The sequence below is a fragment of the Gobio gobio genome (assembly GCF_949357685.1).
Source record: "Gobio gobio genome assembly, chromosome: 20".
In the NCBI taxonomy this organism is placed as follows: Eukaryota; Metazoa; Chordata; class Actinopteri; order Cypriniformes; family Gobionidae; genus Gobio; species Gobio gobio.
The window spans coordinates 11,419,135-11,491,223 of NC_137113.1; positions in this window are offsets into that span (position 1 = coordinate 11,419,135).

Sequence of the window (72,089 nt, forward strand, 5' to 3'; positions counted from 1 at the left end):
TCTTGCAATATTGCTATGCTGAATCTTTATGCAACACTTTTCCCATAGATCTCCAATTATAGTAACACATATACAGTGTTTGTTTTAAATAAAGCCAGTACAATCTCCAACATTGTGTATGCGCAGATGTGTCCTAATTGCGAGTCTGAATCCCAATCACAAAGATTAATTTCACTCTGACTGTTTTATTGCTGTTTGTGCCACAAATTAACCTGCTTAAGGAGGTAGTTTTGCTAAATGCAGCTCGATATTTCCAATTTTGCCACTGAAAGCGGTTTTCAAACACAGTCCATTGATTTCAGTGAAGATCAATTCAAATGTTTCCCGAAATTGACTGTGTTGTACATATATCTGTTATCGTTTAATTGCTTTACAAAGGAGAAAGATGTACAGTGTACAGCCAGTCATAATTATCACCAGACATACACTCACCAAAAGGAGGGGAATACTATTATGTGAATTTGGGAACATCAACATCAAACTTTTGTTTCAGCTGCTTAACATGTTAGAAACATGCCAGCAACACATTGCTTGCCACATCCTTAAATAATTTACTTTTGTCCATCCCCTGTAGCTGAATGCGCGAATAGACTGTAGAATTAATGATTACAAATGTTGTGGTAAAAATCCAAATCAAGCAAGCTGAAGGAACATGGCATGTTTTGATCCTGTTTGGACCATGGGTGCCAAAACAGATTCAGATCAGCTACTGTAATCTGGAACTAACTGTACACTGAGTATGCAGCAGACAGCTCACTGCTAAGCATATATGTACAATTACAGTTTTTCTCAATCGCTATGGATCAATTGTCAAATGAGACGAAAACCACATGTTCCTGTATCTGAACAATTAGTTGTACTCATCAGATTAGAATGTATTATTGATTTACGCAAATTGCACATGTGTGCAGTTGTCTACAATTTGCACAATGACTAAATGCACATGGCTTGTTGATCAAAACCGATGAGTTGATCCATTCAGTGATCAAACCCTGTTAGACATGTTATATTCTATAAATATTTATGATTAGTATCTATAAAAAGTGGTCCAAGGAAGGAACAGTGGTGAACCAGTGACAGGGTAATGGGCGGCCAAGGCTCATTGATGCACGTGGGGAGCTAAGGCTGCCCCGTGTGGTCCAAACAAACAGACGAGCTACTGTAGCTCAAATTGCTCAAATTGCTCAAGTTAATGCTGGGAGCATCGGTGGGATGTGCTGAACAAACAAGTCCGATCCATGGAGGCCCCACCTCACAACTTACAGGACTTAAAGGATCTGCTGCTAACATCTTGGTGCCATATACCACAGCACACCTTCAGGGGTCTAGTGGAGTCCATGCCTCGACAGGTCAGGGCTATTTTGGCAACAAAAGGGGGACCAACACAAGCATAATGTTATGCCTGATCATATATATATACTGTCTTTTTTTTTTTACCTACTGTCTGAATCTGTATTTACAGTAAAAAAGCTCAGAGTGTCCTTAAGAGCATTCAGCTAGACAAAACTGACATGTTGTATAGAATAGAAAGCAGTGTCAAAAAAGAAAAAAAATGAAATTTGTTTATTACAAATATTTCCATGGTTAAAAAACCTCTAAAGATTTTGACCTGTGTGGCTCACACGATGACAAAAACACTTTTTATTTGTGTGGCATTGGCCAATTTTCTGACACAATAACTAGGTTTTGAAGCATGAATTAAATGTTTTGGGTGACTAGATTTTGCAGACATGCTATAGAGTTCTGATGTTGCAGCAAACATGTTACAATTGAACTTACAGTTTAGAGAATGTTTAAAATGTACCAAAGCGATTGAGAAAAACTGTAAAAGAGGCCATGTTCTATGTTTTTTTTTTGTATGTTATTTGTGTTGCATGCATAATACATACTGTTGTTCATTAGGGCATGTTAAGTTGCTGAATACTAAATAAGTATGATCGTGGGCGGCCATATGTTAATGATTCCTTAAGGGTTTCTGAATGACCCGTATTTGAAGCATACGTTCCGAATATGGTTTGAGGGCACTGAAGAGGAAGCTTTGCATTGCTTGTGATGTTGAAATAATGCCTGTTGGTAGAATTGATACAAGAATGGGAATGCATTGTTATGGCCTAAATTAATACATGATTGATTAACTTTTTCTAACATTTATCTTTAACATTCTCTTTCTAACATTTTTCAATGTACATTTATGAAATGCACTTTCTGTAAAGCTGCTTTGAAACAATGTGTATTGTGAAAAGTGCTATACAAATACATTTGAATTAAATTGAATTGTAGTTTCTTCTTCACTCTTTTATTTTAAAAGTACAAGGAAAACCCTGTTGTCCATGATATGCTCTTCATGGTGTCCAGAAAATATTTAGGGAAATGTATAACTTCGGGCACTATTTTAACAATCTGGGCACATGGTCTGAAGCGCATGGCGCAGGTGCACTTAAGGCGTGTACGAATCATAGACTGTAAAAAAATATGGAGTAGTGTCCATGACATCACCCATAGGATTCTGATGAGCAGTTTTGAAGCGTAAAGTAGGGCTTTGCTGGCTGTTGCCATCTTGGCAGCGCGTCATCGCACGTCACTCCCGGATAACAGAAAATTAGCAAAAAGGCAGACGTGGACAGAGCTGAAGTGACGCGATGACTAACAGACAGCAGATAAATGGCTATCCACCTGTCACTCAAAGTGGCCACGCCCTTAATTAAGCAGAACTTTAAGGCTTTATATAATGTAAACGAATGAGTTATAAAAAAAAATCACCCCCCTCACAGTTGTCATGAAGGGCAAAATTAGCTATAAAGCCCAAAACCACAATTTGTACCAGGCTGTAAACATGTTTTATTCTGCTGTAAAGTTGGGCATTTTAACATGGGGCTCAATGAGATTCTGCTCCCTTCTGGAGCCTGTCTAGTGGCCAGTCGATGAATTGCAGTATATGTCACTTCCGTATTGGCTTCAAGAGAAACTGCGGGAGGTTGGTCCGAATACACTTTTGCTAGTTTAACAACGGATAAAATGGTCGACGGTCCAAATGGTCCAAAAGGGTTGTACCTAAACACGGGTGTGTTTTGAGCGTAACATACAATAAACCAATCAGAGTCTCATCTCCCATTCCCTTTAAAAGCCAGTTGCGCTTGTACCATGACAGATTCGCTATTTACATGGCGGAATTTGCAAGTGGAGAGACTGAATGCTTCTCCAGAGAGGAATACTTTCATTTTTATATTTAGAAATGTTTGTGTGCTGCTGCGTGTCCCTGTGTGTGTGTGTGTGTGTGTGTGTGTGTGTGTGTGTGTGTGTGTGTGTGTGTGTGTGTGTGTGTGTGTGTGTGTGTGTGTGTGTGTGTGTGTGTGTGTGTGTGTGTGTGTGTGTGTGTGTGTGTGTGTGTGTGTGTGTGTGTGTGTGTGTGTGTGTGTGTGTGTGTGTGTGTGTGTGTGTGTGTGTGTGTAAGTAAGTAAGTAAGTAAGTAAGTAAGTAAGTAATAAGCAGAGTGTACGCGCGATGTGCAAACTCCTATAGGCGCATATTACTAACGCGTCCTTTAAATAACACAAAAAAATACTGCGCTATTGACTTAAGACCAGGTTTTTGTTGGTCAATGGCGCAGTCGTTTTTCAATTGCCTCAAAATAACGTGCCAACAATGCGTCTGAACACACCTCGTTTTCAGACCAGCACGCCCATAGGCGAACAGATGGGCGAGTGAATTTGCTTTTTAAACAACCTGGCTCTGGACGTGAAAATGATAACTGCATCAGGCTGAAACTAGCAAAAAAACACTTGTGTCACACCTTGCGTTGCATTGCACCGGGTGTATGATAGGGCTCTTTATGTTAATGGGGAACGCAGTGGAGAGAAAAAGTTTGGGAGGACCAAAATTAGCAAACCGTCTTTAAAGTGCACTCCTTTATTCTGTTATTTCCTTTGATATATACTTTCTCAATGAGCATGTTTGTCTTGTTTTCCATTAAAAATATCTAAACATCCCTACAAGTTCTTCTTACTTAGACCATTGGCATTTTTTAAGCATTAATCCAACAAAACAAGACAACAAGAAAAAGAAAGAAACTTTCTTTAGGATTCATTCCCCTTTAATGCCATTTTGTGGCTCAAGCTTATTTTCAAAACAAGATAAATGTATTAAATAAAAATATATAATTATTCTGCAGTTTGTTAACTGATATTTATGCTTATTTATGCTGTAAAAACTTGTATTTGTTATTTTTAAAAATGTCAAACTGGAATTATAACAATCCATCATGACTCAATCAATAACTCAATTTATATCCGCTCTCTCCTTGTGCACTTTTATTGAGATATTATGATATTGTGCTATATTCAATATCAGGCTCTTCAGCTTCTTTTTGATTCTTTTTTCTCTTTGGTCTGCCTTTGAGTCTTTGAGGTGAGTCTCTCTTTGTGTTTGGCCTTTGTGGAGCATTTTCCTCCTGACTTTGAAGCTTGGTTGAACATCCCACAGCCTTAGTGTTTGTTCCTTTGCAAAAAAAATTACCACCTGTCCTACTTGGTTTCTCACCCCTGACTATATGCTTCTTCCTACTGAATATCCTCCCCGACTGGAGTGGATATGGAAGTCTGCGCTCATTTTTTTGGGGTCAGTAAAGGATAGACGTTCTACAGGACGATCGGATCATATAACTGGAGCGGATTCTAGACCCAGCTGATCTCTTGGGAAGTCATTATTCCTTCTAGGGGACCAATGGGTGGTACGGTTCTTACAAGTGCATACATTTCACAGACAAGAAGACCAATGTCTGATAAAAAAGAAAATTGAATTTTTACATCAGTTACATAACATTTTCAGTAACTTTCACAGTTACTGATGTTCACATTTATATATCCATGTATATTTTTAATCAGTTTGGTGGGTTTTGTAATCTCGCTGTCAGCTTACATATTCCCTTTCTCTTTGTAGTTTCTTTCGAGTAGCGTCTCTGTATATGCGCTATGTCAGATTTAAACGAGCCACCCTTAAGGCTGAGGGCAAATGTAATATCTTTGAATATCCTCTAAAAGTTTCTCTTTATTTTGAAAATGCACAGAGAGAGACAGAGAACAAAGGCAGAACTTATCAACATTCACACAGCTATATTTAGAGCTTTCCTCATGGCCTTACTTTTATAGGTAATATTGTGCTGCAAAAACAATGTCCCTGGGTGAAGAACTGTCATACATCAAGTCCAACAGAGATCTGACGGTGTTAAAGGTACAGGAAAACATATGTTGGATATCATTTCGCCTCTAAAAATAGATCAAAACAGCAATCCAGCTGCAGAAATCAACTTGGTCTTTCCTATGTATTACATTTTCATGTCTTCATTATACATTCAATTAATATTAAATATATGTCTTGATATATTGGATAAAATATTTAAAGATGTTTTAAAGTTGTTTTGTTTATCATCATTAATGCATATATTTTAAATAATTCCATGCTTTTGATTGGATTGTTTTATTTTTTCCTTTCACTAATTGAAATGTTTCAAAACTACGGAGCCAAAAAATGGGGACAAAAAATAAATATAAATCGTGGTCACAAATTAAGAATTCGGTAACACTTACCTAGTCGATAAGACTAGGTACAACCCTTTTGGAACATTTGGACCGCAGACCGTTTTTTTCCCTTGTTAAACTAGCAAAAGTGGAACATGCGCTTCAGACCATGTGCCCAAACCGTTAAAATAGGGCCCGAAGTTATGCATTTCCTAAAGATTTTCTGGACACCATGAAGAACATATCATGGACAACAGGGTTTTCCTTGTACTTTTAAAATAAATGAGATTTAGGCATTATTTTAACATGGGAAACAAATATTCACTATTAACTACGACTTTTGCATCAATAAACTCCTAAGCAATAGTTAGTAAGGTAGGTTTTGTATCGTTTAAGTTTAGGTAGATTAAGGGATGTAGAATATGGTCATGCAGAATAAGGCATTAATATGTGCTTTATAAGTATTAATAAACATCCAATATCCTAGTAATATGCATGCTAATGAGCAACTAGTTAATAGCGAGAATTGAACCCTAAAATAAAGTGTTACCAAGAATTATTTCCCCCATTTTACTAAATTATGTGCACAATATAATATGATTCCTCGTTTTAAGTAAATCATGTGTGTTACCCCCCCTGTTCGAACCACCCGCTCCAAGTTGGATTCGAACCCAGGTCCGCCAGCATGAGAGTCGGACGCTCTAACAAGGAGGCTAAGGCCTGCAACCTCATTAACTAGAGGAGCAACCTCAGTGATCAGAGGAGTGAGGTTTACTTGCGCAGCAACTATTAGCTGGCCTCCATTACACTCACCCCCTAAACCTCACTCCCACCCGGGTCACGGCACCATTTTAACCCCCCCTGTTCGAACCACCCGCTCCAAGTGGGACTCAAACTACTAGCTGGCCTCCGTTACATGTGCACGAAATAACAATGTCCAATTTTAACAAGTTTTTAATAGCCACGTTGCACTAATTTGTTTTCCAAATTGTTCATGATTTTATGATGCATATGATTCATAGATCATTTTGTATAAATGACCCTGTTTTCATCTGGTATTAAGATGCATTATTGGATCACAAGTAGATGAGCTGTGTTTGAAAATTTTTTATTTTGTCCACTTTCAACCACTTTCTTTGAGGGGAGGGTCAATGGGCGTGTAAATATGGGATTTTTTTTTTTCAGATCTTTCGATCAAATGGACAAAATGGGCTAACGCAATTTACATATGAATGAGACCAGAGAGACGTAAAACAAACGGAGAGCATCAGCTTTTGTTTCTGCTCTGACAGCCGCAAGACTACGCCAAGCGCTGTGAGTGTTACAAATCAGGAATGGTGAGAGAACGTTGTACATTTTCAAACCAAACTTGAATCTTCAGCAGACAAAGTTTAAATCTCATCTGGCGCTTTTCACAATGTTTATGCGTTACTTCAGTATGGCGGTCTTTTGTGGCTGTTCGAACACATTTGATTGTGTTTACACCACGAAAGCAATCTGGTCTAATGTGTTTTTGACAACCTCTGGAAGTGGTCAAAAGTGGACAAGCTCCAAATGTTTTAGACACAGTTTACATCTGTTTTTAGGGTCGTCCACTAGTGATCCGATTGACCAAATCGGGCAAGCTCCAATAGCTAAATTACAACATATACAAGATTGACTGACTGACTGACAGTTCAAGAGGTTCTGTACTTTACAAAAACCAAATTCATAAAACCAGTGGAATTGTGTTATCATTTCAAAAACACTTCAAGCTGTGCTTGAATGTACGGGATATGATAATAATTTTCATACATTTCATGTAAGATGCGTTAGCTTACATGTGCATTCTGAAGTCTGTCAGACTCCACACTGCCACGAGCAAAAGATTTACAACAAATCTCATTTGACTGTCACAGTTGATGCGTCGTGAAAAATAAGAGCAGATTCAGGCACTCTTCTGTCTGGGGGAAACTTCTCACAACGATTCATTAATGAAGCTATCACACACATGAATGGTTTTATATTACTACTATTTCACTGTCCTCTCCTGTGGATATTGCTATTTCAGAGTGAATTGCCCTGATGTAAAGGATCTCAGGATGAAGTGAAGACTCTGTTTCTGATCATTCAAAATAGGTCTCGGCTCTTAAGCATAATATCTGAAAGAACCACAAAATCCATGCCAGCACACTGGTGGCGAATTGTGCTTTTCAAGAGTGGAGCGCAGATGTCGGATATCAATAGAAACGTTTATACAGATCGATTTTGGTCTCTACAATGTTGCTCCTAAAATATCTCAAAATACTACTAAACAGTCAAATGTCTTAATATTATTCTTATATAATTGATATGTGCAAAGGAAAAGTGAAGTGCTCATAGTGCTTTAACGGAGTCCCAATGAAGCATAAGTTTTTCAATAACTTTTTATACGTGTAGAAAGTATTCACAGCGCTTCACTTTTTCTACATTTTGTTATGTTACAGCCTTATTCCAAAATGGATTAAATGTATTTTATTAATTTTTTTATTAATTTGTTTAAAATATTTGCAAATGTATTAAAAATAAAAAAACAACATAACTCTTCCTAGAGCTGGCCGCCCGGCCAAACTAAGCGATCGGGGGAGAAGGGCCTTAGTCAGGGAGGTGACAAGAACCAGATGGTCACTCTGACAGAGCTCCAGCGTTTCTGTGTGTAGAGAGGAGAACCTTCCAGGTGAACTACACTCTAAAAAAAAAAGTTTTATATGGCACCAAAAATGGTTCTTGGCTCGTAATCATAGGGGAACCTTTTTTTAGTGCTATATTGCACCAATTTTGGTGCTTCAGTGGGTCTTCAGTGGTTCTTCATAGGTGCTATATAGCACCTTAGTCAAAGAACCGGTGAAGAACCTCTGAAGAACAGCTGAAGAACCACTGAAGCACCAAAATTGGTGCTATATAGCACTAAAAAAGGTTCCCCTATGATTACAAGCAAAGAACCATTTGCCATATGGTGCCATATAGAACCTTTTTTTTTTTAGAGTGAACCATTTCTGCAGTACTCCACCAATCAGACCTGTACGGTAGAGTGGCCAGATGGAAGCCACTCCTCAATAAAAAACTGCATGGAGTTTGCCAGAAGGCACCTGAAGGACTCTCAGACCACGAGAAACAAAATGCTTTGGTCTGATGAAACAAAGATTGAACTCTTTGGTCTGAATGACAAGCGTCATGTCAGGAGTAAACCAGGCACCACTCATCACCTGGCCAATACCATCCCTACAGTGAAGCATGGTGGTGGCAGCATCATGCTGTGGGGATGTTTTTCAGCGGCAGGAAACGGGAGACTAGTCAGGACCGAGGGAAAGATGAATGAAGCAATGTACAGAGACATCCTTGATGAAAACCTGTTCCAGAGCGCTCTGGACCTCAGAATGGGGTGAAGGTTCATCTTCCAACAGGACAACGACCCTAAGCACACAGCCAAGATAACAAAGGAGTGGCTACGGGACAACTCTGTGAATGTCCTTGAGTGGCCCAACCTTGAACCCGATTGAACATCTCTGGAGAGATCTGAAAATGCACTATAGGATTCTATAGGTTGTTTTTCAAGCACCTTAGCACCAAGCACCTTCCTTTTAGCAAATAAAAGGAAACTCGAGGAAAGACTTGAGGCTATAATTGGTGCCAAAGGTGTTTCAACAAAGTGTCAAGCAAAGGCTGTGAATTAATATGTATGTACATGTGTACATTTTGCATCTCTGCTAAGATTTCAAACAAACTTATTTTACGTTGTAATTATTGGCTTTGTTTTTAGAATTGAGGAAAAAATTATGAATTGAATCCATAACAAAATGTGGAAAAGGTGAAGCGCTGGGAATACTTTTCGGATGCACTGTACCTTTTGCTATCTAAATGCTGCTGTTCACCATGGTTTAAAAATTGGAGTGTTTCTCTAGTTCTATTTACTGCCTAATTGAGTTGTCGATATTCATTGTTTTATAGACTGATAAATAGCTTCTCTCAATGTTAACGTCAATAATTGTAATTGACTTCAAGATATATCTCCCTTAAATAGTGTCAATGTGGTTGGCTGCTTTTAGCTTGTAGTTTTTATTTAAATAATATTGAATTGAGCTCAACGAGCTATAGTTTTAAAATAACTCCCTCAACACTGATAAGGCCATCATGTTTGAGAACGTTCTCAGCATTGTTGTTATAATCTTTATTTAATGGCGTGCGAGCTGAACTTTGAGGGGTTTTTTTTACTATTCCTCGGTTTTGTTTCTTTTCTCATTTGAGAAGAATGAAACAGCCTTGAAAAGAGTAGAGCTTCTGTGATACCGGCTTTCACTGTTGATTAATAGTCAAGTGCATCTGGCACATAGAGGGAGAAAAAAATTTACTTCAGATGAAGTTCATCATGGCTGCCAAGGATGGAGGAACAGTGTGCTTCCTTCCAACTTCTATTTTGTTTGAAATATCCTCCCAAGACATGCAGGGCTATTCAGGGGGGGTTGAGATTCAATTTCTTGAATGGGAAGCAACATCCATTTCATCATACAAAATACTTGACCTATCTCACTGTCTGCATCTATGACAGGAATATAAAAAAATGAAAATCTGCTAGGCCAAAAAAACCCTTTGCAGTTGATTATCCAGTATTATGAATCTGCCAGCCTTGCCTTCAAGGCCTAATCAGTACCGTAACCCACAGCTTATGAGGTCAAACAGAATTTGAAGTAAGTTTTTCTTTTTTGTAATAGCTTATTTTCAAGGTACGCGTGGATACATATTCATGCGCTGAGTTTTCATAGCTTTGCAAAAAATCTGCTCTGTCAATAACTTCGCAAGGGAAGGTCGAAACTCACAAAACGATTATATATTTAAAAGAAAAAAATGTCTGAGCTTGGCAATCTTCTCCGCCCGCCGTATCTCTCTGACTCTGGAAAGAGCCGAAGTATCAAAAGCATCGAAATCCAGCAGACCACACACTCTTCGGGATACCCCCCCCCTTTTTTTTCTGAATCCTACATTTGTGAATGGTTCTGAATGGGAAACGCTAGTCACATAAATTAAATACCGCGTTTTTGAAAAATCATTCTGCAAAGGTGCAAAGCACCTCTTACCTTTCACCATTCGAATGAAGTAGGCAGCCAGGCACACAGATGATGGAAGCTGGAGAACAACTTAAAAAAGATGGATGATAAAGCCGGGACTGGATATAATGTACTTGTGAAGAGGTCCCCGTAGGTCTGCACTAGAAAAACATCTTAGAAAACAAGGCTTTTGATAGCAGTGCCAATTCACAGTGGCTTCACCTTTCTGTGTAGGAACAGCCTGTAACAAATTAGTCAGGTCCTCTTTGCTGCGGACACAAACACCTGTGCACCGGCAGCACCAGAGATCAGATGGCACACTACAATTCACTCTCTCTTCAACAAAGACGTACTGTATATTTTTTAGTTTATTTAGTTTTAGTTATTTTAGTTCTTCAAACTAAACTAAATGAAGTTACCATCCCTCTTAAAAATAAAGGTCTTTATTGGCATTGATGGTTCCATGAACCTTTGACATCCATTGAACCTTTTCTTTGCACAAAAGTGGAAAATAGTGGAAAAAATGTTCTTTGTAGTACATTCTTAAAAATAAAGGGTTTTTATTGGCATCAATGGTCAGTTTTGGGGGTAATTTAACACGTAATATGACGTCACGTTTTACACAAATTCACGCTTTTGTTGTTTACATTTGGGGACAATAATGGTATCATTTTCAAAAACTTGTACTTTGACAAAAGCATTTTCAAAAGCTTGCGTTTTCAGGCCCCTAAAATGCTAATGTTGTGTAAATTACTATGGCCAAAACTTTATTAGTTATCAATAATAACCCTGTTGCTTTTTCCTGCATTTAACCATGGATATAAGTGAAAGTTCGTGGATTTAAGAAAATAGTTATTTTATGCAATATTTGAAGTTTATTAATCAAATAAGTGAATGAGAGACATCTGACCATGATGTTCTTCTTGCTTCTTAGCTCTTTAAATATTCTCAAATTTTAATTTGGGTTTTCATGCACCTCGAGTGCAGCTGTCATTTGTCAATCATTTTTTTTCTTACGAAGTCTTGTCATAGATGCATATCAGAGGAAAAAATGAAAGAAAGTTATCTGAGACTTAGCTTTCATCTTCCGTTTCCCAAATGACAAACCCGAAAGAAAATGAATGTTTGAGTTCAGGGAGATCAACATTTTCAATAGCAAAGAAAATAGCTTTCAAGCCAAAACAGATCCTCTTTCTTTGAACCTAACTTTACAGTATTTTATGAACAATATCAGAAGTTCATATACAATGCCACAGAAGCTCCTGACCTTTCTCAACATCTGAATTCAATAACTTTCTCTTCCTTTTTTTTTGTTTTCACTGTCTCCCCTTTTGACACTCCGTGGCTATCTCTTTCTCACTCACATTTGTGAACTGCACACTTTCCCCATACTGAGAACGGCACCCACTGCTCCAAGCCGGAGGGGCCCATTGAAAACCAGTCTGGACTGAGCCCACCCTGTGTTGACTGCTGTGTTTGATTAGGTAAGTTTGGTTTGATTGACAAAGACTGAGAGATACAGACCACAAGAATAGCTAATGAAAAAAAACAAGAACTTTGATCATGAACTGGGGGAAAAAAGGTATTAATTAGCACTGCGTTCACACAGAATTGGAATAAAACATTCAGTCATTAGATAATGACATGAATAATTTGAAAATAACATTGTAATGATAATTACAATCTCAATGGGGAAGATGACAAAATCCAGGAGTAATATTTAGACTTCTTGGGTCTTTTACTGTCACAGAAAATTTCACTGTGCACATGTAAATATCTTCCGTTAGAGAGATAGATGGAAGACTGAAGGAAGGAAAGAAAGAAAGAAAGAAAGAAAGAAAGAAAGAAAGAAAGAAAGAAAGAAAGAAAGAAAGAAAGAAAGAAAGAAAGAAAGAAAGAAAGAAAGAAAGAAAGAAAGAAAGAAAAAAAGGAAGAGAGAAAGCAAAGAATTACAGGAAGGAAGGAAGGAAGGAAGGAAGGAAGGAAGGAAGGAAGGAAGGAAGGAAGGAAGGAAGGAAGGAAGGAAGGAAGGAAGGAAGGAAGGATATAGAGATACACTCTCAAAAAAAAAAAGTGCAAATTTGTACCTTTTAAGATACAAGTGGCCGTCACTGGGGTGGTACCCTTAAAGGGTCATGAAACCCCCCTGCTGCAGCGGGATTTTTTCACACCTTCGATTTGAAAAGGCTTCCAAAAAGGGGCGTGGTCTACTGCGAAAAGGTGGGATGGGTATTGTGTGGAAAGAGGGAATGGTTTGCATAAATAGGGGAGTGTCATTAGGAGATCATTATGCACAGACAGAGGTGACATGGATAGAGATACCTACAGCAGCAGTTACAGCGGTTCTGAGACATTTCTTGGTTCACACGTTGGCAATGTTTACAACAGAGAGATTAGATTAAGGATACAGCGAATGAGAGAGCTCTGAGATCATAAGTGGCGTGCAGCAGGAAGAACAGACAGAGATCGCTCGAATGTCATTCAGCTCTTCAGATCATAGGCTAATTCAGTGAGAAATGAAAAGAAATGTTATTCTGTATGACGAAATTTTGCAAACATGTGATAATAAATCTATATTTGTCCAAATATGCACACTGTTTGGCAAGATGAACAATGCGCCGACGTGGTTATGCTCTCATGAGAGAACATGAACCACCCACGAACACAGTCTCTACATGCTTGCGATGCGATTGAGGAGTGGGGGCCCACGGAGGTGTACTCGGCAGGGAAGCCTCACTGTAATCCTCAGGTCACCCAGGCTTATCAGCCAAAGTAGCCCCTTTTCTGGTGCACCTGAAAAGAAACTAGATCGGGGAATAAGCGAATGAACTCAACCCCGTTTGAGGTTTCATAGTATCTGAAGCGCCGAGTGACTTGCGCTGGATTCCCCGTGACAACCCGCGCTGTCCGGCAGCTAGAATAAATCTATATTTGTCAAAATATGCACACTGTTTCACTAAGAGCCCGAACACATGCGGATTAGTGCATGTCTGTGACCACAAATAAAACGGAGAAGACGTGGCTTTTGATTCTTGTTGATATTTCATTCAAAATATTGTTCATTACATACAGATCGTTTATTTTGCACTCCTGACATAAATTAAGAAATGAATGTCAACGCTTGCAGGTTCGCCGTGCGATTCCTCAAGTTCATTTTACTTTACCGATCCTTTAGCAATGGCTTCCACAGACGGCGTCCCGGTTACAGCTCGCTCAGCGCCCTTGCTTCGTATCAGCGCGACCATCCGCGATCGGCTGTTCCACCGTAGAATATCGTCTTTACCCACACAAAAGTAATCCAGGGAGCACCTTCACGACACGCTGAAAACAACACCTCACTTTCCTCCTTGTTTTTTTCCGCACGCTGCTTCCAAAACTTTCCCACCATGTCTCAACAATAATGATGAAAGACGAACCTGACAGAAGTGACTGTCTCATGCATAATAACTATATTATATTTTATGCATACTACAGCGCAGTGATTGGATTGAATGAGCTTTAGGTCATGAATATATGTCGAGAATCACTCGAAATGGTCGACGTCAGCATGTTCGTGCAGCCCCATACTTGGGCCTGTGGTACACGCTGACGTCAGCTTCTGTGACGTTGCTCCGACTCATATTTTTCACCTATGAATAACATTAATGAGTACCTTTAGTGTTTTCAATGATGTGCAGCCTATATATATATCTGTTTAAATCTCAAAAAAAGTGTTTCGGGGTTTCATGACCCTTTAAGGGTACCTTTTTGTACCTCTAAGTCGGAGGTACGCAAGTTCGGTCCTAGAGAGCCGATGTCCTGCAGAGTTTAGCTCCAACCCTACTAAGCCACCACAGTATAAAACTCATGGCTCCCAGCATGCATTGCAGCATTAAGTATGTCACCATTGTTGAGAGTCATGCTGATTCTTGATATATGTGTGCATCTAAACTTTTTTCCCCCCTTAGAATGTATTTAAAAATCTGAATTCAGAATGTCTTCTCTGTGGCAAGAAAGTATTGTTGGTGAATTTTATGTATTAATATTTTTAGTCAGGGATGAGTTTAGTCAAACATTTTGTTCAACAACTTTTTTTTGTTTATGGCTTCTTTTGATTGAGTATATCGTCGCTGCCCGATGAAACTCACATATGTCCAAAATGGTTACTTTTCAGGAAGTGAAAAAAACCCCACCGTATTTCAAAAGCAGTTGAATGTAGCGTTGTCATACTTGGTACGGCATCTTTACATGTAACAATATTCTTGCCAGTGTAATGATATAATCCACATTTGACCAAAATTGAGTTTAAATGGACATACGTGCATATTTTACAGTAACGGTGGTCGATACGCGTTCTTCCGATCCTTAATTAGAATGGCCAAGTTGCGTTTCATATTGACAGAGGAATACGCTCAGTTTATTAAATAGCCTACGTCTTAGTTTATTAAATACGCTTAGTTTATTTAATATAAATTATAAATGTATTAAATGTCTCTTGCAAACTATGAAGGGACAATGAATCAATACATTGACATGGTAATGCTAGACAGATACTTTGTTTGTACAGTCCTACCGTAATTTTGTCACTCCTAGATGTACGTCTGGCGTCAGGGGGGAAACGTTTACCTCGATTAAGGAAAGTCATTGTCTCACCAGGCTATGTTTCACGAGACCGGCGAGATGCTTCCACAGGGCGGGAGATACGCGGCGTGATTGACAGCTTTGACACCAAATGGATATACGTGAAAATCAGATGACATGATTTCACAACTTTTCATTGGCCATTTAGATATGTGAAGCATACTGTATACGGAAATGAACCTGGACATTCAATCCGTCGAAAAATCTCAAAATCGGCAAAATGGACATACGTGGTTTTCATCGGACAGTGACGATATGTTTTGTTGACTGTGACAAAAACCACAAACTCAGATAAAAAGCCAAGAGTCAAACTGCCCAACTAAACGAAACACTAATCACAATAATGGTGACCACATATTTTCAATAAAACATTAACATCTAAACCTCTGTTAATTCTCAATAAGAGCTTCTATAGATGTCTTTCAGAGTTGGAGCCAAACTCTGCAGGACAGCGACTCACTAGGATCGAACTTGCCTACCCTTGCTCTAAATAGAGGAAAACAATGGTATAATTGTACCCTAAGGACCAATTGTGTACCTTTAAAAGGTACAGTTATACGTTTTGTTCCCCAAGGAACAAACTTGTACCTCCACTGTACCTTTTTTTCTGAGAGGACGGACGGACGGACGGACGGACGGACGGACGGACGGACGGACGGACGGACGGACGGACGGACGGACGGACGGACGGACGGACGGACAGACAGACAGACAGACAGACAGACAGACAGACAGACAGACAGACAGACAGACAGACAGACAGACAGACAGATAGATAGATAGATAGATAGATAGATAGATAGATAGATAGAGATGAAAAAATACAGAAGTCTGTGTAAAATCAAACTACTAAGGTGAACCTTTGTGCCAGCTGCCTTTTTGTGAGAGGTTGTGAATTAGCTGAAAAATAAATCTCCCTTGCTGAGTTTTAAAGACATTTTTCATTTTACAGTGACCTGAAAGCTGGAGGGCTTGAAAATGTGCTCTATATGGTTATGAGAGGGAGTTGGCTGGTGATGCACTTGAGTGCAGGGATTTCTGCTGTGTCATTGTGTCATGGTTATGTTGTGTTGAATATGAGTAATCCGTGATTTGATGTTCCTCATCTTCTAAAACACTTGGAAGAGCAATTGTCATGTTATATATTGAGGTCGTATGGTGGATTGCGTTGTATTTCTGAAGGATATCAGAGGGATTGGAAAATAATGGGAGGACAGAGTTAGGGAGCGTTCAAAAATCCCTTGGGATTTCGATTGATGGGCCAGATTTGATTCATCTGCCCAAAGTATTGATTTGTTTTTGTTGTAGAGATGTACAGCCCTAATCATGCTCACTATGGCTCTTTCTGTATTTCATTTTAAACACATTCTCCTGCTCAGAACAATATAATCTCCTCTGTTTCTGACATTTATAACTTTCTTCCCTTTCCCCTGAAATGCTCTTTAGTGAAAATACAATTTTCTATGATGTGTATCTGTTTATATATGCATTTGGTAGGATAAAGGACACTATCCTTCCTTGCAGTTGCAATGACTTTTTATTCTAACCCAGATTTCATCTTTTATTCTAAATACATAGAATTTTAAACAAGTCGAGCAGCAATGCAGCTTTCTAGTTCCCATCAAACAAAAAATAAACAATGCTATACTTCCACATGAAAATGGGAAATAAACCTAGGAGTGGCACTGTACAGTAAACAACATGCAGTCAAAATAACACAAAACAAAATAACTAATGAATAACTAAAGGCAAGGAAGGATAGGAAGGATAGGAAGGAAGAAAGAAAGGAAGGAAGGACATGTTGCAAAATCATGATGCTATCTGTTAAGCTCTAGTTCAAGAAAGGAAAGAAGGAAGGAAGGAAGGAAGGAAGGAAGGAAGGGAGGGAGGGAGGAAGGGAGGAAGGAAGGAAGGAAGCAAGGAAGGAAGGAAGCAAGGAAGGAAGGAAGCAAGCAATCAAGCAAGAAATGGAGAACGGAAAAAGAAAATGCTGAAACGCCCTCATACTCATAACTACATTTGACCAAAAGAGAGAACAGAGCTCAGATGTGCTTCATTTTCACACCAGGATGAATGCGAAAAGGTCACATGCCAGCCAACAGTATCCTACTAATAGGAACCACTCTAGCTGTAAGAGGTGTAAAGAATGTGACCATAGGATAAAGGAGACTGTATCTATATCTTTCTTCATTCTCTGGATTTTCTCTTTTATGTAACTCTTGGCTGATCTGTGGGCAACCGACATTTTTCTAAGGAGACTCATTCAGAATACAGGGATTATTTGAAGGGTAAGGATTTAGCGCTGCACTGTATGGCTCTAATACCTCGCAGTTACATATACCTGAGGAATGTTTGTTTGGCAAACATCACCACATGGAACAAAGCAGACCAAAAGTGCGAGCTGTTTTGTTTGGATCAATAGAGAGAGGCAGTCAGTAATGAGGCCTGCTGTTCAGAGGATTAGAGTTTTGCAGCTGTGTTTTAATTTAGAAAGTGATGGAGTAAAGCAGCAGGAAGAACCATCTACCCATATATTACTACGTAGAATTTATTTCTTTGTATCTCCTTAAAGACCCTTACGGCACGCTTTGCGGTTTCTCTAACAATTTTAGATGGACGTGCACGCTTTGTTGTTGGGATCTTAGAATCTCTGCAGTATTAGCATGATTCCCTTCATGAACATCCCCTAAAGGCTGAGGATTAGAGCTAAATGTAATAAGATACTGATGTTTGCAGGGCTGAAGCATCATGCACATTTAAATATGCCTCTTCAGATTGTTAAGTCAAATGTATTTGAATGCAACTTCCAAAACTTATTAGACAATAAAGTTACATGTTAATGGGAGACCAACAAAAAAAAAGGTGTTTGTCCAAAACACATTTGCTTTTTCCATTTACTCAGAAAGTCATGTGATATTTTTTACCATTAAACACAAAGGGAGTATCTGTATATACTGTATATGTACACACACACAATCAAGGCAAGGCAAGTTTATTTATATAGCACATTTCATACACAATGGTGATTCAAAGTGCTTTACATAGAAAATGTGTTAAAATAGTGATTGAATAATCACAACATATGCGTAAGAAATAAAAATAACAATCTATTCCTGACTAAATTCGGGGCTCCCGTGAGAGATTTTCGGTTTGTGAGACACACTAGTAGCAGCCGGTAATTTAATAAAAAAAAAATTAAGCCTTTTTTAAGATTTTTCGCATTTCAATTAATAGTAAAATTCCATCAAATTTTATAAAATAAACCTTACATAATTTAATAACCCAGTGGTTCTCAAAGTGTGGTACGCGTACCACTAGTGGTACTCTAGTGGTACGCAGAGGAATCACTAAATTAAAGTTGCTGTAAGGCGATTCTAAAATTTGTTTCTAAACACACATTATAAATGTTAGACATGTATTGCTGAAACACGCAATAGTATCCAGCTGCAGCCCCGCAGCACACCAGTTTCAGAACCCCATCCTCAGAACCGGAAGTGAGGGGCGGGGCTTAAACAGTCATAGTTGCGCTATCCATATATGTAATTTTCTTTTGTTAAATATAAGCTGCTTTCACATGGATTTTGATCGGATCGATGTCTACAATATTTAACAACAATACTTTTAAATAAAGTCACTTTTCTGTTCCTATAATATGCATGTCAAGATGTACAAGATCAACATTTTAAAACATAGCCTATTTATCATGCTTAAATCAATGAATACAAAGACAGTAGTTTATACTTCAGGGAGGCTAAAACTATACACAGTTTTTATTTTAAAAAATATTAATAAATGTATTACATGTTGTAAAGTGTTTCCCATTTGACTATAGCTATATTAGTGTTATTTTGTTCACATTCATGTTGTTACAAATAATACTGACAGAAAATAGCCTATGAAATTTAATGTTAATGGACACAACACTATAGTTTATTGTTACTTTAACAATACTACAACTTTTTTTTATTATTTTAAAAATATATTAGGCCTAATACATTTGTAACATTTTATAAATTGTTTCCCATTTGACTCTATATTCAATCGTATTATTTTGATTGAAAGTAATAGCCTGAGAATGTGACATTTCTATATTTCAAATGTCAAATAAAAATAACCTTTTAAGACAAGGCCTTAAAGTGAAACAAGTGTTTCTCTGAAAGAAAACAAATAGTATATAAAATATTTGTAAAATAATAGGTTTAAAACGAATTTAAACGGCACATAATAAAAAATAAAAACATGCAAAAAGGTTCCCTTTCGAGGGAACTCGCACTGCATCGAGACGACACTTTGGGGATGCTCCCTTAGCATCAGCGAATCTGAAACCAGAATGCCAACTAGGCCAATCCGATTGGCGTGCGTGATGACGTAACCGTGACGGCATACCCGGAAGTATAAAAGGGGAGCTGGAACGTAATGTCGGCAGTTATCGCTCTTCAGCAATAGCGTTCTGTGTCAAAAACTGTCTGTCTATTTATTGTTGTACGTCAGTGAAAAAGTGTGTGAATGATGGAAGAGAAAATGAGAGAGTTCAAGCAGTGTGTGCATCCTTGCCCTCGTTATTTGTCGGGCTCGGATACACACCTGCTGTGTGTGCACTGTCTGGGCGTTCAGCATGCTCGAGCGGCTCTCGAGGGAGCCGCTTGTGAGCATTGCGAAAAGCTGACGCTCAGAGGAGCCGGAGGAAATAGGCACCGAGGCGGGGGATGAAGCAGAAATTGTTTCAGCGCTTCATCCGCCCGCCCAAGAGGAGTTGGTAGAGGTGTTGACCCGGGCTGTGGCCAAATTAAACATAAATTGGCCACAAGAGGCTCTGGAAATTCAGCCACCCAGTAGGCTGGATGACCGGTTCCTCTCGCACCGGGTTCAAACACCTCGCCGGGGCCTGCCTTTATTCCCGGATCTACACACTGAGGTGTGCAGATCTTGGAAAAAGCCCTATTCCTCGCGTGTGTCAAATCCTCCGGTGTTGGATTATTCCAATGTTCTGGGGGCACGCGAGGCGGGCTATGGGGCGATGCCTCGGGTGGAGGAGGCTCTCGCGAGCTATCTTTCACCCGACTCTGCATCGTCCCTTAAGGCTCCGGTTTTGCCCACCAAACCCTGTCGGGACACCTCATCATTGGCGGGCAAGGCTTATATGGCGGCTGGTCGGGCTGGTAGTTCCCTGCACACACTCTCCATTCTGCAGGCCTACCAGGCCGATCTCCTTAAAGAGTTAGACGAGGGAGATGGTCCCTCTCCGGAGGATATACTGGAGCTAAGGAAGGCTGCAGATTTGTCTCTCCGCGTCACCAAGGAGACGGCCCGTGCTATCGGCCGCTCCATGGCTTCAATGGTGACTGTGGAGAGGCATCTCTGGCTGAATCTGTCGGGGATAAAGGAGAAGGATAAAACCTTCCTCCTGGACTCCCCGATTTCGCCTTCTGGGTTGTTTGGAGACGCGGTTAACGCCGTTGTTTCCAGACACCAGGAGGCGAAGAAGCAGTCAGCAGCCTTCCACCAGTACCTCCCTCGTCGCTCAAAACCTGGGAAGGCTGGCCCTAGCGGACAGCCTCAGCCGTCATCCAGCTCCTCGCACCGAAAGGTGCAAAAGGAGAGCGTCGCATCTAGAGCCCCTCCCCTGGGAGCCTGGCAACAGAGGCGACGCTCTCAGCAGCAGTCTTCCGCTCCTAAGGGCGATCTACGGAACGTCCTTCAGGCGCGGAAGGCTGCTGGGAAGAAGTCCTAGCTGCGCCAGGGCTTCTAAGTCAAGTCAAGTCAAGTCAACTTTATTTATATAGCGCTTTTAACAATGTAGATTGTTTCAAAGCAGCTTTACAGTGTTAAACAGGAAAATAATGCAGCATAATTTTATTCAGCTGTATAGCCATTCTGGAAAAAACGCTGATGTCATCAGTTCATTTCAATTATCATACAGTGACAGTGTGGGCTTTAGATCAATAATTCGATCAGTAATTTAGTTTAAATGGTTAATTTAGTTTATTAATTAGATTTATTTCAATGTTTAGTTGAAAAATTGAGTGTCCCCAACTGAGCACGCCAAGCCAGAGGCAACAGTGGCAAGGAAACCAAAACCCCATTAGGTGACCTAATGGAGAAAAATAAACCTTGGGAGAAACCAGGCTCAGTCGGGGTGCCAGTTCTCCTCTGGCCAATTAACAAACAGCGTATTATTATTATTATTCTGGCAGCTTTACAGCTCAGAGGTCATAATAGATCGGAATATTCGAGGGACCGGGGGCAACATGCTGGAGACAGGTTTATTGAGGATGATGTTGATTAAATAATTATTAAAGTGCAATATGCAAATGATCGGAGGCAACATGCTGGAGACGGGTTTATTGAGGATGACATATCGATTTAATTATTATTTAATTGTAATATTCGAACAATCTGAGTCAACACGCCGGAGACGGGTTTATTGAGATGCTGTGTCGATGAGGCAGTTGCAGGGGGAGTCTAATCACGGTCTCTGCAGACACTTCAGGGTCCTGTGTTGGTCTTCTTTGGGCGCAGGTCCACCATCTGAACTGGATACGGCCCGGATCCGGCTGACTGCAGTAAACCTCGGGATAAAACAGAGAGACTATCATTAGCGTAGATGCCATTCTTCTGATGATGTAACGAGTACATCAGGTGTTATGGGAAGTGTTCCCGGTTCCGGCTGACCTAGTTAATGCAGCCTAACAATCATTTCATTGAAAAAGTGTTTTATGTGTATGCCACAGTAAAGAGATGTGTTTTTAGTCTAGATTTAAACTGACAGAGTGTGTCTGCTTCCCGAACAATGTTAGGAAGACTGTTCCAGAGTTTCGGAGCTAAATAGGAAAAGGATCGACCGCCTGCAGTTGATTTGGATATTCTAGGTATTATCAACTGGCCAGAATTTTGAGACCGCAGTAGACGTGATGGAGTATAATATGTTAAGAGCTCGCTCAAGTATTGGGGATCTAAACCATTTAGTGCTTTGTAAGTAATAAGTAAGATTTTAAAATGTATGCGATGTTTAATAGGCAGCCAGTGCAGTGTTGACAGAACTGGGCTAATATGGTCATACTTCCTGGTTCTAGTAAGAACTCGAGCTGCTGCGTTTTGGACCAGCTGGAGTTTATTTAATAAGCGAGCTGGGCAACCACCCAGTAGAGCATTACAATAATCTAGCCTTGAGGTCATGAACGCATGAACTAACTGTTCAGCATTTTGCATTGAGAGCATGTGCCGTAATTTAGATATATTTTTAAGATGGTAGAAAGCAGTTTTACAGATGCTAGAAACGTGGCTTTCAAACGAAAGATTGGTATCAAAGAGCACACCCAGGTTCCTCACTGACGACGAGAACTTGACAGAACAGCCATCAAGTGTTAGACAGTATTCTAGGCTACTACTTGTGGAGCTTTTTTGTCCAATAATTAAAAATTCAGTTTTTTCTGAATTGAGTTGCAGGAAATTACCAGTCATCCAATGTTTTATATCAGCTATGCATTCCGTTAATCTTGTGAATTGGTAAGTTTCTTCAGGGCGTGAAGAAATATAGCCATGCTTCCTAATGATATCTCCCAGTGGTAGCATGTACAGGGTGAAGAGTAGCGGTCCTAGCACTGAGCCTTGTGGTACTCCATACTGAACTTGCGATCGGTATGACATATCTTCATTTACTACTACAAACTGATAACGGTCGCATAGGTATGATTTAAACCATGATAAAGCAATTCCACTAATACCTACATTATTTTCGAGTCTATTCAAAAGAATGTTGTGGTCGATAGTATCAAATGCAGCGCTAAGATCGAGTAACACTAATAGAGAGATACAGCCACGATCAGATGATAAGAGTAAATCATTTGTAACTCTGATGAGAGCAGTCTCAGTGCTATGATACGGTCTAAATCCTGACTGGAAATCCTCACAGATACCATTTCTTTCTAAAAAGGAACATAATTGTGAAGACACTGCCTTTTCAAGTATTTTTGACAGGAAGGGTAGATTTGAGATTGGTCTATAATTGACTAATTCTGTAGGATCAAGTTGCGGTTTTTTAATAAGTGGTTTAATAATAGCCAACTTAAAAGTTTTCGGTACATATCCTAATGACAAAGATGAATTAATTATATTAAGAAGAGGATATATGACCTCTGGTAGCATCTCTTTTAATAGCTTAGTCGGTATAGGGTCGAGCATACATGTTGTCGATTTTGATGATTTAACGAGTTTAGCCAATTCTTCTTCTCCTATAGCAGTGAATGAGTGTAATTTTTCCTCAGTGACACTACAATGCTCTGTCTGATGTGATACTGTAGTAGACGGCTGCATGGTTAACATTTTTTTTCCTAATATTATCAATCTTACATGTGAAGAAGTTCATAAAGTCATTACTGCTGTGCTGTTTACAATCATCAGAAGTTGAGGCTTTATTTTTGGTTAATTTAGCCACTGTATCGAATAAATACCTTGGGTTGTGTTTGTTTTCTTCCAAGAGAGTTGAGAAATAAGCAGATCTAGCATTTTTTACGGCCTTTCTGTATGTGATCATGTGCTCTTTCCACGAATTACGAAATACCTCTAATTTTGTTTTCTTCCAGCTGCGCTCCATTTTTCTGGCTGCTGTTTTAAGGGCCCGGGTGTGCTCGTTGTACCACGGCGTTGGACTATTTTCTTTAATCTTCTTTAAGCGCAGAGGAGCAACTGTGTCTAAAGTACTGGAAAAGAGAGAGTCAATAGTTTCTGTTGCAACATCAAGTTCTTCTATACTATCTGGGATGCTGAGCAGATGATACTGATGAGGAAGATTATTTAAAAAGCAATCTTTAGTAGCGGCAGTGATTGTCCTGCCATTTTTGAAGCGAGGGGGCAGCTTTGCAACCTTAGCTAAATTAAGTATACATGATACTAAGTAATGATCTGAGATGTCATCGCTCTGCTGCAGAATTTCAACAGTATCAACATTTATTCCATGTGACAATATTAGGTCTAAAGTATGATTATGGCGATGAGTGGCTCCTGACACGTGTTGCCTAACTCCAATAGAGTTTAGTGTGTCTTTAAATGCTAATCCCAATACGTCTTTTCCGTTGTCTACATGGATATTAAAATCACCAACAATAAGTACTTTATCTACGGCCAGTACTAACTCTGATAGAAAATCAGCAAATTATTTGATAAAGTCTGTATTATGCCCTGGTGGCCTGTATACAGTAGCTAACACAAATGTTGAACGGGTTTTATCATGTAAACTACATAGCGTTACATAAAGCACCAAAACTTCGAAGGAATTATATTTGAAACTAGACTTCTGAGTAATACTGAAGATATTATTATAAATTACAGCAACCCCTCCCCCTTTACCTTTCAGACCTCATGTTTATAACAATAATCTTGGGGGGTGGACTCATTTAAGGTAATGTAGTCGTCAGGTTTTAGCCAGGTTTCTGTCAAACAGAGCACATCTAGATTATTATCTGTAATAATATCATTAACAATAAGCGCTTTTGGGGAAAGGGATCTAATATTCAGCAACCCAAGCTTTATCAATTGTTCATCTGTATTATATCTTTTGTTTATTTTGTTGGACATCAATTAAATTTTTACTGTTGAATGGTTTTGATGTTTTTTTGTATTTACTAATTCGGGGAACAGACACAGTCTCTATTTGATAATATCTAGGTCTCTATGTGCTGGGATTTATCTGACTCCGGTAACGTGAGACAGCTAGCAGACGGTCGGTTTAGTCAGTTTGTCTGCTTCCTGACCTGGGCCCTAGTGAGTCAAGGTTTAGCTCTAAGACTATATGCCAAATTACTAGAGAGAAGAGCGGCACCACCCCAAGAGGGATGGATGCCATCCTTCTTCAACAGGTCAGGTCTGCCCCAAAAACTTTTCCAATTGTCTATGAACCCTATGTTATTTTGCAGACACCACTTAGACAACCAGCCATTGAGTGATGATAGTCTGCTAACTATCTCATCACTCCTTTTTACAGGGAGCGGTCCAGAACAAAAAAACAGCCTCTGACATCGTACTAGCGAGTTCACACACCTCTTTAATGTTAATTTTGGTGATCTCCGACTGGCGAAGTCGAACATCATTAGTGCCGACGTGAATAATAATCTTAGAGAATTTACGATTAGCTTTAGCCAGCACTTTTAAATTAGCTTTGATGTCAGGTGCTCTGGCTCCCGGTAAACAAGTGACTATGGTGGCTGGTGTCTCTATCTTCACGTTCCGTGTAATAGAATCGCCAATGACTAGGGCACTTTCAACAGGATACTCAGTGGGTGCTTCACTGAGAGGGGAGAACCTTTTTGATGTTCTAACTGGAACGGAAAAGGGGTTCTTGGTCTTCTAAGAGCGGTCCCTCCCGCAGAGGAGCAACCGAGGTTGTTTCCCCTGTGGCGCTCTGGGGAAATGGATGTGGTAATCCCGCCGTCTATGACGCTTCGGGCCACATCAATTTCCCGCGAACGCATGCTGCACCAGCCGCCTCTGGAAAGACCTGCGGCTGGGCAGCTCGCGCATCCGCACACGGAGAACCGTTCCCAACTACTTCCTGCCGGTCAGCCGCTTCAGGGGGTTGGGGACGGGAACCGTGTAACACCCGACGCCAGCCTCGAGAGGCTGGTTCCCTTAGTAGATTATCTCGGTGCATGGAAATGCCTTCCGAATATTTCTACATGGGTCCTGCGTACTGTAGAAAAGGGTTACAGACTGCAGTTCGGTCATCCTCCTCCAAAGTTCAGGGGTTTGTACTGGACTACAGTGGTGCCCGAGCGGGTTCGGGTAATGGAACTAGAAGTAAAAACCTTGTTAGCGAAGGAAGCCATAGAGCGTGTTCCTCTGCTGGAAAGGGAGTCCGGGTTCTACAGCCGGTACTTTATAGTTCCCACAAAGGATGGAGGGTTGCGTCCGATAATAGATCTGAGGTTTTTGAATCTGTCTCTGAGGAGCTTCAGATTCAAAATGCTCACCATTCCCATGATCGTGAGTCAGATCCAGTCCGAGGACTGGTTCGTCACGATAGATCTGAAGGACGCATACTTCCACATCTCCATCCTCCCATGTCAGAGGAAGTATCTGAGGTTCGCTTTCGGGGGTGAAGCGTACCAATATCGAGTGCTTCCCTTCGGCCTAGCCCTCTTCCCACGCACCTTCACGAAGTGCATGGATGCAGCTCTGGCTCCAATGAGACTTCAGGGCATCCGTGTGCTGAATTATATCGACGACTGGCTCATACTGGCCCAGTCGTACGATATGGCGATCCGGCATCGAGATGTCGTTCTGGCCCACATAAGGTGCTTGGGGCTGAGACTCAACACGAAAAAGAGCGTGTTGACGCTGTCCCAGAGGACAACGTTCCTCGGGGTCGTATGGGATTCGACGACGATGCGGGCACAATTGTCTCCCGCGCGAGTCGAGACCATACTGGCGTTGGTCTCAGGAATAAGGCTAGGCCACAACATCACTGTGAGGCACTTTCAGAGGGTGCTGGGGCACATGGCAGCAGCGTCCAGCGTAATACCTTCTGGTCTGCTGAACATGAGACCCCTCCAGTGGTGGCTGAAAACCAAGGGGTTTTCCCCCAGAGGGAATCCCTTCCGTATGATCAGGGTAAAGCACAAATGCCTTCGTTCCCTAGCCATATGGAAGAAACCTTAGTTCCTGTCCCAGGGGCCAGTGTTGGGAGCGTCTTGTTGCAGGAAATCCGTTTCAACAGACGCCTCCCTCACTGGTTGGGGCGCGGTCATGGAAGGCCGCTTTGCGAGGGGCCCGTGGGAGGGCCGTCATTCCTCCTGGCACATAAATTGCCTGGAGATGATGGCGGTCTACAAAGCTCTCAAGAGCTTTTTCCCGGACCTCCGCGGCCAACATGTCCTGGTACGGACAGACAATATGTCTGTCGTAGCGTACATCAACCGCCAGGGGGGTTTGAGGTCGCGCCCTCTTTACAGACTGGCGCGTCAAATCCTCCTGTAGTCCCAAGGGAAACTGTTGTCCATCAGGGCAATGTATGTCCCGGGGGTCCAGAATCAGGGAGCAGACATCCTGTCGAGGCAGGGGCTGAGGCCCGGGGAGTGGCGACTCCACCCAGAGGGGCTGGATGCTGGATACAGATGAACACCCAGAGGGGCTGGGGCTGGATGCCATGGTTCAGACGTGGCAGAGGCTGCGTCTGTACGCATTTCCCCCGATTGCTCTGCTCCCGGGAGTCCTGGAGAGGGTCCGGCGACAGGGGGTCAGTCTACTTCTGGTCGCACCCCGTTGGCCGACTCGAGTTTGGTTCTCGGATATCATAGCTCTGCTAGCAGGTCAGCCGTGGGAGATTCCTCTGAGGAGGGATCTCCTATCTCAGGCGGCGGGTACGATATTTTACCCCCGCCCGGAGATTTGGAACCTGTGGGTCTGGCCCCTGAGGGGACCAGGTACCTAGAGGCTGGCCTATCGGCGGAGGTGATAGAGACCTTACTCAGTTCCAGGGCTCCATCTACGAGGAGACTGTACAGCCTCAAGTGGAATGTATTTTCCACTTGGTGCAGGGAGCGTGAGGTGGACCCAGTTAACTGCCCAGTGGCTTCAGTGCTGGAGTTCCTCCAAGATCGCTTCTCTGCAGGGCTTACCCCGTCCACACTCAAGGTGTACGTGGCTGCCATTGCAGCTTTCCACACTCCTATGGGTGATGGGCCTTTGGGTAGGCACCATCTGGTTGTACAATTCCTCCGTGGGGCTCGGAGGATTAGGCCTGCGGCTCATTCCAGAGTTCCAACCTGGGACCTTGCAGTGGTTCTCGAAGGGTTGGCTGAGGCCCCCTTCGAGCCATTGGAGTCGGCCGAACCTAAGAACCTGACCCTTAAAGTGGCTTTTCTCCTCGCTATTACCTCTCTTAGGAGAGTGGGAGATCTCCAGGCCTTGGCGGTAACGCCAACCTGCCTGGAGTTTGCCCCGGGAGGAGTAAAAGCCATCCTACACCCTAGGCCGGGCTACGTGCCTAAGGTGCCATCGAGGGTGGTCAGGTCTTTGGTTCTGCAGGCATTTCATCCTCCGCCTCATGTGACGGCGGAAGAGGGGAGACTTCACCTACTCTGCCCGGTTAGGGCGCTCAGAGTTTATTTGGCGAAGTCTGCACAGTGGAGGAGATCACAACAAATGTTGGTGTGTTTTGGCTCACCTAAGAAGGGATTGCCTGCGTCTACTCAGACAGTCAGTAATTGGATTGTCCAGGCAATTACCATGGCCTACCAGGTGCGCAGTTTGCCTTCACCTGTGGCCGTGAGGGCTCATTCCACCAGAGGCATGGCCTCTTCGGTGGCCCTTCTTTCTGGGGTCCCCTTGCAGGATATCTGCGAGGCGGCCGGGTGGGCTACCCCACACACATTTATCAGGTTCTATAGCCTGGTTCTCTCTACAACGCCTGGTGCTAGGGTACTCCAGTCCTAGCTGTGCCCGGTCTCCGGCTTCACACTAGGGCAGGCGCTTCCCTTCAGTGTGGCCTAGTTGGGATTCGTTTCCCAAAGTGTCGTCTCGATGCAGTGCGAGTTCCCTCGAAAGGGAACTGCTCGGGTTATGTATATAACCCTTGTTCCCTGAGAAGGGGAACGAGCACTGCATCCCGACGCCACACCTCGGCGCGCCTGGAGCGCATGCTTCAGAGCGATTACTGCCGACATTACGTTCCAGCTCCCCTTTTATACTTCCGGGTATGCCGTCACGGTTACGTCATCACGCACGGCAATCGGATTGGCCTAGTTGGCATTCTGGTTTCAGATTCGCTGATGCTAAGGGAGCATCCCCAAAGTGTCGTCTCGATGCAGTGCTCGTTCCCCTTCTCAGGGAACAAGGGTTATATACATAACCCGAGCAGTTATCTTAAAACTCAAAAACTTGTCTCTTAAGCCCATATCATGGCATTTCTGCAGAAATACTTGAAAAGATGAAAGTGTTTTCATCCCTGAAAATGAAATGAATACGTTTTATTAATGAATGTTATTTAATTTTAAGACAAATAATATCTTTTGACAAAAGCAAAAAAGCTTTAATGATAAAACGTGAAAGACGTGAAAAGATGAAAGTCTTTTCATCCCTGAAAACAAAATTAATATGTTTTATTAATGAATAATTATTTAATATTAAGACAAATAATATCTTTTGACAAATGCAAAAAAAGCTTTAATGATAAAACGTGAAAGACGTGAACAGATTCAATATTCGTTCACCACCTAATGCATCATGACAGCAATATCACACACAACTCAACATATTCTCCTTCATGCTTCTGTTCACATCTCACTGGCTTAAATGCATGTTTCTCTTGTTCAATGATATGAATAGAAAAGTAGCATAACTTTATTTAAAAGTATTGTTGTTAAATATCGTGGACATCGATCCGATTAAAATCCATATGAAAACAACGTGTATGGGTAGCGCCACTCACTTCCGGTTCTGTGGATGGGGTTCTGAAACTGGTGTTCTGAAACTGGTGTGCTGCGGGGCTGCAGCTGGATATATCTCGAAACACGTTACAAAGACTGTGAACTGTGTTGTACTAAAACGGTGGCTCGATGACGCAGAGCCACTGAGCCTGGAAGTTTTACAAATGTTCATCGGAGACAACTGGGGTACACAGATAATCCACTGCAGAATGGGGCCGAACCGACTATCTCCAGCCCCTGCCTTCATCGAATCCAGATTTTTGGGGTTCGGCCGAATACCGAATCCACTGGTTAAGATTCTGCCGAATCTGAAACCGAACACCGAATCTTACTCCCATCCTCAGTCCATTATCACAGTAAACACATTAACGAAGTAAACAATGTCCACAGCAGTAGGGATACTATTGACCATTTAACCGTTAACCTAAAGTAAGAACTTTGACCGATTAATACTACCAGTTAAACGGTTTTACATTTTTTTTACTCTTTTTTGTTTTTTGATGCATGGTTAAGAAAAATATGCTGTATAGCATTATTTGTTCACGGATCGCGTTGACATGTGCAACCACAAACCAGATATATCTCGCAAAATGAAGCAATGGAAAAGATTACTGTGTGGGACCATTTCGACAGAAAAATACAGCAGTAGTACAAGCTCCTGACTGGTGGAAAGCAAATGAACGGCGCTTCTCGATGCTGGCCACTCGGAGGCGTTATCTCTGTATTCCCGGGACATCAGTGCCATCTGAAGACTTGTTTAAGGCTTTTAATATTGTGGTTTTGGTCAAGTTTACTAAAGTAAACATTGTCGCATATGTTCTTCTCGCCGCTGTTTCCTGATGGTTTATAGAAAAATTTCCCCGAGTCGTCCTCTGTCGTTTCAAAGAACAGCACAACGGAGAGCGCAGGAGGCGCGAGCGCGCGCGCTGTCAGCCGAGGCTCGCGCGCTGCGGAGACAGAAGGATTGAGGTTGTTTTCTGACGCGGGTTTAACTGTCAACAGGCTGCGCTCCAGACTAACCCACATCACTTAGACATGTTACTTACAAACAAACAAACAAAAAACATACAAGGTGTAAATTGAGGTAGCCTAGGCCTTCTATTTTTATTTGACCAAAGCTTACGTTCTTCAAAGCTTACAGATTCAGTGCATTTTCGTTTTGTCATCTTAATTTGGTTATTATTTAAGTGAAAAATATTTAGTGTAGGCCTATGTATTTTATTATTTTTATTAATATTTAATCTGATCTAAATGTCTGTAGATTCCTTCACGCACAACTCGTAGCCTATTATCTTGGATGTTTCATACGCAAATGTTTTAACAGCGGCTGTTGTTTAGGGTCCTTGTCATCACGAGACAAATCGGACTGAACATGTAGCTCGACTTGAATCGCCTTCTTTTGACTTAAAGTAGCTACTGCCACGTTTTCTGTTCATGAGTTCCATTTCCACTTTCAACGGCGGCATCATTACGTTCGACCCGCGGGGCGCGCATAGTGCAAGCCTATAGCCTATAGGGCTGGCAGAAACCGAACCCCGTCAAAAAGCCCAATATTCGTCCGAATCCGAACCCGAATCCTGGATTCGGTGCATCCCTATTTTTGACTTTACAGAGACTTTAAATATAAATTAATGTTAAAACAATATATATATATATATATATATATATATTTTTTTTTTTTTTGTTTTTTTTTTTTTTGTACGTTTTAATGTAACTTTTGGGTACAACACATTTTAATTTAATCATTGTTTTATTATTTTATTTACCTCTATGTAAGCACAGTGCAGTGTTCATGTATAATCTGTGTATTTACAATGTTAAATTGGCTGACTACAATAAATATTCTTATTAGGAATAAACTGCCTAGTTTTTAAACTGTGCAGATCTGTAGCTGAATAGTTAGGCCTACTATGCTACTGTATTTTAATGTTGGTCATTATAGTGGTACTTGGATAGCCAGATACTTGGTATAAAAAATTTGAGAAACACTGGAATAACCCTAATTGAATAACTAAACAATCCTAATAGATTATTTAATTCAATTTGATAGAATTTTATTGAAATTTTACTATTGTTAAGGCCTGTGCACACCGGGATGAATATCGCGCGCGCTTATCGCCAGCGTTTTTCGTGACGTTTTTCGGCGCGTCTTGAGTGTTCACACCCAAGCGATTTCCACTGGCGATGCGTCTAGTGAACGTGCAAACTCAGTAGATAGCGCTCCCGGTACACAAGGTGGTGCTGCGGCACTTTACGCTTCTGACACTCGCTTGTCACACAGAAGAAGAAGAAGAGAGACAGTATTTACGTGCTTGCCAAAACCCATAAGACATATTGGGCCCTATCTTGCACCCAGCGCAATTGACTTTGTACACCGACGCATGTGTCATTCCTATTTTGCACCCGCGCAAAGCGCGCTTTTCCCTCCACAGAAGCACGTTGCTAAACTAGTGAATGAACTTGCGCTCCCTGGGCGGTTCAGCGCAAAAAAGGAGGCGTGTTCCGGCGCAAACAATCCCTGGTGCTATTTTGCTGTTCCATTAAACAATTGCGCCACTGACCAGAAAAAACCTAGTCTAAAGTCAGTGGCGCGTTGCGCGTTGTTCATTATGCTATTTTGAGGGCGCATGCTTGACCATAATGTATAGTGTGCACAACGCGCATACACTTTGCTCATGTAATCTACACAGATGCAACAGTTATTTTTGCAAATCATAAATTGTTACACTAAAAAAATATTAACACATGAGATGACGGAAATCATTGTGGTGTGCCACGAAGATGTGAAAAAATAGGCATAATCTAGCTTACAAATGATTCAGGCTAATTGTAATAATTAAGGATAAGACCTGTTTGCCCAATAGTGGCAAGACATATATGTATATAAGGACATCTGACAAATTGGTTTGTCCGTCAAGAACCAGGAAAAAAAATCGACTGAAAAACTGAAAAAACTGAAAGACTGAAAAAAAAAAGACTGTGAAATCACCTTTACCATAATGTACAACATTACAACTTCACTTCTCTGTCTTTCACTGCTCTTACAAGAACATCAGTCTCCTCGGCTGTGAACCGCTCCTGGCGTGCGCCTGGTAAATACGCCATAATAATAGCAATCCATAATGGAACTTGCGCACCTGCTTTTAAAGACGCTCGGATTGGTTTATTCACGTTACGCCCAAACCACACCTATGAATAATGAAGCTACTTCAGACCAACCCATTTTAGATTTGCGCCGGGCGCAAGAGCCATTTATCCCGCCGGGAAAATAGCAACAGCGCCGAGACCCGCCCACAAAGTTACTTGCGCTTCGCGCTTTGACACTTGCGTTTCAGATCGTTAAAATAGGGCCCATTATGTCTATGGCCAAAACCATTCACACACTTTTTGCTAACTGGCAAGCAGCATTAGCTGTTCATCTTCTTCTTAGTCTACTTACTACTTCTTCGTCGTATCAATGCATGCTCGGCAAGACCGTTTTGTCCTTGAGCGCCACCAAGTTGTGTTTTACTGTCACTTCAGCAGCTCCAGGCATGTGAACAAAAGCACCGATCTCATTGGTCGGCCAGTTTTTAACACGCCGTGTCAAAATAAAAAAACAAACCCGAGGCTTTTATTTTTTAAATGACGCTTTTACACCTGCCGTTTTGCGCGGCGGTGTGCACACTCACATTGGCGCCCTTTGTTTAGCCACGAGGCGTTAAACGTCGACGATAAACGCGCGCGAAAATCATCCCGGTGTGAACAGGCCTTTAATCTTTAAAAAAAGGGTAACACTTTAGAATAATGGTCCGTCATTAATATGGTACCCTTTCTCCCTCCCTCCCTCCCTCCCTCCCTCCCTCCCTCCATTCCTCCTTCCCTCCATCCCTCCTTTCTTCCCTCCCTCCCACCCTCCTTCCTTCCTTCCCTCCCTCCCACCCTCCTTCCTTCCTTCCCTCCCTCCCACCCTCCTTCCTTCCTTCCTTCCTTCCCTCCTTCCTATGCAGGAAGTAATGCAGGACTTATGAGTGGTACTACATTAACACTTCAGCTTCTACTATTACCTAATGTAGAAACAAGTGAAAAATATGTGTTTTGCTTTCAAATAATTGTCCAGGTGCTATAAAAGGTCTTAGTTAAGAGTTTTCTCTTAAGACCTATTCACAAAGCTGCTGAGAGCAACTTTTACTAAGGAACAGAGAGAAGTCTTAAGCTAAGAGTAAGGGTGGGGTTGACCTCGCTGGATAATGCCATCACGCTTACTAATTATACACACAGTGATTGGCTGATGGGGGAGGATTCTCTGTCAGTGATAGAAATATTGTAGAACGCATCATGTTGCCATATTCAAATAAAGATTTAAGAAAAAAGAATGTTGCCATACCTACCGCAACAATTTTCTGCATCCCTCCGATTCCTCACTCTCAGCCCAGCTGGGGATTCGGGGGAGAATGCTGGGCTGGGGCTAAATTCCGAGCTCTGAGCCCTCGATTCCCTCGGACAGCATGGCACATACACTTATTTGACTCTTTTACTCTATCCAATCATTTGCAAGTGTGAACTCGTGAAACAACTGCGACAGGTAATCAGACAGGATTTTCTTTTTGTTATTATAGGACAGTGAGTAGACAAAAAGCGAAGTGGAGAGAAAGGGTCCGCAAAATCCATTAGGATTGTTTGTGATTTGGTTTAAGTGACTCAATGTTTCACAGATTTAGGAGCTAGTTTTAGCTCTAAAATGCTTTATGAAATACTCTTAGAGCAAAAATGTAGGGGTCCTAAAATTAGGACTGACACTCATTATTTTTAAGAGTTTCTCCTACATCGGCAAGTTAGGAGTGACTTTTAGCCTTAAGATGTTTCGTGAAAACGGCCCCTGATTACTACTAGTCCTTGAAGAGTGGCTAGGTAACACTTGAGTAAGTAGTGATACATTTTATGACTTTATTCAGAGTAAAAATGATGACTGATTACATCTCAGACACACGATAATGTTCTTTATAATTTGTCAGTTAGTTAATAGTTATCAATGAGGCTAATCTCATTCAGTAATTATTGATTACCTTATAAGGAACTATCTAAGTCCTAAATTCTATATTACTTACTGGTTAGTTAAACTTTTTCCCTATATTAATTAATAGTAGTAGCTGAAGTGTTAATGTAGACCTACTCATTAGTCCTGCATTACTTCCTGCATAGTTACCTATGACGGACCATTATTCTAAAGTGTACATATATAGAGTACATATATAGGACGTGTACATAAAGTACAAATATAGGATGTGTCCCCACAAGGATAGTAAACCCTGAAATTTTAGACCTTCTTGGGACACTGTTTTTGGTCCCAATGAGGAAAACAGCTTATCATACTAAATTATTATTATTAATAATATAAGTGTGTGTGGACATGTTTTTCTATCCCGCTGGGGACTCCAGACATGTTTACTAACATATCCATGAAAGTGCTTTAACAAAAACACAAGCTTCGTCATCTGGTCCACATGCTAACTACAGACTTCCACTTCAAGTGTATTATTGTACAATGTAAAATTGTATTATGTTACTGTTTCTCAGTCCTTTTAATGGATGAGCTGAAAGGATCATCTTAGCATGCAACAGATGCAGTTACATGAGTTTTAAAATAACCTGGAACACACTTTTAATGCATTTGCATTGTTGTTGCGGGCAGAAGTTCATGAACGTGAGGTTAAATGTGGTTTGGAGGCAGGCAGCCAGTGTGAATCAGCTCTGATATGTTCCACTGCTGGGTGGAAAGAGAGGTTATCGAGTAGAGAGAATGTTCTATTCATCAACAGTGCTATTTTCTTTAGACTCTGCCATTTAAATACATTATTTATTTTTTAAGGTCAAGACATTTACCACCACAGCCCGTAACATGAGAGAGCGGGCGTTTTCAATTCATCCCAATGAGAGCCGAGCACAACGATTGCGCGGTGGATTGTGAGATTGACAACAGAGAGCGATTAACAGAGCATTTCAAAAGTTGTTAAAAATGCGCAACTTTATGCAAATGAGGAGTGAAAAATGACGGCCAGCGTTGCAGGTACAGTGAGTAAGTCAATGTGCTGAAGTTTCCCCTGAATTTAGTGTGTAAATCATATTGTTTACATTGAACACCCCTGTTAAAACAGCTTTAATGTAAAAATGACAACATATGCAATGCCAAAGTGAAATTCAAAGTGACACATTTCAGAGAATAAAAGCTTTGAGTATTCAGGGGTGTGCACATACACCACTCAGGCATAACATTATGACCATTATTCCCCCATTTTTCAACCAAAACAGCCCTGACCTGTCGAGGTTCATCAGACCTGGCCACCTTCTTCCCTCTCGCCCATTGGACAGGGGTCAGCAGGGACCCCCCACAATAGCTACAGTTTTTGAGATGCTCTGACCCAGTTGTTTGGCCATCACAATTCGGCCCTTGTCAAACTCGCTCAAATCCTTACGATTGTCCATTTTTCCTGCTTCTAACACATCAACTTTGAGGACAAAATGTTCACTTGCTGCCTAATATATCCCACCGACTAACAGGTGCCATGATGAAGAGATAATCAGTGTTCTTCACTCTTCACCTGTCATAATGTTATGCCTGATCGGTGTATATGCGGTTAGGTATTCCAATATGTGTTTAGACTTTTATATATCCACTGTACACATTACTGTATTCCACTCCGATTTCAAATCTTTCATTTCGATTAAACAGGCTGAGTTAACAAAAGTGTATTAAATTGACACTATGGGCTTGTCTGGCCATCACCACACCAAACTCAATATTTTAAGATTGAACATTGGTCTGGGGAGTCTGCAATTTTTTTTCTACTGCACAAGAGGCGTGATCAACGGGCATAATTCAAATGACTCTGTACGCAATTGGATAGTCCTTCAACCAATCAGACCACAAGAGGGGCATCCATCGCTTCTCTATCCGTCATTGTGTTAAACCCGTCAATAGCGCGCCAGGTGGATAAGCCAGTCTGTGACTGGTTCCCGCAAATGTGTAACAGAGGCAGGATAAATGAATGTACAGGTTTCCAGCCTGAGCTGCAGGGTGAAATCAAATCGCCGGCAGATCAGGCTGGTTTTACCCAGTCTAACTATAGGCCCTATCATACACATGGCACAATGCGCCGGCAGGCGCGACGCAAATGTTTTTTTGTTTGTTTCAGCCCGACGCAGTTATCATAGCAAATGCACTCATGCCCATCTGTTCGCCAATGGTCGTGCTGGTCTGTAAACGAGGTGTGTTCAGGCACATTGTTGGCGTGTTGCTATTTTGAGGCAATTGAAAACGACTGTGCCATTGACCAAGAAAAACCTGATCTAAAGTCAATAGCTCAGTGGGGTTTTTTTTGTTATTTAAAGGGTGTGTTCGTATTATGCGCCTATAGGCAGGTACAAAACTCTGCTTGTTACACAAAATATTATTATTGTGTACATAAAGATAAAAATGCCATAATGGCATGTATCAGAATTACCTATGTGCTGTAACAACGAATGAAATTGGCTAATTATTTTACCAATCGTGGTCAAATAGATCAACACACACATGTATTTAAACCAACTTGTCAGGTTGAGGGTATCTATATTCCGCCATGTAAATAGCAATCCGCCATGGTGCAAGCGCTACTGGCTTTTAAATGGAATGGGAGATCAGACTCTGATTGGTTTATTGCACATTATGCCCAAAAGTCACTCATGATTTATTAAGAGACTAGGTACAACCCTTTTGGACCATTTTTTCCATTATTAAACTAGCAAAAGTGGATTCGGACACGCCCTAAGTGCACCTGCGCCATACGCTTCAGACCACACACTTAGAATGTTAAAATAAGGCCCCATATCTTGAAAGTGTACTCAAAAGTTTATTAATCTGACACTGACATAAGGTAAGTACATAGGTAATTCACCGCCGACTGCAAGCCTGTGTATGGATCTAATTCTATCGTCAAGTTTGCGGACGACACTACGGTGATCGGGGTCATCAGCAACAACGATGAGACTGCCTACAGGGAAGAGATCCAGCACCTGGCCACATGGTGCGCTGATAATAACCTGCTCCTCAACACCACCAAAACGAAGGAGCTCATCGTGGACTTCAGGAAAGAGTCAAGAGGCACACACGACACCATCCACATCAATGGAATGGCTGTTGAGCGTGTCTCCAGTTTCAAGTTCCTGGGGACCCACATCTCGGCGGACATGTCGTGGACGACCAACACCTCCAGCCTGGTCAAGAAGGCTCACCAGCGCCTCTTCTTCCTGAGGACACTGAGGAAGAATCAGCTCTCCTCGGCTATCCTGGTGAACTTCTATCGCTGCGCAATAGAAAGCATCCTGACCAACTGTGTGGCAGTGTGGTATGGGAGCTGCTCTGTTGCGGAGCGCAAGGCACTGCAGCGGGTGGTGAAAACTGCCCAGCGCATCACAGGGACTCCACTGCCTGCCATCGAGCACATCCAGAGGAAACGCTGCCTGCATCGAGCTCGCAGCATCCTCAAGGACTCCTCTCACCCAGCCCACAGACTGTTTTCTCTCCTGCCCTCCGGCAGGCGTTTCAGGATCCACCGGACCAGGACCAGCAGACTAAAGAACAGTTTTTTCCCCAGAGCTGTCTCTTTATTGAACTCAAACCCCCGTTGATCCACTTCCATCATAAACTGATAACTCTCCTACCTCACATCTTCCTTCACTTTGTTATTTGCACTACCGACTGTTTATCACAGTAACAACTGTTTACATATGCATCTTGCACTGCCATATCTTAACTGGATTATGCTCATTTGCACTGCCGACTGTATTTATAGTACCAATGTTTACATTTGCATTTTTGCACTGTACTTCTAAATGTAATATGCAACCACTTTCCACTGCACTTTACACTTTTTTTTCCGGATAGCTCTGTCCATAATTTATTGCACTACCCTAATCCACTGCTATTCCTCATATTAGCCTAACATATTATTGTATACCTCTATCTGTAAAATTCAGTTTATAGTAATAGCCATCTGTATATTGTATTCATAGTACATATTCACCTGTAAATTCTGTTTATAGTAATAGCCATCTGTATATTTATTCACTGTACATATTCACCTGTAAATTCAGTTCTGTTTATAGTAATAACGTCTCTCTATTTATACATATTTATACATATTCAGTACATATCCATGTCCTGCACTTACGCATCCATTGTATATCCTGCACTTGCTGCTATTGCACTTCTTGTTAGACCTAAACTGCATTTCGTTGCCTTGTACTTGTACTTGTGTAATGACAATAAAGTTGAATCTAATCTAATCTAATCTAATGGCTCTGAAGCATACATACTTAAATGCCTCTCACAAGTTAATTGCAATATACTTGCTATTTCTTACAAATTATTATTTGAACTGTATTAAATTTGATAAATTTGTTCAATCGTTCTGTAAGACAATCCCCAAACTACATAATTTAAATATGCATGCATTATTAAACATAGATCATACTTTGGATTAAGAAGTTTCAAGAGCTCTTTGTTTTGCATTTTTTAGTCCTTGGTTGCTCATTAACACTAATGTGTAACTAGAAAGTGCAGACTGCAGAATGTCAATAAATATTGAGCTTTGTTTCTTTCTTTGCTTGAGATTTAAAAATGCATGACAGGTATACACATACAATATATGAGACTGTCATATTTTGTGTCGGTATATGGAGAGGAATATGTATGCACCATTACAGGTCAAGGCACACTTAAACCTGTGAGAATATCTCTTGCTGACACTGAGGTGGAAAATGTGGGGGTAATTTGATATTGTGTCTTTATTAGATTAAACTCAAAAAGGTTGCCTTGGGTACGTTGGCTCAGCCGTATCGTGTAACATCATCAATACACGTAGGAGCAGCACAACGACCTTTCTTCTGGCAAATAACCTCAGTTTACACACCCATTTAGTCATTAATTCTGTCCTCATTTGTCTAATCTGTAGAGGTCAAGTCAAGCACAAAGTAACACTAGAGGTAAATCCACTCCATACACATTGGGTTTGACATCTTGTGTTTTACATTTTAGATTCTAGAGGGCTAAATTGACATTGTTTTTCAAACGGACTCGTTTCTTTCATTTATTCTTGTAAAAAAACAACTCCAATTAGCCAGCAGGATACAAGATTAACAAGCCAAATACAAGGAAAAATGGCTTTGTCTAGCAAAAGTTCTCTATCAGTTGGCTGGTAAATAAAGTGTAACTTCACCGATTCTCAACCTGCTTTGTATTGTTAATGTCAGTATTATATGTAAATTAACAATGATTACTCTTATCTGGGCCACAAAATTCACATTTATTTGTCAGAAAAAGTCTAGTCTTGCGTAGCCAGAGCTTCAGACTGATGGCAGAAGGTCTGTACTTTTTCGCAGCTTTCAGTGGCAAAGGACCGCCCAAGAGGATCTGACTGACATGTAACGCAACCAATCACAGTTTGTTTTGTTCCATGTCATGTTTAGGGGCGTGAAAATGTAAAGTCAATGTCCCTTTAATAACAGACCGGTGTGCATCTATAAATTATTCATTCAATAATGCAAGTTTAATGCAAAAATGGAGCTGTGAACTTCACATACATGAAATTCCTGCTTTAGTTGATCCAAAGCACTCATTGTCACAGTTGTAAACACGACGGCATTCTTCTTCCACGAAGGGGACACGGCACTGTTTCCAGGCGGACTGTTAAAGAACATAACACATACGTCTCGCGGACATCCTGTGTAGAATTCAATCAATCAGATAATGACTTCAAACTGCTGAAGTGTTTCCGGAAAAGTGTGCCATATGCATCAGACATTCCGCATTTGTATACCCCCGCCCATGAACAGTTGGATCATTTTTCACTACAATTGTTTCATACTGTATCTACTCTTTAAACACTATGGTAAAAAAGGGACACTATGGCAACAGCTTTCTTACCTGTACGCGACAGCATTTTGCTTAAGGCGGCTGGGACGGAACTGACAGAACAGTAGTTTCTTTTAGTTTTTCCCCTCTGTTTGGCCTTCATTGTTACCCAGTTTTAAATGTTGATTACAAACACGGAGGTTTTTCAGATTTTCCGTCATGCTGTTCTCTCCATATTCTTTATAGCTTTTAGCTGCTGCCTACAACACGCTGGATCTTTCAGTGGAAACCAAAAATAACTCACTTCCACTAAACATGCACTCTTTGAATTCTTGCACCCGAGAATACAAGTCACCAACATTCTTAAGTTTGCTTAGAAGTATTTCTTACTAAAGTAAGGCGGTATTTGACCCCTGTCAAGCGTATCCATAGCAGACTGGTGCGAGTGGCCTTGGACGGCAACATGCCCAGTTCATTATGGGTGTTTTCCTACCTACAAGTGCTGCGTTCCAGTTTGTTTTTATTATGCCCTTTACTTGCTAAATTCCCTCCGTCTCGTTCACTTGGATGTGCGTCATTGCTTACGTTGCATGAGTGCCCACTACTGGCGGAACCATTGCAATGGGCTGAACTGGAACGTCCTAAGCCCTTGATCACTTGGAATCCACTATGGAGTTGATGTTGATTTATAATAATTTTTTTCTCTTACGAAATTGTTTAATGCAGCATTCTATATGTATATAGGTGTGTTTGGGTTGTTTTAAATGTTTTTAAAATAATTATTAAAATATCCTAGAGTTGTTTGAGGTGGGGTAAATTAAATGTGATATGAGGTGACGTAAACCATCGTGTTGCACTGTGGTATATGAAGCTGTCTGAAGTGTACATATGAAGTAGACTTGCTCCCTCTGTCAAAATAGAGGGAGCGAGGGTCTGTCCATATAAACTTCCCTCGTCCACTTCACAAAGTCAAACGCACTTCAAAATGGCGGTAGGGTACCCCCGAGGGGAAGTGCTTAGGGAAGTTCGGCAAGTGAGTGGCTGCGTTCGAAACCGCATACTCTTTGAGTAGGTACTCATTTTCAATAAGTACTTACTTAACGAGCTCTAAAAGAGTAGGTACTATATTGCCTGATCTCGTTAAGTATGAATGCGATCCGCACTTTATGCGCCATGTTGACGTTATCATGTGACCTACGACGTTATCTCAAGCGCAACGACTTGAAAGACGAGTGACAGGTTTAATTCATCGATCTATAAATATCTTAATATTGATTAAACTTGCTAATTGTGTGGGCTTGTTGAAGAAACAGCTGCCCATTTATTTTGTGATATGAACCCTACTAATCTGACCCAGTTTTATCCTTACCAAAACCCACAATCGTGATCTCTTAAATATGTTGTTAATTTCTTTATTTTATATGCAAAACATGTCATCCACAAGCAAAATTGGCCTAAATCTCCTTTATATTTTCCTTTTTAAATTTAACTCCTGTTTTATCCCTCAATCCCTTATTCAAAGATATCTAACCTTGTTATTGTTTTTTCTTTGTATATAATGTATGCAAACCCATGATATTTGTTTTATTATTAGGATTGTTAAAGATACAACCATGTAATTATAAAATAAAAGATAGGCCTATGAGTGACAGGTGCAGTAACAGCTCAAAGCATCAATAACTCCACAGCCCGACCTGTGCAGTTTCCCTCAGAGTCTGCAACGAGGACGTCTTTCAGCTGCTCGAAGATCTCACCTTGGGAGAACACTGTTGATTTTATACTCTTAAAATGTAAGTTATTACTATTCAAAATTAAGATTACCCCAGAATGAATTGCATTGCTAGCCCACTAAAACACTTACAATAATAATAATAACAAATGCTGACCAATACTTAATTATATTTACTGAAAATTATATTGTTTTAGTAAAACAAGCAAAATGCAACTTGTTGTCATATGACATAGCAATGCATGAAAATACACTAGAACAAATGCAGCCGATGTGAATACCAATTTTCAGTCAAGCAATGAATAAATGCATGAGTTAATAAAATATTTTATTTACTGACAACAATAGGAAACATGAATTAATGAGTAAAAGAATGAATAAAAGTAAACATCACAAATTAATAAGTCACCATGAAACAAAGCTTTATTCAAACGTATTGTTCTAACAAACCATCACGCATTTACAGGCGGTGAGCCCCACATCTGCTGCCATCTCAACACAGCTTGATGAAGCAGTTGACCACCGTGAACACCTTCGCCTGTCCTAGCCGTCCCTCATGTCCCTTCTGAACCCCACAACCTTGAAGCAAGAGTGGAGAACATGTGCGGGACAATCTGACTGCTGATGTGTCTACTCCAAACATCCGTGTGCCTGCTCTCCATCAGCATGACTACTTAAAACGTTTTACAATTCATGTTGTCAGCATCCCATTTCTTGCCATATTTGATTTAATATTTTTTACAATTACATGCTACTTGTATTGTAGCTTTATGACTTTTGTGGTGTAGTGGGCTAAACACTGAACTGATAAGCAGAAGGTTTCTGCTTGGATCTCCGCAGCCGTCACACCAGTGTGTCCTTGAGCAAGGCTCAACCACAGAAGCTCTGCAGCAAATGCACAGACATCAAGAATCAGAAAAGTGCTGAAATAACTCTGTTTGAAATTAAAATAAAATACAACTTAAGATTTAAATGTATGTTTTATTCATTTCTGTAGTATACTCAAAGCCTTTGATGACAGGCTTCCTTCATCACCCTCTCTCCAGTCTCCACCAGATAAACACACACGTGCTCTTCTGCCCCTGTAACATCAGACAACTTTCATGTTACCTGTATCTTAAACAACACCTTGATAAAAGCATAAAAGTTTATGTGCTCAATAGCCTTAAATGTTGAGGTAGTTGCTGATGTGTTAATGTTCCTCAATTCATCAACAGTACTAATGGACAAATAAAAAAAGATAACTTATGTTTAGTTACTTTATGTAGATCTATTAACATTACTGACGTTCATGTAAAGCAGTGTTGACCACAGTGAACTCTACATTATAGCACACACACATCACTCTGATCAGATGTCTATTTCATGCTGTGATGTCATCTGCAATACTTATCGAAAATGTTCCTGTCAGATGTTAAATAAACATTTAGTAAGCATCTTTATCTTTAATTATATCGTTTATGTAAATCCACTTTGGAGACGTGTGTGTGTGTTACTGGAGCTCATACATAATAAAACGTGTTTTTACAGCCCAATCACAACTACACTATACTGTCTGTCGTCTTTACACTTTTAACAATTCAACAGTTTAACGTTACTCTACAGTAGTCCAACAAATGCGATTTTAACACAAGGAACGGTGATTTTGGTTTGTAATACTCACATTTGATTGGCTTTTCTCCGCCTGACGTATCCTTTCCTGTGGCCTCATGGGAAGGCAGGGATAGAAAAGTATCCGACGATGGGTACTTCACAATCTGGGCGGAATCAGTAAGCCATCCGGGAACTTCTCGCCTACTCTTTTATGATTACTGAGGTTTCGAACATACTTCTCCTTTCACGTACTGTTTTCGCCTACTATATAGTAGGTAAGTAGGTATATTCGAACGCAACATCAGTATACGCACGTCCGAATCTCGCGAGAAATACTCCAAAACCCTGGTAGTTCTCGCCTACTCTTTTATGAATACAAAGGATTCGAGCATACTCTTCGCTCGCCTACTGCTTTTTACATACTATATAGTAGGGAAGTATGCGGTTTCGAACGCAGCCAGAGTCTAAAAGTGGAGTGGAACCATGGCTCCTTCTTTTGGTTTTAATGGCAGTTGGCAAACCAACTTAGAGGTATATTACCGCCACCTACTGGACTGGAGTGTGGGCAGCAGAAGGGAAGGCAAGGTCCGTTTTTCTCTGTTTTCTCTGGTCAGGTTTTTTTTTTTTTGCCTGGATAAGCAGACAATTTTTATCGAAAATGTTTTGCCAGTAGTGAAGTACCCCTTTAATATTCTATACAACGGTGCAAGGGACAAAGCTGACAACCAATTGTAATTGCGAGGGGGAAAAAATATATATATATATTTTTTAATATTTATATTTTTCCTTTTTATATTGTTTATAATTAATAGATTGAGGAACACTAAGAAGCACTGTAAAAAAAATGTCCAAATGAAAATTTTCTAGTGACCGATCACATCTAAATTTTTTAGTTGGCCAAATTGAATTTCTGTGAATCAAATTGCTTCAATTCACAGAAATTTTATTTGGCTTACTGAAAAATGTAGATGTGATCGGTCACTAGAAAAATTTCAAATGGAGACCTGATTTTTTTTTTTTTTACAGTGAGGTTGATGACGCCCCGGGTCACTAAAGACCCGAGGTATGCATTTAAGAGTTAATAACAACAATGCAAAATACACTTCCAGTTTATTTTTATTTATATAAATAAAAAAAATATATAATGTTGATCGAGAGCAAAAGTATATTTTATATACTGTAGAGAGAACAAGGCAAACATAACTATTTTGGTTTGTAAATGTGTATTTTTGTTTGCATTTACTAAAAGGTGCTTATGAAAATGACTCTGTGTCACTGAGGTTGTTTCATGAGTACTAAATACAGCTCTGGAAAAAATGAAGAGACCACTTAACATTGAGAAATCAATGTTAAGTGGTCTCTTAATTTTTTACAGAGCTGTATATAAATATAATAAAAATGAATAAATGTCATAATCATTGTCATTATCATAATCATCAACACCAAAATCACCAACAGTCACAGTATAATTTAGCTTCTTCGCCATCAGGTGGATCCACTTGTGTCTCCACAACAGCTGAAGTCTGACGCATACGTTACGACTCCAGATACCACGAATCCATTCTACGTACCACGTCGAAGAGAGGAAATGTCAGAATTCTACACAGAGTGCAATTCAAGCTGACAAACCTCAAAAATGATGGGAGCTTTTCAAAGCCGACTCTCATTAAATATAGACCTATAACATGTACGCTTTGAAGAGCCTCTTTGAAAACGTAATCTTATGGGAAAGTCGCGAATGAATGGTTATCAGAAAACTAGCAGGTGGAAAGATGAATATGGTCTTTTAAAACTTGCTGCTTGAGATCTGTCAGTGTTAGTGGCCAGTGTTCATGGCTTACTGCATCTGAGTGTGTTTCAGTAGGCTATTAGCAATATAATACACCACAATTCATCATCAGTCTTTACTTAATTGAAATCAACCCTTTAGATTTTTTAAGAGCTTCTAAATGTTCACACACTTCAATTTCAATTAAAGCAGGGAAAATTTGTGTCCACTAACTTTTGCCCTATACCATGCTACAAAATGAGAAAATAATAAGCGATTCATCAGACAAGCACCACAAGAATATTTAATATTTTATGCTATTTAAATACAACGCGACCTTTAACTACCTGTGATCGCAGTTGATTTGACAAACTACAACATGGTATAAGTAACACAAGTACATCTTAATCCATAGCAACACATGTGCTTGTGACAGAATTACAACCCCCACTATACGTCATACCATTCATGAGATTTTCAGTAAATTTTATCCAGCAAGTGGTTATAGAACATAGACCTGTATATGCAGTAATATATAATATGAAATATTATTTTAAACAATTAGAGACTATCTAATATATATATATATATATATATATATATATATACACACTCACCTAAAGGATTATTAGGAACCTGTTCAATTTCTCATTAATACAATTATCTAATCAACCAATCACATGGCAGTTGCTTCAATGCGTTTAGGGGTCTGGTCCTGGTCAAGACAATCTCCTGAACTCCAAACTGAATGTCAGAATGGGAAAGAAAGGTGATTTAAGCAATTTTGAGCGTGGCATGGTTGTTGGTGCCAGACGGGCCGGTCTGAGTATTTCACAATCTGCTCAGTTACTGGGATTTTCACGCACAACCATTTCTAGGGTTTACAAAGAATGGTGTGAAAAGGGAAAAACATCCAGTATGCAGCAGTCCTGTGGGCGAAAATGCCTTGTTGATGCTAGAGGTCAGAGGAGAATTGGCAGACTGATTCAAGCTGATAGAAGAGCAACTTTGACTGAAATAACCACTCGTTACAACCGAGGTATGCAACAAAGCATTTGTGAAGCCACAACACACACAACCTTGAGGCGGATGGGCTACAACAGCAGAAGACCCCACCGGGTACCACTCATCTCCACTACAAATAGGAAAAAGAGGCTACAATTTGCACAAGCTCACCAAAATTGGACAGTTGAAGACTGGAAAAATGTTGCCTGGTCTGATGAGTCTGGATTTCTGTTGAGACATTCAGATGGTAGAGTCAGAATTTGGCGTAAACAGAATGAGAACATGGATCCATCATGCCTTGTTACCACTGTGCAGGCTGGTGGTGGTGGTGGTGTAATGGTGTGGGGGATGTTTTCTTGGCACACTTTAGCCCCTTAGTGCCAATTGGGCATGGTTTAAATGCCACGGCCTACCTGAGCATTGTTTCTGACCATGTCCATCCCTTTATGACCACCATGTCCCCATCCTCTGATGGCTACTTCCAGCAGGATAATGCACCGTCACAAATTTCGAATCATTTCAAATTGGTTTCTTGAACATGACAATGAGTTCACTGAACTAAAATGGCCCCACAGTCACCAGATCTCAACCCAATAGAGCATCTTTGGGATGTGTTGGAACGGGAGCTTCATGCCCTGGATGTGCATCCCACAAATCTCCATCAACTGCAAGATGCTTTCCTATCAATATGGGCCAACATTTCTAAAGAATGCTTTCAGCACCTTGTTGAATCAATGCCACGTAGAATTAAGGCAGTTCTGAAGGCGAAAGGGGGTCAAACACAGTATTAGTGTGTGTTCCTAATAATCCTTTAGGTGAGTGTATATAAATAATGTTATATCTGCTTTATTGTCAGGTATAGAGAATAATTAAAGAGATCCCTATTAAAGAGATGTTATTGCTCATACTAATGAACAAGATGCTCTGAAACAAAATCAAATGATGCTGGATTTTTGTTAATGCTGCTTGAGTGCGAAAGGAGAGGAAACTGAGTCATGCCAAATACTAATATATTCTGACATTTATGTAAATGTTAACATTTTGTATGCTGATAATATTTTTTTGTAATGAAAACAATTGCATTAAAGAGATAGTTCACCCCAAAAATAAAAATGCTGTCATCATTTACTCAGCCCAGTTGTTCCATACATGCATGCATTTTTTTTATTCTGAGGAACACACAAAAGAAGATATTTTGAAGAACATTGGTGACCACTGACTGACTTAGAAGTATTGACACAAAAAGAAAAGAAATTTCTCCAAATATATTTTTTTCTGTTCCGTGAAAAAATGAAAGTCATGCCGTTTTGGAACAATATAAAGATGAGTAATGAGGATAGACTTCATTTTTGTGTGAAATCCCCTTTTAAAGACTTTTGGACCCCGTTCTCTGCAAAAGTGGCGTGTTAGTACACCCACAGAATGCATTAAAAATGTAAAGTTAAAATTGTGTAGCGCTATACGAAATTAGATTTAAAAAAGGGAGAAGCACAAAAGTGCAGCTGTGTCGCTGACTTCATTAAACCGCAGGAGTTCATTGCCGAATAATTCTTGAAAAAAAATGTAATCAAGTTATCTCATGTGAACCCCGTGTACTCGAATAAATAGCTGTTCAGTCGGAGGGCTCCCCTGATAGGTTCAAGCTGTTATCAACTCCAGATTAATTTAACTGCAGATCACTTCATCCACTTCTGAATGAAAACACTAAAAATGAAGACGCTGCGCCTCACATTTGACCATGTTAACTAAATTTCCTTTTCTTACAGTGAATCTAAATGAACTGCAAAATGAGACAAATATGGGTCCCAGCGAGACAGTAGTAGCCTTGTAGCTAAAGATACCGGCCATGCGGGTGAAGTACAGTAAGCAAGTATGTCACGATCTTTGCAACCACCACAGAGCTTTAGCGCAGGGCACTTAACATTCAATTGCTCCAAGGGTCTGTTCCTGTGACTAGTTCACAGTCTTGGTGGATAAGAGAGTCAACTAAACAACATATGTCACTGGACAGCAGTATTTCTGCTAAGATTGCTGATAGATGTGCCACTGACTTTTGATCTTCTGTGTCAAACTAAAGCTCTGGCTTGATGGAATTGTGTGTGAATTGTTTTCCACCAGGCGGTTGATGTTATATTGTGTGGTGGAGTGGATTAAGCTCAGGGATAGTAAGCGTGAGGTGAGGTTGGTGGTTCAAGCTCCACAAAGAGCCACCACCACTGGGGTCTTTTGCAAGGCACTTAACCCTGGGTTACTCCAAGAGGACTGTCCCTCTGCTTTGGATAAAAGCATTTGCCAAATAACTACTACTGACTGCTATTGTAGTTTTCTAAGAAAAACATCACAGGTTTACAGCTTTTTCCTAAAAAAAAAAAAAAAAAAAAATTCTTAGTGCTTCAATTGAGCTTCAATATTCTAAAGCTGCCAACATACCAATATATTTGTGTCATGTGTCAAGGCATTTGCATTCATAGGTATTCATACTTAAAAGTGTACACATACTGACATGGAAACAAACAATATAAGCGCAAATAATTTGACAAATAATCTGAAGAGTCATCAGAACTGGAATTACCGTAACCCGCGAGGTACCGCTGCAGCCTCATTGCCTCCCCAAGCTTTTAAGAATTAGTTCACTTTAAAATGAAAACTACTCTATGATTTACTCACCCTCAAGCCATCCTGTATATGACTTTCTTCTTTCTGATGAACACACTCAGCGTTATATTAATAAATATCCTGCCTCTTCCAAGCTTTATGATGGCAGTGAATGGGGCTCACAAATTTGAAGCTTAAAAAAGTAGATCCATCCATTATTATAAATGTACCCCACACTGCTCCGGAAGGTTATTAAAGGCCTTCTGAATCAATGGGTTTTTTAAAGAAAAATATCCATATTAAAGCTGCTGTCCGTAACTTTTTTGTGTGTTCAAGATTTACAAAAATTATATAATGAGAATGTACAACATGTCCAAAATCGTGATTTATGGTACACTTATAATAAGTGTTTATATTGGGACAATTTCAGACCAGACTGGTAGGAATTGCTGTGGAGGAGCACAGTCCCTGCGTGACTCGCCATAGACATAAACAGAGAGAAGTAGCTCCGGCTGCAATGTTCTTCCGCAAGACGCATGCAGTTCTGTTTATTAACCACTAGAGCGCAAAAAGATATGGACTGCAGCTTTAAGTAAAATATCTAGCTCCCGCCAGACCACCTTTCTTATTCAACGAAGAAAGTGTAAGTTCAAAACGCAGTTCAGATGTCATACGTCGAATCAGTTTTCTTTTTTCATAAGTTGAGTATTGAAGGCAGTCTGGCGGAGGCTAGATATTTTAGTTTATAACGTGTTAAATATGGATATTTTTCACTTCAGAAGGCCTATATTCACCCTCGGGGCCATGTGGAGTATGTTAATAAATGGGATAAATGCACTTTTTTGAGCTTCAAACACGTTAACCCTGTTCACTGCTATTATAAAGCTGGGAAACATCAGGATATTTATTAATATAACTTTGATATATTATGTGTTCATCAGAAAGAAGAAAGTCATATACACCTAGGATGTCTTGAGGGTGAATAAATCATGGGGTAATTTTCATTTTAAAATGAACTAATCCTTTAAACGTAATTCCAATGTTAAAATCATTTATGTCAAGGCAACTCTCTGAGTGTTTGGCATGGTAATGGGTATGACAATATTGATATATTTGGTCTTGGCGGAATAGATCTGCTACGGGACTTGGGACTACGGGACTTGCTTCTGCCAATATACTGTAAAAAAATGTATGTGCTATTTTACTTAAAAAATGGTATATGGTAACAATATTACACATAATATTTTTGAGTAGTTTTTAAGGCTTATTTTAATGGAATCTACCTGAATAAATCATGTAAAATCATGTAAAAAAATTAATTATTTAGTCTATGAAACAATTAATTTAATATTTTTTTGTGAAATGTGCCTATTTATTTTAAGTTGAAAAAGGGTATAATTTAGAGTGAATGGAAATTACCTGTTTATATTTGACTTTGAGTTAAGTTATACAATTAATAGACTGTTTGCTGCTAGCACAGTACAAGCAGAAACCAACTTGTAACTGCACTGGCATTAGCAAAGTCATTGCTCATTGAACAAAGCAACATGTCTGTTAATATTAGTAAACTAATATTCAAAACTTCAACATAAAGAAACTCTTTCAAATGTCAAACATTACTGAACATTAAACATTAACAGATGTTTCCCTTCACTCAAAAGCACTTAATTTTAATATTAACTCTCCATGTCCAGCCATATGCAAAGCATGCTGAGAAGTGAACTAACAATGGTGTCTCGAAATAAAACTGCACAATTGAGCTAATTATCTTAAAATAAATAGGTAGCCTTTTTTCCCCTAAATTGTATCAGCTTTATCGGTTCCTCAATTCAAGCCTCAAAATTGTTTAAATGTCCTTTAAAAAAATTGGAAAATGTATCTATTGGTTTTATTACTGAAATGTTCTCAATATTTTCTATACAACACTGGACCACAATTTTATTAAGAAAATATACACAATTTATTTTGTGAAAATTACAAGACCCATGATTATGTTTTTACAGTGTACATACATGAGCAAGTAAGACATCCTGCTGCTGTACAATAAGCGTACATGGATTACCCCATAGCAGATCTATACAGGTGGAGCTGGGGAAGATGGAGGGTTTCTGAAAGTGTGCTGCACTGCTAAGGCATTACCATTAAACAAGTACTGTATTTGAAGGTTTAGCAATTGCGCTCATTGGCTACTGATTTTTTATTTATTTTTTGGTGTCTTGCATTCTCCTGGGATGTCTGACGCCAGCCGAGCAACCGCTACTGAGATTTCTCTAAATATTAAAGATTTTATTCATCAGAATTGCTTTGTTTGTGCTGCTGTGTCATACAGCTTGGAATGTTGTACTCAGCATTGTTTCTGCATTGCAAAACATCCAAAGGAGATGTAGAGACGATCAAATCTGGCAGTGGTCCTAAGCCTCGGGATAAGGCCAAAGACCAAATACAACAAAGATGGAGGGGAGATGAAAAAGTATAGATAAATCTGCTGGAGGAGGGGTGGTGGAGTAGAGAGCAAACACGCTCTGGGCGAGTGCTTGTTCAGTGCCATCACAGAGGGTTTGAGAAGAATCTCTCTTGTGCAGTGCAAAAATAATATTTGCTGTTTCATATTTCAAAAAATATACTTATATGCGGCTGCACAGTGTGTGGAGCTGTGAGAGGCTTGGGAAGGAATGAGAGAACTAAGGCCCTAATGTCTACGGAAAAAGTGTGAAAAATTGCCACTGTCCCTTTCATCTTTTTTTTAAACCGCTATTGAATTTTGTTCAAAAGCAGCAGACTTCAAAGAGTTGGGGAAAAGTCATGAGTGTGGGGAGTAATGTAATTTATTGGGAACTGAAAGAAGAACACTACATAGGGGTTCAGCTGTAATGCCTCACATTTCCTGGAAACTGTATCAGTGTTTAAATTTCACTCATCATCAACCTGTTTAATAAATTATATAAATAATATGTTTATAATAAAATAAGTAATAATAGCTAAATAGTTAAATTAGTACTTATTAAAAAAGTAATACAAAGTGAACACATGTAATGACGCTATTCTGAAAAAGCAATGTTTCTAGCATCAGCAAGTCCAAAACAGTGAGATATGGTGGACAAATACCGACATAGAAAAAAAAGTGTATATGGGATTTGAGAACATGTTCTGTGTGAACGACCCCAGCTATGAAGAATAGATTGACACAAATTGATTGCTGCATAGCTTTTCAGCGCTATGGCAAAATAAACATTTTACAAAATAAATATTTTACCTGAGAATGTAGGTTGGTAGTCTGTATCGAATGTGATGCAATAAAACCACAGAGTGTTGTGAAATAATGCAAGATATGTCTTTCTACTGAGTTTGGAAAGGCATGTGCTGCATGTAAAAATCAGTAGTTGTGCTGTTTTTTGCTAACTTCACAACCACAGTTGGGGAAAGTTACTTTTAAAAGTAATGCATTACAAAATTGTGTTACTCCCTAAAAAATAACGTATTGTGTTACTTAGTTACTTTTTATGGAAAGTAATGCTACCTTTACATTTCCCAAAAGTTACTTTTTCTCACTTTGGGAAATGTAAAGGCACTTTCACACTAAAAGTGAAATGAATATGCCTCAGAAATTCATGCATGTACAATAGAAGGAAGGAATATTTAATCTGTATTCCTTACTGAATGCATGCTCACATTTAGTCTAGAACTACAAAACCCATCATGTTTACACATCACACTTTCTCATGATTTCTTTCAACATTGGGACAGAAGAGCTGTCAGTCAATAAAGGGGAAAACAAAGTAACTTGCGTTACCGATTTGAAAAAGTAACTCATTACTTTATTAGTTACTTGAAAAAAGTAATCTGATTACATAACTCACGTTACTTGTAATGCATTACCCCAACACTGATTTACAGCTTATTCAGTCTGAACAATAGAAATCTGTAGAAAACGCTTATGTGGACTGTAGTGATAGAATTATATTCAGTTATATAAAATAATTAAACTACAAACTCCCCCCTTTATTGAACGTTTTACTCATCTGCCATAATAATATATTTAGGCTTATAAATCATCATCATCATCTTCCACTTATCCGGGGCCGGGTCGCGGAGGCAAAAGCCTAAGCAGAGACGCCCAGACTTCCCTCTCCCTAGCCACTTCCTCCAGGTCTTCCAGCCACCCTACGGAGAAAGCTATTTTCGGCCGGCTGTATCCGGGATCTTGTCCTTTCGGTCATGATCCACTGCTCATGACCATAGGTGAGAGTAGGAACGTAGATCGACTGGTAAATCAAGAGCTTCGCCTTACAGCTCAACTCTCCACCAACCTGAAGTGGGCAATCCACCCTTTTCCGACTGAGAACCATGGCCTCGGACTTGGAGGTGCTGATTCTCATTCCAGCCATTTGACACTGGGCTGCAAACCGTCCCAGTGCACACTGAAGGTCCTGGTCGGAGGAGGCCAACACGACAACATCATCCGCAAAAAATGGCGACGAAATCGCATGGTCCCCAAACCGGACACTCTCCGGCCCTTGGCTGCGCCTAGAAATTCTGTCCATATAAATTATGAACAGAACCGGTGACAAAGGGCAGCCCTGCCAGAGTCCAACATGCACCGGGAACAGGTCTGACTTACTGCCGACAATGCGAACCAAGCTCCTGCTCCGGTCGTACAGGGACCGAACAGCCCTTAGCAAAGGGCCCCGGACCCCATACTCCCAGAGCACCCTCCACAGGATGCCACGAGGAACACAGTCGAATGCCTTCTCCAAATCCACAAAACACATGTGAACTGGTTGGGCAAACTTCCATGAACCCTCCATCACCCTGGAAAGGGTATAGAGCTGGTCCAGTGTTCCACGACCGGGACGAAAACCACACTGTTCCTCCTGAATCCGAGGTTCCACTATCGGCCGAATTCTCCTCTCCAGTACCCTGGCATAGACTTTCACGGGGAGGCTGAGAAGTGTGATCCCCCTGTAGTTGGAACACACTCTCCGGTCCCCCTCCTTGAAAAGAGGGACTGCCACCCCGGTCTGCCAGTCCAGAGGTACTGTCCCCAACCGCCATGCGATGTTGCAGAGGCGTGTCAGCCAAGACAGCCCCACAACATCCAGTGACTTGAGGTACTCAGGGCAGATCTCATCCACCTCCGGTGCCTTGCCACCGAGGAGCTTTTTAACTACCTCGATGACTTCAGCCTGGGTGACTGGCTTTAGGGCCTTATAAATCGTATATGCAATTATTTGTGATTAATTTGATTAATTATCATTTAATTAATCTGATTAATAAACAAGACTACATATAAATAAATGATCACATTCATTAATATAATAATTCATTTTCAGTTTACACATTATCACTCTGGCTGGCAAATGAAGGATATAAGTGCATTAGATGATCATGATCATTAACGTTTTTGGTCATTTTTTCAAAAATGTTATGGTCCCCAGAATATTTTGTTGTATGAATATCTGAACAAACAACTGACCCTCTGCTTTTATACAAAAAAATCTGCTTTATTCTAGCTTCATGCATTCTTTTTTTTATCAACACTTGAATGTGGGCAAGTTTCATAAAAAAAAATTTGAGCAAAAAGCTTTTCATATGTATCTGCTTACATACAGTGAGATCACTTGTTTCGGCTTTTTTTTCCTGTGTTTTGATCTGGACATACTGTACTCATTTTTCAACGCACAGGGTACTCCGTTGATTTCAGGAGTATTGTTTGCCCAATACGTCAGATCAAGACGCATTAAATTATTTGCATTTGTAGACATGATTTTATAAAAATGTATAGGCTACTTTTATATTTTGGAGCAACTAACCCAACTCCTACCCTAAACCTACCCACTTCAATATAAAGAAACCTACCCACTTCAAATAAAAGTACAGTCATAGGTATTTATTACGAAAAATGACCAACTGTCTAAATAGCGTAAATAAAAAAAATATCAATAAAATTATACTGGCTAATTAAATTGAGTAAATCACACTCAAACATGTGTTAATGGCAAAATCATAACCCAATATATAATTTCATCATGATAATAACATTCCCATGCCCACCGTGGCTTGTGTATGACACCAAAGGTTTCTCATTGAAATCAATGGAGGACCATGCACGTTAAAAAGGGATGCCAATGGGCCCTGACCAAGTGTCAATATGTGACGAGTTGGGTGTGAGTCAACTCGTCAATGGCACTTCTATTTTCCACTTGCTAACTCCAGAAAAAAAATCTGACTGAACCAACTCTTAAATGTAGGTCATGTAAAGGCCTGTTGACAAGGTATGAAACTATACGTGACTTCAACTCCCGAGTTTAGAGGTACCGTTGACGTTTTAGCGAGTGACTGGGCTCTGATCTTCAGGCCTGACCTCTGTGCAGATGATGGATGGGTAAGAGCCAGCACTGATAGCTGCATATCCATCAAACAAAGGCTCCCTTGATGAATGAATATGTCCTCTATCAAACGTGCATCACCTCATGAGCTGTCATTTGTGGTGAAATGCGTTCTTCCTTTAGCATGAGATTAATGAACTCAGGAAATGATTTAGTCAGCAGCTCACAGAAGGTCAAAAGGAGGTGAGTGTAGGTAAGTTTTGGAGCTGAAAGCTAACCGTAACTTGATCAGAAAGAGTGATCACTGTCAGGGCAACTGCCACAGCGTTTGAGTGAGATTTTACATTTGGACATATTGCATATGTTCTGAAGTCATTCAACTGAAAACGAAAGGGGAAAGTGTTGAAGTGCATGTGGCTTGTTGCTAGGCAGGTGTGCCATGCATATTTTTGTAGTTTACTAGTAACAGTCTAAAATACATAAAGGGGATCAAATTGGCCCAGCATGCTATGATTTTTAAAAATCTTATCAATGTGTAGTGATTTTACTTCAGCCCACCCACCAGGGACACCAATTATGTAGTGATTGGTACTCACGTCCCCACTGATGTGGTGATTTTCGGATCACACGTCCCTTAAGGTGTGGTTGAGTACATCAGATGACAACTTCCCCCCTCCCTTAGTTCAGGACACCACTCAAGGACTTTTACCTTGGCTGTATGATAACACTCCCAACTGGGGCTGTTCAATCTTTTAGAATTAATGTAAACCGGAGGGAGTTTGTCAGCTGATTTATCTGAAAGATTGGTGAGATATTGTTAACGTGTAGAGCCTCTTCTGTATTATCAGCACAGGGTGTAGTGAAATGTATTATCACAAAATAGTGAATAAGTAGGGTGTGGATATGGCAGAGTTGCGTTATCTTGTGGAAAAATAAACAGTTGTTTCTCTGAAACTGCTAATGTGAAGAACCTTATTATGAATCAAACAAATAAATGAAAGACTATGTATTAACTATCATGAGCTATATGTAAATCATATCCTGATAATATAATGTAAAACAATGCCAAGGATTCTAAAAAGAGGTTTGGTTAAGTGATATTCAAGTTCCACGTGGTTGAGTGCGCGGTCTGATGGCAGCGAAGTTTTCCAATGGGTGTGTGTGCAGTGGGGAAAGAAGCCCGGAATCAACAGCCTTGAACATGAAGTTCTGTGATACGCAGATATCCTGGAGCACCAAAGGGGTCCTCAAATCTGGAACATGCAGGCGAAGGTACCTTGAAGTGAAGATTTACTCTCCTGAGCTTAACCTTGTTGCAAATGTATCTGTATATCTTCTACCTCTCTGGGACAGACACTCAGAACTTGGTCAATCTGCTTTAGTCTCTCTGGTATGGAGACTTGGATCTGTTCTGTTATTTTCTCGCCGGATGAAGACTCTGAACGTAGTGTTTGTCAATGTCTCTTTCCTCACAGACTGGAGGCTCAGAACGTGGTCGTATCTGTTGTTGTCTCACAATCTGTAGACCCAGATCATGTCTCATGTTGTCTCTCTGGCTAAACCGGAGTCTCAGAACAGTGTATCTGTTATGTCTCACCCGATGGGAGACAGAACTTTGTTGATCTGTTTCTGTCTCTCCCCTTACAGGACAGACTCAGAACTTTGTTGATCTGTTTCTGTCTCTCCCCCTTACAGGACAGACTCAGAACTTTGTTGATCTGTTTCTGTCTCTCCCCCTTACAGGACAGACTCAGAATTTTTTTGATCTGTTTCTGTCTATACCTTTACAGGACAGACTCATCTCACCCGATGGGAGACTCAGAACTTGGTAGATCATCCAAAAAGGATGGGAAAAGATTGAACTGTCATGCATTCATTATTTGTACATTAACAGCTGAATTTGTGCAAGATGTTGCACTACAAACAGCTGTCACTGAGAATAATTATTTCTCTGAATACATATTAAATTAATGTGTGCAGTTTACATCAGTTTTAAGGTTTCCAAACATAGTTTGGATTTGGGTGGATCATTGTGGTCTCTCTTTGTTTTACCCACTGCTGCTGCATCAATAGTCACAGGCCAAAATCTTAGGAATTAGTCTTTTATCTGATGACGTTGGACAGTTTGTTTGTGTTAGTCCATTGAGATCCAATCAAAATGTAGCAAACTTTTGTCCACTCGGACAGAGAGCGGCTGTTCACCTCAAATTAAACCATTTGCAGTGGTGGCCAAAATTATTAGAACACCTGGCAGATCTGAAAATATTGACCTTTTTGGCCTCCAAAACATGATTTAATTTCATAATGTTCATGAAACATGCAGATGGTTGCACTTTAACAAATATCAGATGGAGTGGGTCGTACTGTTTTTATCCACTTTTAACTTTAATATTTGGTATGTCCACCTTTTGCAGCAATTACAGCAGTACATCTCTGTGGCATAGTATCAATATATTTCCTCTGAGATCTTCAACACTAATGTTATCCCATGCCTTCTGCAACTGAAGCCAAAGGCTTTCTTTTGCACAATAGATCTGTCCAGTTTATTTTCCAACTCGCCCCAAATGTGCTCGATGGGGTTGAGGTTCGGACTTTGAGGGGGCTAGTCCCCCTTCAGGTAGTTCCGGCAATAGTAAGAAGAATATTTTGCGTCATTGTCTTCTTGGAAAATAAATCCAGGCCCAATAAGACGACTCCCAGATGCCAAGTGTTCTAATAATTTGGCTACCACTGTATTTAGTTGATATTCCATTAATTCTTAAAAAAAAATTATTGGTCATGGGATGGGGAAAAATGATACAAATATTTGTATCACTACCCCAAGTATGCATAAAGGGGGTCAAATTGACCCGTATTCATTTTCTATGGAATTATGACTTTTTTTTGGAGCCATTTTTGTCAACAATAATATTTATTTTCTTGAAACTGTATGATTTGCTTAAAAATGTGTTGACTTTTTTGCTCTGAGCCAATAATTTGCCTCAGATACTAACCCGTGTCTGAAGATGTAGATCTTGTTCCTATAAAGGTGTAACGCAGTATGTGAAATGAGTACAATCTAAAAAATGCTGGGTTAAAAACAACCCAAGTTGGGTTGAAAATGGACTAACCCAGCAATTGGGTTGTTTTAACCCAGCAATTGGGTCGTTTTAACCCAGTGAATGGGTCGTTTTATCCAAGCGGTTGGGTTAAATGTTTGCTTAAAGCAACCCAATTGTTGGGTTAAAACAACCCAATTGATGGGTTAGTCAATTTTCAACCAAACTTGGGTTGTTTTTAACCCAGAATTTTTTAGAGTGTAGTATGTCTGAATTTGTATCCATAAAACACTAGGCAAAAAAAAAGTACTTGTATGATCTACTACTTCTGCCAGTTGGACTCTTTACTATCCATAGACCATGGGAGAGGAGTCATGAATGGCAGGAAAACTATGCAACTCACTCTATAGCTCACTTGACAATGCTAACACTATAGTGAATGTAGTACATTCAGACTGCATTCATATTACACACATTCATGCTTAATAATACTTTATTCATACTGTAAACATGCTTACTTTTTTAACTGTCATGAAGTTCTCAAATGTAGGACTTAGTCAAACAGTATATGTGCTTTCAGATGCAAATAGATGATAGGGAAAGGACAGCTGAAGTCCCAAACATAGAAAGAGGTGCAAACTCCGCCGAAAAGTTATGCTTAGAAAGATGCACATTTTATGTGAAATGTTCTGTCTCTGTGTGGAATGATCATTTCGAATGGTCTGTAATAAATGTGAGGAGTAATGGTTCATGAATATCTAGAATATATTATACAGTAGATCTAATTTAGTTTGGAGTTTGTTTAGAAAAGTAAAACTGCATTTTAAAAAGAATAATCTTCTGTGATGCATACAGGGCTCTCAAGTCTCACGCATTGGGCGTGAGACACACGCATTTCAACCCGTTCACACGCTCACACGCCACACCTTGTATTTCTCACGCAGAGAAATTTCCAGGATAATGTCCACCAAATTGCGCTGCTATTAGAGGAATCAAGTGACTTCCACATATAGAGCTCAGAAGGCCCTGCCACGCACCAGCCAATCAAATAAAAAATACAGCTTCCGAACAGCCAATCAGAAAATAGCATTGCTGTATCCGGGTAAGATTTAGATATTCCCGCAACAACAAAGTTTACATTCTGCCACCTACTGGTGGTTTAGTTTAGTGTTTTCTTTCCAACATTTCTTAATTGTATATTCAAAAATATTCTTAATTTTATATTCAAAAATATTTAAAACAATCTCATAGAATTTTTCAGTGTAAATTATTTAATTTGATTGACAACAGCCCTACAGTGTCTTATTAATAGATCAAATTTAAGTATATAAAATGAAAACTGAAGCATAGCCTATATTTAATAAGATTATGGGAAAATGCCCTTCATAAAAGGTAAAAATATCAAAAAGATATGCAGATTTAAATATCTCAAATCTGATTGAACACTGGTGAGACTATTGCTTCAGAATAAATTATATTTACAACACAGTAAATTCTGCAAAAAAATATTCCAAATTATTATGGATTATTAATTTACCTCTTCCCTGACATCTTTCTTTGAAATAGAGAAATGCAAGAATTAATACTATGCACACGCACGCACGCACGCACACACACACACACACAGAAATGTTAAATTAAATAAAATACAAATATTATTATTTATTTATTTATTTATACAAATTAGTGTCATTTTTCAGATCAGAACCCCCACCCAAACCCCTGCTGCCGTCGCCAAAATCTCACTCTGAACTCAGTTCAAAACTTGAGAGCCCTGTGCATATATACAAGGAAAGTGGACAAATAAACATGTTTGATATTTGATATTGGTATTTTAATTATTTCATTAATAGGACAGAAAACTATTAATTACAATATGAGTCATTTTGAGTCATTTTGAGTCATTTTGTATATATACATATATATATTATGTATATGTATATATATACATATATATATATATATATATATATATATATATATATATATATATATATATATATATATATATATATATATATATATATATATATATATACAGTGGCACAGTGGCTGGTGGTCAAAAAAGTTCATTTCAGGCCCGGTCTATATATATATATATATATATATATATATATATATATATATATATATATATATATATAGACCGGGCCTGAAATGAACTTTTTTGACCACCAGCCACTGTGGCAGGTGGATTTAAAAATCCACCTGCCACAGTGACTTTTTACCAGCCACTTTTTTTTCTCCTCGAAATTTAGCCTGTTCACTTGCTTTTTGTGTGTGTGTTGTAAATATAATTTATTCTGAAGAAATATTCTCAACAGTGTTCAGGGCATTTTTTGCCATAATCTTATTAAATATAGGTTATGCTTCAGCTTTCAGTTTATATTCTTAAATTTGATCTATAAATTAAATTATAATAATAAGACACTGTAGGGCTGTTACCAATCAAATTCAATAATTTACACTGAAAAATTACAACTGCATTAAAAAATGTTATGAGATTGTTTTAAATATTTTTGAATATACAAATAAAAATAGTTGGAAAGAATGTTTAAACATTAAGGTAAACCACCAGTAGGTGGCAGCAGGTGACCGTTTTAATGAGTGAGTCATTAGGTTGATTCGTTCAAACGGATGATTCATTCAAGAATGTGGCAGTCGTTTATGAATAGGTCATTGAATCTTTGATACAAACGATTCATTCAAAGTGCTGAATCATTCAGTAACATTGATTTCTCCTCGAGAGGCTGCGCGAGCGTCAACAGCGCAACATTGTTACCGTCAGTTTATTATACATTAGGCTATATATTATTATCCACTATCTATCGCCACTTACGCTAAATTAATGCAGAATCATTCTTGCATTTTTTTGATTCCCTAGTTTTTTTGTTATTGATGTTTTAATCTGTCTAGTAAAATTCTCTTTTACTTGCCCCTTCAAAAAATCCACTAGTCCCACAAACATTGTTCTTTAACTTGTAAGAATACACATCTAAGTGCTGTCAAGTTATTAACGAAATCAATATAAGTAATAATAACTCTTATAATATACATTTTTAAAAATATTTTTATTCATTGATGTCCCGTGTCACAGATCCACAGATATAGCCCTACCGCAGCTCGTGAACACATCACAGGCTGTGTTGATGGCTGATTTAGTCACGTTCAGGAACGGTTAAACAGAACTAAATTAATATTACTATTACTGGTAAAGTTACCACGTACCGGACATTTTCTCATCGCTTCCTAACTCCCAACATGCACACGCACACGACGCACACACATCTGTGCAACTGTCATTGTAGCCTATGTCAGCGTTGCATTATTATCTTGTCCCATCTCACCAACAGTTTAATACTCGCACATACAAACGTAGTTAGAAAAGGACCTCATCTTATTTCCGATCGCATGAACGTAGTCGCATCCTCTCGAACTGCCCAATGAATCACTCAATTCTCAATGGCTACCTGCCAACGTGGCAGGTAGATTGACAGTGTTACCCGCCAATTGCAAAATTCACCCGCATTTGACGCGTGGTCGGGTGTTAGGCCCTGTATATAGATATAGATATATAGCCGCGTTTCCACTGCAGGAACTTTCCCCAGGAACTAGGAACTTTGGGGTGGTACTCGTGTGTTTCGACCGCAGATTAAAGACTCCTGGCTACCCTCGTCTCTGTGAGCTCATTGCCTGCACGTAAACTGTAACAACATGGAGACGCCAAAAACTCCTAAATCAACAGCTTTGACTGCATAAACCTACGATTACTAATCACAACAACGTACACATGACAAATCAAATGTACTGAAATGTGTCTGTACATAAATGCAACGTGCGATCAGTGATCGAGAGCGTGCACATACATGGTTTGTTCTTTGTGCATCAATATACCAGACTCTCACGAGCTTACTGTACGACTCCTGTACGTCACCAACATTGCGCTCTTCAGAAACAATCGCAGAATACGACAGAGCTTGTGTTTTAAAGCATAGTACACACTGGAATGACTTCTAAGATCATCTAAATTACGATAATTACACATGCAGCTTCACGTACATCTGTAATTTATTTGCGTTAACTGCGTTTAATTATGACGCGTTAAGGAGTTTAAATTAATCATTTGACAAGGGCCAAATTGTGATGGCTAGACGGCTGGGTCAGAGCATCTCCAAAACTGCAGCTCTTATGGGGGGTTCCCGGTCTGCAGTGGTCAGTATCAATCAAAAGTGGTCCAAGGAAGGAACAGTGGTGAACCGGCGACAGGGTCATTGATGCACGTGGGGAGTGAAGGCTGGCCCGTGTGGTCTGATCAAACAGACAAGCTGCTGTAGCTCAAATTGTTCAAGAATTTAATGCTGGTTCTCATAGAAAAGGTGTCAGAATACACAGAGCATTGCAGTTTGTTGCGCCGCAGACCAGTCACGGTCTCCTGTCCACTGCCAAAAGCGCCAACAGTGGGCACCCGTGAGCATCAGAAATAAACCACTGAGCAATGGAAGAAGGTGGCCTGGTCTCTGATGAGTCACGTTTTCTTTTACATCTAGTGGATGGCCGGGTGCGTGTGTGTCGCTTACCTAGGTCTTTCCATCCATGTGGGTGTTACTCTGACACGTAACACCTACCTAAGCATAAAGTTTCAACCCAATCAACCTAAAGTATGGTACACAGAAGCTAAAGTCCTGTCTGGCCTCTCAAGGCTAGGCAAAGAAAAACTTTTGGCATTTTGGATTAACATCTCCGAGTTTCCACAGGAGAAAATAAAAGTATTGAGGGTGGCCAGACGATGACAGAATATTCATTTTAAAGCAAACAATCTACAGAAGGTGCAACTTGGACTGTCACACCTTCCTCTCACAGTCTGAATGGGCATGATGCTTCTGTTGCTAGGATACAGACCTGGGCAGTATAGGTATATAAAAAAAAACACGTCAGCAATGCTGTTTATTTGTTATGCATTTGAAACATCAAGGGGTCTGGGAAGAGGAAATGATGAGCTACTAGAGATTAAAGGCTCGAGGTTTCAGGAACACAATCATTATGTCTGAACTGTGGTTGGATTGGGGTAGATGTTTAGAGGTGACAGGAAACAAATTGATTTGTGCTTCAAGGAGGGGAATAAAGTCGTGCTATCTCTATGTGTATATGGCATAAGTCAATAGTTTGAGATTCTTTCATTTAAACCTTGTGCCTGTTGCATGTATGCACATTTGTAGAAACAAAACCAATGATGCTTACTTCTTTGATTTTATTAAAAAAAGCATTTCCTCTGAGACTCTATCAGATACAGCTTTCGTATTGCCAGCTACAGGTTTATGTTTATAGCCCATGGGGAGACCGCCTGGGGTCCCAGCAGTTTCTCTCCAGCCGTGTCTGCCAATACTAATGTCTGTTATATTTTTTTCCCCTCCATGAAAACAATCCTGGAATGAAAATGGCCTGTATACCTCTCGCTTTTACCTCTTTTGTATGTGTGTATGAAGGGGTTGGGGGTGGAGAGGGAAAATAAGAGGTTGATTTCAGCTTAAGGTGGTAAACAGAATCAAAGGTCTTCTTGGTGTAGTGGCCAAAAGCTCAAGGCTGGTAACTGGATGGTTGCTGGTTCAAGCCCTGAAAGGAATAAGCAATGAACGTTCACCAATTGTGCCCTTGAGCAAGCTTTTTCAGGTATCGTTTTTGCCATTCCTTTGGATTCGCAGTACTTAAATCAAATAATTTATTCTCACTGATGTTCTTTAAAATAAAAGACAAGAGGCTTAAGGAAAAATTGCTTTGCTGTAATACTGATATATCAGAATTCTCAGGTCTCAGAATTACTTCTTATGGAGATTAAAGAGGACCTTTTTTTTACATTTTCAACTTTCTTTACTGTGTTATGTTGCTGTCTGAGCATGAAAAAGGTCTGCAAAGTTACAAAGGGCAAAGTTCACCTCAAAGAGTTATTTTCTATATTAAAGGGATAGCTCACCCAAAAATGGAAATTACCCCATGATTTAACTCACCCTCAAGCCATCCTAGGTGTATATGACATTCTTTTTTCAGATAAACACAATCGGAGTTATATTAAAAAAATGTCCTGGCTCTTCCGAGCTTAATAATGGCAGCCCAAAATTTGAAGCCCAAAAAAGTGCATCCATCCATTATAAAAGTAATCCACACGGCTCTGGGGAGTTAATAAAGGCCTTCTGAGGCAAGTTGATGGGTTTTTGAATGAAAAAGTATGAAAAATATCCATATTGTTCAGACTTACACACCCTCCAGAAACTTGCGTCCTGCAAGCGAACGACGCCTCGTGGTGCCATCACACAGAGGCATGAAATCACTCTCCCGGACCTTTTCCTGGACCGTTCCCACCTGGTGGAATGACCTGCCCTCAATTCGAGCAGCCGAGTCTGTAGCCATTTTCAAAAAACATCTAAAGACACATCTTTTCCAGCAGCACCTGCCCAATCAAGAATAGCACTTATCATTCTATTCACTTTCTGTTTGTTTATTTAATAATATATATATAAAAAAAAAAAAAATTCTGTCCTATGTGTTCTGTGCTAGATTAACTGAGACTTGTTACAGCACTTACATATTGTTGCCCTTTACTGATTTAGTTGCTTTTATTGCTCTCATTTGTAAGTCGTTTGGATAAAAGCGTCTGCTAAATGAGTAAATATAAATGTAAATATTTAACATGTTATAAAGTAAAATATCTAGCTTCCAGCAGACCGCCTTCTGTATTCAACTTACAAAAATAGCGTAACTGGCGCGACGATGACGTCGGCTTCACATTTTGGGTTCCCATTCACTGCCATTATACAGTTGCTGGTCATATAATTAGAATATCATCAAAAAGTTGATTTATTTCACTAATTCCATTCAAAAAGTGAAACTTGTATATTATATTCATTCATTACACAAAGACTGATATATTTCAAATGTTTATTTCTTTTAATTTTGATGATTATATCTGACAACTAATAAAAATCCCAAATTTGAATATTACTTAAGGCCAATACAAAGAAAGGATTTTTAGAAATCTTGTGCAGGTGCCAAGTCCTGTTGGAAAATGAAATCTGCATCTCTATAAAGTTGTTCAGCAGCAGGTAGCATGAAGTGCTCTAAAACTTCCTGGTATACGGCTGCGTTGACCTTGGACTTCAGAAAACATAGTGGACCAACACCAGCAGATGACATGGCACCCCAAACCATTACTGACTGTGGAAACTTTACACTGGACCTCAAGTAACGTGGATTGTGTGCCTCTCCTCTCTTCCTCCAGACTCTGGGACCCTGATTTCCAAAGGAAATGCAAAATTTACTTTCATCAGAGAACATAACTTTGGACCACTTTTTTTCCTTTTTGTCTTTAGCCCAGGCGAGACGCTTCTGACGCTGTCTGTTGTTCAAGAGTGGCTCGACACAAGGAATGCGACAGCTGAAACCCATGTCTTGCATATGTCTGCGAAGTGGTTCTTGAAGCACTGACTCCAGCTGCAGTCCACTCTTTGTGAATCTCCCCCACATTTTTGAAGGGTTTTGTTTCACAATCCTCTCCAGGGTGCGTTTATCCCTATTGCTTGTACACTTTTTTCTACCACATCTTTTCCTTCCCTTCGCCTCTCTATTAATGTGCTTGGACACAGAGCTCTATGAACAGCCAGCCTCTTTTGCAATGACCTTTTGTGTCTTGCCCTCCTTGTGCAAGGTGTCAATGGTTGTCTTTTGGACAACTGTCAAGTCAGCAGTCTTCCCCATGATTGTGTAGCCTACAGAACTAGACTGAGAGACCATTTAAAGGCCTTTGCAGGTGTTTTGAGTTAATTAGCTGATTAGAGTGTGGCATCAGGTGTCTTCAATATTGAACATTTTCACAATATTCAAATTTTCTGAGATACTGAATTTGGGATTTTCCTTAGTTGTCAGTTGTAATCATCAAAATTAAAAGAAATAAACATTTGAAATATATCAGTCTGTGTGTAATGAATGAATATAATATACAAGTTTCACTTTTTGAATGGAATTAGTGAAATAAATCAACTTTTTGATGATATTCTAATTATATGACCAGCACCTGTAATGCTTGGATTAGCCAGGACATGTTTTAATATAACATTATGAGAAGAAGAATGTCATATACACATGGTTTGAGGGTGAGTAAATTATGGGATAATTTTCATTTTTGGGTGAACTATCCCTTTAATAAGCGCTGTTTTTGAACTAATTGCAACACCTCGATTGTAGACTTGAGTTTTCTATCGGAAACATACACGTCACTTTATTCCTCATTTAAATAAGTGCCAAGGCATATGCAAAAAGTGTGTTCTCGCTATGTCCCACACTGGATCTAATACAGTTATGTTTAAAGGCTGTGACATTTCCCAAAACACGCTCAACGCGGTTGACAAACCACAACATGCTGATCCAGCCAACCAATCAGATCACATCATGTTTTTCAGAAGAAGGGGCTTCATAGAGACAGGAACTAAACAGAGTGTTAATGACAGACTGGCAAGAAAGGTGCTGCAACAATCATAAATATGTGGAAAAAATTATGTGTTTTTTTTAACATTCAAGAATGAAAACCTATTCTGACCCAAAAACAAAAGCGAGACTTTGTAAAAGGGTCCTCTTTAACAGATATTATGTGCACCATCAACATTGTGAAGTTTATATTGTGAACATACGTGTTTACAGGACACGTTGATACTCAAAATAATTCACACTGGCATACATATAGACTATAAGGACAAGGATCAGTTTTGCAGGCACAACAACGCCAGTGTAAACATGAATGCTATGAGAGATGTGCACACACACAGTAGACAAAGGGTGAGCAGAAAAGTGCTTTTCTTGTCATACTGTTTGCCACAGCAATGGCTTCAAGAGGGATTTCAAAGGATTAGGCAACACAGAGCTGTCAACAAAAGAGTACAAAAGAGAGACTACGAAGACAGAATAAAGAGAGAGTTGAGCTCTGCATGTCAACATACAGAAAAGAGAAACTGGGCTATACTTGCAGGAGAGAGATTACTGACTTACTGGATGCAAATAAGTTATTGGTGTCCATTTATTTTGGATTTGAAAAAGACTATTCATAACCAAATGACAGGGTTTGGCTGGTTAGTGTGACCCATTTAACCCCTGCTGGGAGATATTGTAACTACACCACCTGGGAACAAAAAAAAAAATATAAATTAAAGTAGATTAGGGGTTACATTTTTTATTTTGTGTTTTTCAGCACCCCTAAGACATAAATATGTATTGGAAGATTTTAATTCATTAATATTTCATTACTTTTGTTTTTGCAGCTCTCTGATGTATATAATAATAGTAATTATTATTATTATTAGTAGTAGTAGTAGTACTAGTAGTAATGTCTAATTAAAGTCTAATTATAAAAATAAAGACAGAAATATATTGCTGTTGTAAATGACTATAACAATTGAAGGAAAACAAAAATTAATATTTGATACTTATAATAAATATGTTTTATAATAATAATAATAAAATATTATTTTGTACTAAAAAAAATTATGCGTGTTTCAGAGTGAAGCATCAGACTGTACAGTTATTATTAACTTGCAGCCTTTGATTTGATAATATCACTATAATCACGATTATCCTGCAGCGCCATTCTTTTTTTATTATTATTTTACATTGGGAAACCCTGTATTTGTTTTACAAGGGCTCTTTTAAAAAATGTCATATCATTTACAGCTCATGCGATTGGACAGCAAAACTGGGTGTCCATGAGAAAAGAATTGCATATTTCCTGAGGGTCCTACACCAGCCGAGCAACTGCTCTTGGGATGAATGGCAAAAACAAACCGTTTTCTCCAGGTATTATAGACCTCCTTGACCTGTGGCAACTGAATATCCAGATTTTTGTATGAGCTTTGAAAGTAAAATAATGTTGTTGTTTTTTCTTCAGATTTTTAGTGCTTAACCAGGGGCAGAATGCAAGGTCAGAGAGTGCACGGAGGAGCAATAACTACATAGTCAAATGAATAGCGGAGCATGACTCTATTTGGCCAACTCCTGTGTTAATGACCGTCAACAGCTCTATGTAGAGATTCCTGTTTTTTTAAGCCATCCAACTGCATTGGAATGGCAATGATTTACGTACTCAACACAATGTTGCTATAACCATGCCACTTACAGGGAATAACTGTTAATCTCAAGAGGTCAGATAACTTCAACCAAAGCCAGAAAGCAAGGCTGAAAAGACCTCATAAGTGCAGCAACATTGTGCTTCATGCTCTTAGCAACTACCTTCCTCTATAATTCAGTAGCCACCTCCACTTTTATATTGCCTGATTGATCGTTTTTCTTTTTTCTTTTTCTTTAAATGACTCTAATGGGTCAAGCAGCATAAAGGACTGGCCTCCTACGCAGTGTTGGAGAGTAATATTTCCTTGTGTATGACCACCTGTCACCCAGCACACCTGGTGTTTCATAATCTCATCGCTCGGACGTCAGTTCCTCTCAAACATCAGGGGCAACTGGACCAAAGTTTAAGGCTTCACTTCATTTTTATGGTCCCTTTAACACATTCTGATGATTATAAACCCTGCTATAGCATATAAACCAGACTATAAACCAGGCATAACATTATGACAGTTGAAATGAATACCACTGATTATCTCGTCATCACTCACCTGTTAGTGGATGGGATATATTAGGCAGCAAGTGAACATTTTGTTAGAAGCGGGAAAAATGGGCAAGCGTTAGAATTTGACCAAGTTTGACAAGGGCCAAATTGTGAAAAGTGGTCGAAGGAAGGAACCGGCGACAGGGTCATGGGTGGCCAAGGCTCATTGATGCATGTGGGGAGCAAAGGCTGGCCCGTGTGGTCCAATCAAACAGACGAGCTACTGTAGCTCAAATTGCTCAATAAGTTAATGCTGGTTGTGATAGAAAGGTGTCAGAATACACAGTGCATCACAGTTTGTTGCGTATGGGTCTGCATAGCCGCAGACCAGTCATGGTGCCTATACGACTCCTGTCCACTGCCGAAAGCGGTGGGCATGCCAACAGGATGGCTGGGTGCGTGTGTGTCGCTTACCTGGGGAACACATGGCATCCGGATGCACTATGGGAAGAAGGCAAGCCGGCGGAGGCAGTGTGATGCTTTAGGCAATGTTCTGCTGGGAAACCTTGGGTCCTGCCATCCATGTGGATGTTACTTTGACACGTACCACCTACCTAAGCATTGTTGCAGACCATGTACACTCTATCATGAAAACGTTCCCTGGTGGCTGTGGCCTCTTTTAGCAGGATAATGCGCCCTGCCACCAAGCATATATGGTTCAGGAATGGTTTGAGGAGCACAACAATGGGTTTGAGGTATTGACTTGGCCTTCAAATTCCCCAGATCTAAATCCATGGAGGCTCCACCTCGCAACTTTCAGGACTTAAAGGATCTGCTGATAACATCTTGGTGCCAGATACCACAGTACACCTTCAGCCATCTAGTGGAGTCCATGCCTCGAAAGGTCAGGGCTGTTTTGGCAGCAAAAGGGGAACAACACAATATTAGGAAGGTGGTCATAATGTTATGTCTGATCGTTGTAAGTAAGGTTGCACCTACATGTCTGCTAACTCTCATGTTAGTATTAGTAGACTGGTAGGGTTAAGGTTAGAATAAGTTGACATGTAGTTACTTATCGTTAGTAGAATGCCTGTTGGGGAACCATCACAATAAAGAGTTAGCAGATATTAAGCAGACAGTCTACTAATACTTTAATGTTATTTAGTTGACATTGCAAAGTTACTTATAGTCAACAGACTGTTCAAAAGGGACCATCAAAATAGTGTTACCAAGTTTAATTTTCAAGCCACAAACCAAATCTGATGGGAAAAGCTGTGTTTATGCAGTTATTGGCACCATATGAGTCAAAGGCGAGATGGGAATTGGCTGTTAACTACACGTTAAATTCACTTCACTTAAGCACATACACAGCAGTTGTGACATTTTATCAATAAACACCCTGTTTCTGGGAACGCACGCCCAGAACTCTTAACATATCAGATAGAATCTTTGATATGCAGACTAAATCTTTGATATTTAAAAATAAATAAAATTTTTGTGTTCAGAAATGGCTCTAGCCGACGCAGGGTCATAGAGAACTTGAGACAAGTACTTTGAAAGGAGAACAAAAGAAGATAATATCTAATTAACAAGATTATCTGCTCGAGGCTATTGACAGTTGTGCCTTTGGATGCTCAAGGTTCCTCATAAATATACATTTAGATATGTGTGTCAAGATCAAGATGTGTCTTGTGACATTGGAGATGGTGAGATCATCAAGATCCATTATGTCTGAATAGCAGGATCAGAAGAAACAGCTTAATTAGTATTTATGCATGCAAATAAATGCTTTGTTTATCAATCTCATAAAACAAAACAAAAAACTCAAGAAGGTTAAAGATTTATCCAGTGGACACTTCAAATAATTATTTTGCATTCAAATACCAAATTAAACCATTAGAATAAACGTAAGATAATGAGGTTTCAGTCGTTGCAGAACATAAAAAGGATCAATAAGATATATGGGAAACCTCTGAAAAGCACCCTGTAACATCTAGATGCATTTAAACTGTTGTGTGGGAGTAGCGTTAATTATATAAGAAGTATCATGGTCTAGGAATCGACTGGCCTGTTAGTTCCTCCAACTGTGCTGAGATGACTATAAAGTGGAAGAATAAAGCTTAAAACTCCATAAAACTTCTAGGAAAATGGCTAATGAGACAAAGGGTTAGAGAAAAGGAACATCTAAATTTACATTTACTCACTTAGCAAAGCTCAACCCGTTCTCACAAAATCTGAAGCCTGTTCAAGTGCCTTCCAATGAAAACACTAAAGGCACCCCTAGGCGTCACTCGACGCACAGAGTACTCCATTGTTTGCCGAATGAGTCAGATCAAGACGCATTTAATTATTTGCATTTGTAAAAGCAGATATGATTTTATTAATATTAATAGGCTACTTTTATATTTTGGATCAACTAACCCAACTCCTACCCTAAACCTACACTTCTAAACAATATAAAACACATAACAGGCAAATAAAAGTACAGTCACAGGTATTTATTGCAAAAACTGACCAAAAACAGTATAAAAGTATTAACTCATGTTGCATTCCAAGTCTTCTGAAGTCATGCGATATCTTCACGCAAAGAACAGAGTTGATCTTAATGTTTTAATCGCTGAGATGATCCCGTCGCTCTGTGAACACACACACTCCACTCAGTCATCTCTCATTCAAATGATACACGATTCTTTAGCATGACGCGATCTGTCACAAGACACACGAGAGCCAATGACATTTTACAATCAAAGCTGACGTAATGGTTACGAGACGTAACGTTTCTTCGGACGGCAATTTTTGAAATTTGAATGTGTGCATGATCTTCGGCGGATGGAGACGCTGATCGCTTTTGGGGATTTTCTTCACACAACTCAATCGTTTGTCCTCGGAACATTTGTATGTTTTGAAAAAATTGTGCATGGAGTCGTATCTGCCTGTTATATCATGTGTTTTATATAATTTAATACACAA